The following is a 72,089-nucleotide window of genomic DNA, read 5'->3' as shown; positions in this document are numbered from 1 at the left end:
TAGGTCTGATGCCCTCTGTATGGAAGAGTAATAACAGCCCAGCAGCCCTTGACTGAACAAAACCTTCTATAACAAGCAGTCTATGTCCTTAGACATTACATGTACCCCACTACGAAACACAGCTACTAACCTGTCTGCTAAAACATGACAGTTCGTTCAACTTTAAAGAGTGATGAGGAATGGTCTTCACCCAAGATATCTTCATGATCCGAGCCCTGTAGGTCAGTCTTGAACCTAGCAATCCATGCCAGCACATCCTTGAAACTCATTATTCTTCACCACCCAAGGCATTAAAAACAGACTATATAGGGTAGCTGCTCTGGGTGATGCAGGTTGTTGCAGTTAGCCTTAACTCAATATTCCCTCATAACAGATAAAAAGAGTTTCTCAATTAAAGACCTGTGATCTGTGGTTGTAATGGCATTATGAATGGTTAGGTCCTTCCAGTATTCACATTTGGGTAGATCCCATTTAAAGAAAAGGAAGTAAAGAGGATACCTTAACTGCCTACTTGTTTCCCCAGTTCTTTAAGCCATTCTATCCTTTTGGATTCCAGGACTTGTTCTCCAGTTACTTGCATCCAGTATCCCAGTGGGATGGAACTCTGTAAAGTAATAGCAGAACCACCATATGTCTAGGGAAGGAATAAGTTTATATAAGTCTTTAAGGTGTGGAATTTAGTCTTTGGACAGTTCTGGTCCTTTATATAACTTGGCAGCTTCGTAATCTGCCAACTGGTGGATGTTGGTATGTGTGTACCCAAAATGTCTCCTTTTGAGGAGACTAAAACTGGAAGGTTATTGTGGTTTGATCCAAACAATTATAGCAAAGTAAAGGTTGCAGCATAGTACCACCAACATGGTTCATAGGTTCATAGGGTGGTACCAGGCTATCGGCCATAGGACCTATACAAGCCTAGCCATAAAAGTTCCCTGGATATTTCTTCCCACAATATTTACTTCCCTGGACCCCTGTCTAGCAGGGTGACTGACATGATCCCCAGGGTGAATTTCCTATCTCCCATCCAATCATCAATGTTCCTTTTGAAGAGGGCCAAGGAGGCGCTCTGTTTGACATGTATGGGCAGTCTATTCCAGAGTATGGGGAGTCTCTGGGTCAGGAACCTATCCCTCCAGCATGTTTTGTTCATTGTGATGACAAGGTTTAGATCCCTGGAGCGTGTGGCTCTGAGGGATTGGGATTTCTTTAAATGGAGCATGTCCAACAACTCAGGGTTTGACATGGCCTTGTATGTTAAGCAGAGATTGCCTCTGAGTAGACGATATGCCACAGAGTATAGCTGGAGTTTTTTTAGACGGTCAGCATATGGCATCTGCTTTAGGCCTGTGATTCTTTTAGTGAGGTATTTCTGTGGCCTTTCCAGCTGTTGCAGATGTCTTGTGTGGTACATACCAAATGGGGCATTATACTCTATATTGGGTCTAATGAAGAATGAGTACAATGGGACACTGACCTCCTTTTTTCTGGATGAAGAGCCCTTAGTGATGAGGTGTGCCACATAGAAGGATTTCCTGGCTGTTGTGGTGATGTGGTTATCGAAAGACCACTGTCCACCTGTGTCCCTAAGTCTCTCATCACACTTTCGATGTTTAGTCTACTGCCACCTATGTGGTAATTCATGGGTACATGTTTTTTTCCAAAGGGGATAACTATACTTTTGCTGGCACTAAGCTTGAGCCCATGGCTTTGGCATCAGGCTTCTGTTTCTGTAAGGCTCTTTTGTAGAATATCCACATCATTTGGGGATTTAATAATGGCTCCCAGTTTGCAGTCATCTGCGAACTTTGTTAGCCAGAGTCCCTTAGTGTTGGCCATTACTTCAGTGAAGCAGATGCCAAACAAGAGTGGTCCCGGGACTGAACCCTGAGATACTCCACTTTTCACTTGTCTGGAGCTGGATTTGGAGTTGGCTACTTCTACAGTCTGGATTCTTTCAGTAAGCCAGTTGGCAACCCATCGAGTGATGTAGGGATTTATGCCCAGCTTAGTAAGTTTATCTATGATTCCAGAGTGAGGGATGGTGTTGAAAGCATTAGCGATGTCCAGACAGGCTGTGTGGACTGCCTTACCCTTGTCCACAGCTCTGGAGACTGATTGGAAAAAGTCAATCAGATTGAGGAGAAAAGATTGGCCCTTCACAAACCCAAACTGGGTGGGATTGGTATTTCTAGATTAGTTATTAGGGCATGGACACTAAATGTGGTAAGGTCTGCTTTTATTATCCTATATATAAAACTACTGACCAAGGATATTTTAAGCATCTGTTTGTTAGTTGTTTTCAAAGAAATATGCATAAAACATAAAGTAAAGGAAGTCAAACATTTTCACTATTGTTGTTTTTTGTATATTGTTAAGTTGTTTTCTTCACAGGACAAAGAACTGATACTTAAGACAGCTTGGTCTAAATCTCCCATCAAACTAGAAAGAAAATAATGTTTGGCGATGACTATTCCTCCACAGTGACATCTAAAAGGATTTTTTTTTGCCTTTAATTACAGAACTCAAGGAAAAACAGATAAAGGTGCATTTGCTTTTCCCTGCTAGACTTAAATTATTTTTTTCCAAATGTAACTAGAATATTTGAGGACCTGGACACTGCATTGTCTTTTCTGAAAACAAAAAAATATATAATTGAACAAACAGAAACCATGGGTTGGAATAGCCGTTCCTTGAAATAAATGGCTGAAAAAGAATGGATGAAAAACTAATGAGAAGAAAAAATGAGGGAAAAGTGACTATTTAACCAATCTCAATATTATTATATTTGATAAACAATTTAATATCTATTTCTCCATAAGAAGCATTCTTTATATCTCTCTCAAATCTTTTTTACTTCCAAAAAAGGGAAACCTGGATGCACACTGCATTGAGGAAATTGTGTTTTTATTATTAATTTTATCCACTTGCATATATGTATTCTTATTCCAGTATTTGGTATTAATTTAAGTTCTAATATATTAACATCTAGACTATATACTTTTTTAGATTAACATATTTAAAATCAATAACTATATTGTTATTAATATTTAACGTATATATACTAGTTCTTGGTGCTGGTTCTGCATACAGGGATTCTAGGTTCTTTTGGCCACCTATTCTCCTGACATAACAGTTATAACTGAAACCTGGCTAATGCCACACATCAGGGGCAACGAAATTACCCCATATTATTAGACTAGACAGAATAAACAAAAAAAAGTGGTGGTGTAGTAGTTCTATTTAAAGAAAATCTTAAACTTGAACAAATCCAATGCTCCCTACCAGACCTTTCTAACACCGAGATCCTAACAACACGCCTAGAAATAAACCCAAGCAAAACAATTATCATAGCTTCCTACCGCCCTACTGGAAATGACCTACCCCTCATTCAAAGTCTCCTTTCATGGGTTTCTCTAAATTTCAACCAAGAAACTATCGTTCTTGGTGACCTCGACGTCGACTGGCAAACCTGTACCTCTAGTCTTCTTCTTCTTCTTTCAGCTTTTCCCGGTTAGGGGTCGCCACAGCAGATCATCTGTCCTCTCATGATTGGCAGTGGAGTTTTACGGTGTCGAGTTGCCAGCCCAGCGCCCAACCTTTCACAGGAGGCACACACATGCACACACTCACACCTAGGGCCAATTTAGAGTGTCCAATCCACCTACTGCATGTCTTTGGGATGTGGGAGGAAACCGGAACACCCGGAGGAAACCCACGCAACCACAGGGAGGACATGCAGACTCCACGCAGAAGGCACCCCAGCCGAGAATTGAACTGGAGAACCTCTTGCTGTGAGGCAGCAACGCTAACCGCTGCTCCACCGTGGCCGCCCTAAACCTGTACCTCTAGTAACCTTTCCAATTTCCTCAATGTCTACAACTTCACCCAGATCATAAATTGCCTAACTCACATTGACAAACAGACCAACAGACAGTCTACATTAGACTGGATTCTAACCAACAATTGCAACCTAAGTTACATAGCAGGCTGCCTTCCCGACTCACTCAGCAACCATGTTCCTACCTTTCTTTACAGAAAACGTGTACACACTCAACATAACATCTCCTATAAATACATCCATTGCAAAAAGCATTTCTTCACCTCAATTTTTAACCAGATTCTGCAACAACATGATTGGTCACCCCTAAAATACCTTCTGCTAGACCTAGCTGTGCAGTACTTCAACACTACCTTCCTTAACATACTCAATAATCTTGCCCCAATAAGAAAAGTCCACCCAGAAGCCAAGCCTCTGCCTTGGTTAACCAAAGAAACTAAACTCTTACTCATACAAAGGGACAGAGCCTGGTCAGGCTACCATACCACCAAAAACAGAACAAGCCTAACCATCTAAAAACAATTAAGGAATCAAGCAAAAAAAAAACAAATCAAAGTAGACAAAAAGAAGTACTTTCAATCTGGCCAACAAAAACACCGAAACAACCCTAGTAAATTCTGGGAAAACATAAACTACCTCCTTAGCCCAGGCCACTCACCCATTCCCACCCCAGCAACCACTAACAACACAGATCCAATTGCAACTCAAATCAACTCCCACTTCATAAATTCCGTAACCTCCCTACTAGACTACCAACCCAATATTCCTCTTACTCTCTCTACTTCAGTTAATCCTAACCCCATTCTACTTTGCTTCCATTCAAACAAGCTACATAAGATCTCTCCTAGCTAAACTTAAACCCTGCTGTCTGCCTGCTGACCAGCTCCTTAACAAATTTTTGAAAGTAGCAGCCCCATCTATTGCTTACCCCATATCTGTCTTGGTCAATTGTTCAGTTATTGAACATTATGTCCGAACACTATAGAAAATATCCCACATCATTTCACTCCACAAGAAATGCATCCACAAACAACTCCTTAACCATCTACTCTCAAACAATCTCTTATCCAATTCACAACACGATTTCAGATCCAAACACAGAACTTCCACTGCTCTAATCTCTTTTGCTAACACCATTCATTGGCTCCTAAATGAAGACCAGGCAGTCTCCTCCATCTTTCTGGACATGTCAAAAGCCTTTGACACCATTTCCCATGAACTTCTACTCAATAAACTCTCTGCCTATGGCATCATCCCCCCTCTCTGTCTTGGTTCCTCAGTTATCTTTCCAACCAGCAGCAGACCGTCAAATGGCAAAACATTATCTCCCCTCTACTCCCCATCTCTGTTGGTGTCCCCCAAGGTTCTATACTTGGCCCCCTACTATTCATCTTATTCACAAGCAAACTCACCTCTGCAACCAACCAACCAAGCCACAATTATCCATTATGCTGATGATGCTACCCTTATATGCTCTGCCCCCTCACTCCATGAACTTCAATTATAAATGTAATCATCCTTCCAAAGCATAGAAAAATACCTATCAGAACATCAACTAATTCTCAATCCAAACAAAACCCAATTTGTAATCTTCAAAAACAAAAATCCAAACCTTGTCATGCCCCTCTGTCAATACACTCCTCAAACAGAACAAATATAGAACCCACAACTCTTACTAAACTCCTAGGGGTCACTATTGACAAGAATCTAACTTTTGATAAACATGTCTCTCTGACAATCAAAAAAGTGCACATCAAACTTGACAGCTTATATAGGGCCACTTCATTTCATAACCACAATGCCAATCTTGCCAATGCCCATTCTCACCTGCTTTCCTCCCTCCTCTACAGCTCTCACATTCTCACCAGTCTTCACAAATCTGACCTAAATAATCTAGAATCTTGCTATCACAAAATTGCCAAGTTTGCCTTGAAGATCCCACATAGAACTCATCATTGTAATGTACTCTCTCAACTAAAATGGCTAGAACTCCCAAACTTTCTAGCTCTTAACTAAATTTTGATGGTCCACAAGTTAATTCACCAACGTACAAACTGTCCGTCCCTCCCCAGTCTTGTCCAACCCAATCTTAACCACAGAGCCTTCAGATCCTCCAATAAACTTACATTAAAGGTCATCCAATCCCACAACTATCACGGGGACTGTCTTTATTTCAATAAAGTTACCAAACTTTGGAATACTCTCCCTCCTGCAATTACAAAAAATCCAAACCATCCTAAATTTAAAGTACTACTGCTAAACTACCTAGCTAACAATTGGCGCTACTTCTGTCTTACCCCAGGGTAAATCTTATTCCTCATCCCATCTTTTTCCTACACCATAAAAATATTATATCCTACTACTACTTCTTTCTCCCAGATCTCCTCCTGTCTACTTTTTCCTTCTTTAACTCTCCTTTCTTACAGAATTTGGCACCAGCGTTGTCACTATTGAAAAATACTAGCTTGGTTTTAAAGTAAAACATTTCTAGTCTAATTCTATGCTATTTCTGTTAACACACTATTTGTATATACCAAATTTTCCCATAGCCTGTACTTAATTTGTTGTAACAAAAGGTGTGTATTTGATTTCTTATTATGTTAACTGTAATTACTGCTGTTTATGCATAGAATACTTTGTACTATATTTCAGAGCTTTTCTCCCTGGACCTCCACTGAAAACAGGCTCCTAGCTCAGTCAGACTTTCCCGGTTAACAAATGTAATAAATAAATAAAAAATAAAAAAAAATATTAGAAAATCACAACCTTTAATTATTTATAATTTTAAAACCCAGCTTTGAAGTGGCTTTACTCATTTAAGCAACTCTAATCAGACCATATAAGTATAGTTTAAATGTTAATTGTATGGTAAATTTACAAGGGATCATGTACAGAAGGAGATGTGTCTTGGTACTGTGATCCCAAAACAAATTGGGACTTGGTGGGTTGTGTAGTTTATGTTCAATCCTATTTTGTTCATTCACATGCTGCCTTATGTCTCCTTGGTGTTTGCGGAGATCACAGTATCTATGTTGCCGTATATTATATATTTGATGTCTGGAGCATAGACTGCTTTATTCCTTTCTCTATTTCTGTTTTAGCTTGTAGTGCATGTGACTGTTTGTTTTGAGATGATAGTGGTTGGCTAGCGGAGAAATGTGTGATGGTATTAGGCTTGAGCATTGACTGCTAACTGTTGTAGCTTTCTTGTGGTATTATATTCAGATTACATTGAAACTTCTGCTATGATTACAAATGATTTGACATCACGGTTTGCTTCTTCACTTCCGTGTTCATGAGCAGACAAAACTGTAGATATAAGGATATCCTGGTTCTTAAATCTATTTCTGACTAGCTCCTTTAGAGTTTGTAGCCTTGTACATTTAATGCACTTCCTTTTAACAATATCATATAAATCTTTTGTTTTAGTTGAATGAAATGTTTTGTGTAAAGGTGGAGAGTGGGTGGAGCTTCATAGTGCAGCTCCAATAAGTGTTAATTAACTTCAATATATTTCAAATGGTTAATTCTGTTTTATAGAAATATTACAGAGACTTTATGCATTTATAGTTGCAGTGTACAAAAGCTATTTCAACTAAGAAATAAAATAAAAAAACTAATGTTTGAATAACATTTTTTATTAAAAAAGAATAAGAATAAATGGTTACAAAACAATTGCTTTATGAAACTGAGGTTACATTATAAATAACTACAGGCATTGGTATGCTAAAACATAGTAATGCCTGATATAACTTTCCAAATGCTGCTTGCTGCCGCTATCTGCATTGAACTTTAAGAAATCAAATCAAATTTCTATAAAAAAGTACTAATTACATAATATAATCCATATTGCATACTTATTTTTTAAAGAGGAAGAAGAGAAGGGAAAATAAAGGAAAAAAAAGGTAAATAAGATTTTGTTAACCTATGTCTTAATGTGTTTCTGTCTTGCCTTGGTTTATTGTACAATGCATCTTAAGATATCTCAATGTAATTTTAATTCTGTAATACAGAAATGAAGAAGTCAAGCAATTATGCATGATATTTAAACATTCAGTGGTTATATTTCATATAGTTTTAATGATAATTATCTCTCAAGTTATGCTATACCTTATATGAATAATTTTACTGATATGTGAAGCTAGAGAACTGATGTCATCAGTTGGTCACACCACTGTTCATCTTTTTTTGGACCTTCTTCATTTTTATAATTTAAACGTTTTCATTGATAAGTTGTAGTCATACAGAAAACCTTGTCACTTTCGACTACAGTTTTGGTTATAATACTTGTAATTTCTGTTAAAGTGTCTATAATTTCCTAGTCCTTCTATGACATATATTGTGAGAAGCAAATATATAAGAAATATAAATACTAGCAGTAGCACTATATTTATAAATATATCCATTTGTTCAATTAAATAAATAAAACAAAAATAATTTGTTTTATAACCATATTAAAATCTAATAACTAATTGGTTGAACACTTAGGACTTAAAATGCATCCCTTTTCAAATTTAATTTGGCCTCATTTTCAAAATACTCATTATTGAGCAACAATCATTGATACAAGGAGACTTTTTAGCATTCAATCTTAATTGCCACATGGTTTCTTTAACCTCTAAAAGGTTATTGTGGTCACCCCCCCCGACCCTCACCAATTTTGTCAATAACAAAAAATAAAAACTTTTTAAAATTGTCACATTTGGTACTATGCATATACAAAGCATTTTTTGTTGTTTGTTTGTTTTTTATATACCTCACATGTTCTGCTATTCTGTCTCTCATTCTTCGCTTGGTTTTCCCTATGTAGAATGCCGGGCAACACAAACATGTTACCACATAAACTATCAATCTAGTGTTACAGTTACACCTTCCAGGGCACAGAATGTTTCTGTTAAACCCACTAATCAAAATGTAGGGACCATTATTAATATATTTACAGTATCTACATGTGCCACATTTTTTTCATTTCAGATATGAGGCTCCTCACATTTTTATTTTACTGTCTTTCAAACAGATTCTTCAAATTGTTCCCCCTGCTGTAAGTTATTTGTAGTTTCTTTCCCAATAAGACTTTCAATTATTGTGGAATAGTAAAATTCCAAACCCTCTTGACAATACTCACTACCTGTGGGGTATCAGGGCTGTATTGTATAACAATGGGCCCCCATTTTTTTCATATGTTTTGGAACTCAAAACATTGGGATGCTGTGCTGATGATAGAATAGGGGTAAATGTAATGGATAGTTTCTTAATCACTTCATTTCTAATGTTCAATAACAACTTTATTGGGTAGTCTCTGTCTTTAAACATACACAATAAATCCTCCATTTCTTCAACAAAGCTTTTGTCATTACTGACTAGTCTTGACAGCCTCACCATCTGCCCTTTACCACATTTCTTTTTTGATGGAGAGGGTGACAGCTGTCAAAATGCAGCAAGGAATTAGAATGTTTTTTTTCCCGTGTATGTTAGAACATACAAACCCACATTCTTTGTATAGGAATATATCCAAAAAAGTCAATTTCATTCTGGTGCCATTTATAAGTAAACTTCAGGAAAGGTGTAATGTGGTTCAAAAATTCAACAAACTGTGAGATCTCATCCACTTGTCCCTTCTATAACACCAAAATATAATCCAAAAAAAGCAAAAAAACAACAAAATCTTGGAAGTAAAAGGGGGAGTGAAAACAAATCATTTTTCTCACTCTTCTAATACCAAGTTGACAAAGATGGAGGCACACCTTGCATCCATCACAACCCCGTATACCTGCCAATAATACTCACCATCTAAGTTTAAAAAATTGTTATCCAATACTATTGACATTAAATCCACAATAAAATTTGGTTTAGTAGTTTGTAAAGTATCTAATTCCATAATACTTTCTTCAAAATAAGTCAAGCCAACATCATGTGGTATTATTGAAGAAAGATTCATGACATCAATGGTAATAAAAGTGCAGTTAGTATCATTTTTAAAATTTCTTAAAATGTATAAACAGTGCCAGGAGTCCCATAAAACATAGTCTTTACTCAACAATGCCTGTTTACAAAAATGATCTATGTAAGCTGCTAGTGGTTCTATCTTTCACCCTCTGGCCAATACTATAGGCCTTAAGGGGGGAGCCTCCATGTCCTTATGGATTTTTGGAATACCAAAAATCAATGGTTTAACAGGATGTTCTACTTTTAAATAAACAAACTAATTTTTATCTATTACTCCCTGTGACCATGCATCATAGAGTAGCCAATCTATTTTTGCATAGACTGTATTGATTTCATTAATAGACAATATTACTTAAGTATTATTCAAGATCTCATACATCCTGGAAATGTAATCAGTCTTCGCCATTATTACCAGCCCTCCACCTTAATCAGGTTTCATAATTCTGTAGTCATTGTTTGCTATTTTTTTCAAACAATCTTTCTCTTCTTTTGACAAATTTTTGTCAAAACACATTTTCAATGAGCAAATACCTGATATCCCTTTCACAAGTTTTGCTGAAAGATAGTTGTAAACAAATTGGGGGGGGGTATAAAAGTTCTTTTTCTCCTAATATAATTGGTGTCATTTAATGGATTTGTCTGTTCAGAAAAGTAAAGAGTCAAATTTAGTTGTCTTGTGTACGACTTTAAATTAACCAGGACCCTGGCCACATCTAATTTAAAAGTGGGTGCAAAAGAAAACCCTTTTCTGAATAAACCAAAATGTCCAGGCTGTATAGTCAAGTCACTATAACTGTAAATGTAAAAACCATCATAGTTTAAAATGTCCACTTGTCTGTGTTGTTCATTTAATGTTTGTCCTTGTTCACATTGTTATATTTGTAGTTGTAATTGCACTGTCATCCATTCCCTCCCCCTGCTACTCATTGTCTGTGGGGATCTGTAGTTGTCAGTATAATAGTTCTGCTTTGCCCAATTTTTCAGGTGTTCAGATCTCCTCAGGGGGTGGACTGTCTAAAAAAAGGTTCTTGATTTCCTCTATTGTTAACATAATTAGCATTGTTCACTGTTCTACTATCATCGTCAGTCTCTTCCAAAGCATTCCATCCATTACTCCCCTTCCTGGGTGCCAGATATGCTTTCTTTTCCATGCAATCATTTTTATCCCTTACAATTTTATGCTGCTTTCTCTCAATATTGTTTTTGGTAAATTTTTGTAAGTCATTAAAAAAATTTCTATAACTACCAACATTAATAGAGAATAACAAGTCACTGCAAATACTAACATTTAAGTCATTAATATATTTCTGTAAATGTTGCAACTTATGCTCATTGTCACAGATTATGATTCTCATTAAATCCATCCCTGTTTTGTCAGAAAGCTTGAGTAATTCCATATGCATAGGTGTTCCCTCCTCCATATCAACAGGGAACCTCCATAAACATAGTCCTGTCAGAACCTGTTGCATGGCCAAATATTTATTCAAAAATAAGTTATCCATTTGCAGAGACTTTTATTCCTAAGTGCATACTCCAAAGAGTGTAACTGTTCATTAAAGGAACTGCCCTCCTTAACTTCTCAAGATGGAAGCTTAAACAGAGGGGTGGAAATGACCTTATCTAGGTCTGTTACCAATACTTCATTTGGAACTGCTGCACCTGCATTGTTAGTATCATTATGCTCATTATTCCTGTGGAGTTCTCCAACAGTGGGGTGTGCAGTATCAACAAATCCAACTGGGTAAAGGTTATTGCATCCATGTGTTGGTCGTCTTTTGCATTTGTGCAGTCAGTTCTTGCACTAGTGATGTAAGCTGCATTACCAGCTGCTCCATATTGTATCAAAGTAACCACATATAAACACTAGCTGGGTCACACACTAAAAATTCAAAAAAAAACAAACTGAACACTCAAAACTAAATAAAAATAAAAGTAACCACTGCACAGTGTCTGAACAAAAGCTACTTTGATTTTTTATTTATTATTTTTTCCACTTGTTTAGAATGAATATAAGGCAGGTGTTTAGATTATAGTGTTGGTCTTTTAAGAAAATGGATGGTTAAAATTGATTAAGCGTGTGATTTAACTATGCTATTCATGAAGTGCTGTTGGTCTTATTCATTACTCTGATGAAGCCATGGATGTATTTGGCGAATGCACTTAGTCTTTTTTTTAATTTTGTTTTTCATTATTAAAGTGGTTTCTGTTGCAACCCTGTGCCATGGTTACTTTTATTTTTATTAAACTAATAAACTTCTCTATAAATTCAAAATCCATGTGTGAAATAGCTTCTAGAACAAAAATGATTATTAAAACTAATCATATCAAAGAATCATACTCAGCCGATAAAAAGAAAAATGCCATGATGATAAAAGACATCCTAAGGGAATTTAGAACCCATTTTAGTAAAATTAATCAATTTAATCTGGCAATGGATGCACAGGATGACATTAAAACTTTTATAAGGAAATATATTACAAATAAATTGATAGATGAATAATTGAAACTGAATAGATAGACCTAAAGTGATCTCAGAACTCAAAAATCAAATGAACAAACTAAAACCTTATAAAGCTCCAGGCAATGATGGCATAATATCAGAACTTTATAAACTTGTGCCTACAGATGCTTTAAACATCTTATTTCATGTTTTTCAGTTAGTTAAAAATTTAACGATGGTTCTGCCTTCATGGAAATGTATGCTTATATCTCCAGTCCTGAAAACAGACACAGACCCAATGAATGTTCTTCATATACACAAATTTCATTATTAAATGTTGATTATAAAATATTTATGTCTATACTTGCTAGTAGAATTCAGCAATGTCTTCCATATTTAATTAACAATAATCAAACTATTGTTATAAAAATAGGAATATTTATGATAATATTAAAAAAAATAACTGTAATTGATTACACTAATAACATAAAGGATAATTTAACTTTAATAAACTTAGACATCAACAGTGTTTTTGGTTTTGGAACAATATAATTTCTCAAAGGGTTTTCTGCAACTTTTAAATATCCTTTATGACAATTCCTTAGCCAATTTTCAATCTAAGTCTGGTCTTACATTTAATGAAGACAAAACAAAAATGTTATGTATAAATTCAAATATACATGTTATGGAAGAAAGATTTGGTACTTACGTATTATAGCTACCAGATTGCCAAGCTGCGATAATTTATGTTTTTTTGAAAATATTTATATTAAACTTAAAAGGGGTGTCTGAACTAATAATTATTAGTCTGTCACATTGTGTATGACCCATATTACTGTAAATCAGTAAAAAGTTAATACAACTACTGTGATATCAACTTGTGCTTTCTGAACAATAAGCAATATGAAACTGTAATGTCTGTCATTATTGGCTGAAGGCATTACTGTAATGTGCTCTTCACTTAATTCCAGTGTAATGAGTGGCAGCAATTTAACATTTCAGGATTTTTTTTCCATTAAAACTGACCTCCCCCTCCCCAAAGGGGTAGTAGTTAAAGGTATGACATAGCCCCACACCCCCAATTAGCGATATAAGTATGGCTCACTTGACATCAAATGTTGCCATTCCACTCAACCTGTAAGATAAAGAAATCTGGCAACACCAAAAATAATGTGGAGGGTGTGAAGATCCACAATGGTGAACTCATCATAAATTGGCCTGTATAAATGGTACTTTCTTATTATCGCTATCTCTTTTCAAACAGGAGAAATGGCTGTATGGCTTGGGAAAGTGGGAGAAAAGAGACATTTCTCCTGTTAGAAATCTGGTTGTGATAATACATAAGTACCAAAGATTTATTTTAAATATATTGTAAAAGATACAAAAATAAAACATTTAGGAATAATTTTAACTGGAAGCATTAAAGATATAATAAATATAAATCATAAGAATGTGTCCAGGGAATCCAACAATAAAACAACCAACGATCAAAAAACAGCTCCCCTGAACGAAACACCACGATCCACAATATCCAAATCCTTTATTAAATGAAGTACATGAGCAATAGGTTAAGCGCTTTCATCTACTCAACGTAGATTTCTTCAGAGCAACTAATATACTCAATACTACACTTGAAATACTTTCTAAAAGACCACCAAATACTAATTACCTAACCAATCAAGCATTCACTAAAATTTACAATTACAGAACAACCATCTCATTTTTATCATATAACTGATGAATGATTATATAATTAAATAAAATTCATTAATATAATACTAGAGCAAATCAGAACCTTCATAAATTTCTCTTAAATACAAAATGTGAATATAAATAAATACCTAAAATTCCTACTAATAAATATGATGTATTCCTATCTATTAAGTTGATAAAATATATACATAAAAAAACTAACAACAACATTTAATCCTTTCATATACCATAGTTTAATTTCTTAATAAAGGTTTTGTGGGAATATACTCATTGATGCCTGGTGGACTGGCTGCATTCAGTCTAATCTGCCATTGAATCTCTTTCTCCCCATAGGATAGATTTAATGTCACACCCCCTAGGGTTACTCCTAACCACTTCTAGAATGGCAAATTTAAAAGAGTTACAGCCCTCACTCTCTACCAGGTGCCTATATAATGCATTATTCTTGTCCTTCTCCTTAATGCAGTATGTATGATCATATATTCTATTGCGTAACTGTCTGTCAGTTTTCCCAACATAGAAGCTAGGACAAGACATACATTTTCCCAGATATACTATGTGTTGGGTCTGACAATTTCCTTTTTTAAAAAATATTTTACTTTTGATGTTATTGTCCAAGTGCAGACTGTCAGTCTGTAAAATAAATGAGCATTGATTACATTGTCCACATGGCTTAGTCCCTGTCACACTTTTATTCCCATCATTGTAGTGATTATTAGTTTTAACCTCAATCATTCTCTTTAAATTCATCCCTGTTTTATAGACGAAGGTAGGTTTATCTCCTATTTTGTCACAAATCCCTTCGTCACAAGTTAGTATATTCCAGTTGGTCTCCAGAATATTCCTAATTTCTCCCACATGTTGTGCATACTGTAGTATATAGGCCTTCTGATAATTATCTCCTATTTGTTTTTTGTTAATCTGATTGTGTGGTATAAATTCCCTCCCCAACAAAGGTGGATATTTATTTCCCCATTTGTTAGTCACATATTCTGTGACATCCTTAACCATTGATGGTGGATAGCCCCTTTGACTGAACAATTGACCAATAAATTTCATTTCTTCAATCATGTCATCCTTTCTGGAAGTCATTCTAGCTGCCCTAATAAACTGCTCTTTCAATATACTTTTTTTCTGCATGTGTGGATGATTACTTGAGTATTCCAGATAGGCATTACAGAAAGTGTCTTTCCTGTATATCTTGGACTGGAAAGTAGTTCCATCACTAAAAATGTATGTATCTAAATAATTGATACCTATCTTACTAGTATTATGTGTAAATTGTAAATAGGAAGTAGTTCCATTAATGTATTGTATAAATCGTGTCAAATTCTTCTCCTTTCCTGTCCATAAAATAAATAAATCATCCAAATATCTGACATAACAAGCCATTTGCTCCATCCATGGAGAATGTAGGATGCATTCCTCCTCCCAATCTAAGAGAACCATGTTTGCATAAATGGGGGCACAAGCTGCCCCCATAGCAACCCCAGATATTTGTTTATAGTACTCTCCTTCAAAAAAAATATAGTTGTTATCAAGAACCAGGTTCATAAATTCAGATAGGAGGTCTATCTTATCCCATTCTAGTCCACTATGCTTGTTCAAACTATTAATAAACCTATTCATACCTTCCGTCCTAGGTATACATGAAAATAAATCTTTTATATCAATTGTAACAAAAAGTGAATTCATATTCCATAATTCATGTTTAAACTTCCCAATAAATTCCCAAGAATCTTTGATTAAATGTGATATCTTGGGATACATATGTTTTAACCATTGATCAACTACCTTACCAAAAGGGAAGGTTTTGCTACGACTTCCAGAAATAATAGGTCTAAATGGGGGGTCATGAATGTTTTTGTGTACTTATAGTATCCCCGTAATAGTTGCTAAAGTGGGTTAATCAACCTTTAAAAAGTTGTATAAGTCCTGAGTAATACGTTCATCCAATAGAACTTCTTCCAGATACAAGTCAATCCTTCTATGGGCTATATTAATCTGAATTAGTGAGGAAACCTCATATTGGTCAGATGTATTTAAAATATCAAATATTCTTTGTATATAAGTGTCCATATCAAACAAGACTACACCTCCCCCTTTGTCGGATGTCATGATTCTGATATTGTAAATATCACAAAGTGTAGATAAAATAGCCTCATCAGTAGAACTCCAATTACTTCTATATCTATCTTTCTGTACATGTTTATATAATTCATAAATTTTCTTACTGACTACTTTTTCAAAATTGATGAGAGTATTGAACATGGGGGGGGGTAAAAGTAATTTTCTTCCTCAGACCACTCATATTCACAGTTCCAGGGTTGGACTCCCGAACAAATATACCCAGATTGACCTTCCTCATATATTTTTTAAACTCAACCAGTGTATCCACTATGTCAAGCTTTCTCCTAGGTATATATTTCATACCTTTAGAAAAAGTAGAAAACATTTCAATATCTACTGGATGTTCTGTATAGTTGTAAATTTTGAAATCCCCTACACTATACATGACCCCGTTAGTGACCATGATTCCATTATTGGTCATTGTTTTCTGTACGGCTTCCAATTGTTCCATTCCCTCTGTTCCTGGCATCGAGTTTCACATGGACAATTCCCCCTCCCATAATGTTCCTGCTCTAAAAAATCAGTATCATAAAAGTCCACTCTATGTTGTTCATGATTATCTGCCTCCCCACCCCTAACATTGCTACTATACTCGGTTCTTACATATCCCATTTTGTTCCATTTATACATAGTTTCATTCTGATATTGTTTAGTATCTCTAAAAACTTTTTACATTTTCTATCGAACATCTTTTTACAATCGGTTTCAGCATAGTGGAATTGTTTAACATATAATTTTTCCCACTGTGGATACAACAAGTCACTTGTTATAGACGTATTAAGTTCTTCCACCTCCTTCAATAACAAACTTAACTTGCTGTCATTACAAGATATAATAAATTCCATAAACTGTATGCCAAAACCATCAAACATTTTGTTACATATACGTATATTGGCTTCATTAAGTTCCACACCCATGGGTTGTTTAAAAAAGCGTAACCCCATGGGTATGATAACACAATATATGCATTTTCTGAGATACATATTGTCCATCTGTATGGCTTTAATGTTATTAAGTTTTTTTTCCAAAGTTGTAAACCATGTCCTTTAATGTGGTATTAGTATTATTAACTTGGAAATGTTCCTTATTGTAATTGTCAGTATGGAATTCATAAGGCATTTTTAAAAAATTGTCCAAATTGAAAATATTACAGTTAGACATACCGTTGTCAGTATCCGATAACTGACATCTACCCTGCTGTCTCGTATCTTTTTGTACCACAGTATTCAAGCCAACTGCCATAGAATAAGTCCTAGAGGGTTGTATGCGCTTAGGTTTGGCTCCAGAAAAGAGATAAACGTCCTCCGAAACATCGCCAGACAGTAGACAAATTGAACTGTCCCATCTTTTGGCTGGAGGTAAAGTTCCCATAAGAGGCAGCGTTTATCTGCTTGGGCTTACTCTCAGGAGCTCTCTGTCCATTAGGTATATCTTCAGAGCTTCTACTTCCGGTATCTGAATGCGGTGATGTAATCCCCTCTGGCACAGCGTTATCTGATGCAGTATTACACTTAGCTGTAGGCTGTGTCATTAGTTCCAATAATCGGGTGATTTCCCCTTTCAGAATAACAAATTCTGAGTGTATTTTGTCAACTTCATCCCTTCTTACTGGCGCAAAATTGGGAGAGATATCCCCGATGGAATCCATGGTGAAACAATTAACTCACAAGAATGTGTCCAGGGAATCCAACAATAAAACAACCAACGATCAAAAAACAGCTCCCTTGAATGAAACACCATGATCCACAATATCCAAATCCTTTATTAAATGAAGTACATGAGCAACAGGTTAAGCGCTTTCATCTACTCAACGTAGATTTCTTCAGAACAACTAATATACTCAATACTACACTTTAAATACTTTCTAAAAGACCGCCAAAAACTAATTACCTAACCAATCAAGCATTCACTAAAATTTAAAAACACAGAACAACCATCTCATTTTTATCATATAACCGATGAATGATTATATAATTAAATAAAATTCATTAATATAATACTAGAACAAATCAGAACCTTCATAAATTTCTCTTAAATACAAAATATGAATATAAATAAATACCTAAAATTCCTACTAATAAATATGATGTATTCCTATGTATTAAGTTGATAAAATATATACATAAAAAACTAACAACAACATTTAATCCTTTCATATACCATAGTTTAATTTCTTAATAAAGGTTTGGTGGGAATATACTCATTGATGCCTGGTGGACTGGCTGCATTCAGTCTAATCTGTCATTGAATCTCTTTCTCCCCTAGGATAGATTTAATGTCACACCCCCTAGGGTTACTCCTAACCACTTCTAAAATGACAAATTTAAAAGAGTTACAGCCCTCACTCTCTACCAGGTGCCTATATAATGCATTATTCTTGTCCTGCTTCTTAATGCAGTATGTATGATCATATATTCTATTGCGTAACCGTCTGTCAGTTTTCCCAACATAAAAGCTAGGACAAGACATACATTTTCCGAGATATACTATGTGTTGGGTCTGACAATTTCCTTTTTTAAAAAATATTTTACTTTTGATGTTATTGTCCAAGTGCAGACTGTCAGTCTGTAAAATAAATGAGCATTGATTACAGTGTCCAAATGGCTTAGTCCCTGTCACACTTTTATTCATACTATTATATATATATATATATATATATATATATATATATATATATATATATATATATATATATCATAAACTACTAAATCATACTAATAGCTTGGATAATATAAAAATCTTATTAATAAATGGAATGCCTTCCTATTATCAATAGAAGAGAGACTTTCAATAATAAAAATGAAAATATTACCAAAAATATTATATATAATACAGTCATTAACTCTTCCTCTCCCTAAAAAGAATTTAAAATGATTTAGTTCCTTAATTCTTAGATTTTTTTGGTATTCCAACAAATCTAGATTAGCCCTTAACCATCATTTAAGTAATTAGTCCTTTGAGGAAATGGATTACCTGATTCAGAATTATATTCTTATCTACTATTACTCTTTGGACAAATAATAATTACAATGCAAAATGGAAAGACATACAAGAGAGTATTTGTTTGAAATCTAATCATCAAATATATGCATGCCACAATAAGATAACTAGTAATAATTTTCTTTAGTTATTAAAGAAGAGTATAAAGCTTGGCTGTTCTTAACATTTCCAATAGCATATACACAAAACAACATATGTACATTTAATACAACTACAATGACTACATTTAAAGAGAAAAGTCTAATATTTTGGATTCAATTCCTGGATAAAGAAAAACTACATTCTCTAGATTTTTATCTTAAAAAAAATAATTTAAATAATGAAATGTATTTGGATATTCAAAATTATAAATTCTCAGTAGAGAAGAGAGTAATTCATGCAAGCATCAGCAAAAAGCAGTTCCTAATTCATTGAAAGGCTAACCAGTTTTATTCATCTAAATACTACAGAGAAAGGGCTTATGTCTAAAATTTACAAGATGATTAAAATTAATACAGAATATTACAAAGAAAATTATTGGGATTATTTCAAATCCATAAATAATTATTACACAAGTGAGGATGAAAAGAAAATGATATTATCATTCAATAAACATACCACTTCTTCTTAAAATGGAAATTATTTTCTTGGAAATGTATGCATAAAGTATTCATTACTCTACATAGAATAGCATTAATGTATAAGAAGAATGTGGATGCTGGAGATGTAAGCCGAACATCAAAGCAGATTGGCAGCATATGATCTATTAATATATTGTAATTAAACCATTTTGGAATTATAACTTTTTACAGGCTCTATTCAGTGATAAATTTACTTTAAATAAATCATTAATCTTATTTAATACCCCCTAATTCCTTCATGTGTTAAAAAAATAAATCACTCTCTTCTTTGGAGTGTCTTATCAATCGCAAGGAAAATAATCACTAAGAACTGGAAAAGTGAATCAAGACCATCTCTAAAATAATTTTTTAACATTGCAACCAAAGTTTGTCATCTAGAACTTTTAACAATCAAGGAAAGAACAACTAAAACTAGCACTTCTTATAATTCATGGATGAAACTCAATCAACTGTTAAAGAAACAGTCGTATAATTATAAATGAAAGATTATTTCATAAACAAATTGAATTTCTTGTCCTTTTTGTATAGTAGACACCTTTGTAAATAGTTTTTTATTTATCATTTTTGCACTGTTTGTTTTTCTTATTTAACTATTTGGTTTCTACACATATTATAATGATACATTTTTGTTATTTACTTAAAAAAAAAAGAGAAATAATCTGACAGGCAACTTCCACTGATCATCTTTAGTTATATTAACCTTATATGGGTTCTGATAAAAATCATGAAAAGCTCCATTAATTCACTGACATTTTTGCATAAACAAATTAGTCATGGGTAGTATTATCTTTCCAGTCATAGATCTATTCCTTCTCTATTTAATTAACCAAATCACTAGGTTCCCAGACTTGTTTCCCAAGGCCCATGTTCTTGGAGCCAGCCAGACTCCTCATTTCAAGCTTAAAAGACTCCAACCATGGGATTATAGGGAAACTTACCAGAGGGTTAAACTTAATGAAATTGCAACCCTACTGGTTATATGCCACAGAAGCTTCACCTTAGTTAATATCAACATGCAATTCTCAATAAATATCCCCACTCCTGTGTTGAAAATCAGGTAACACTGCTGTGTGATCAGTCAGCAGGGCAGGCTTTATAGAGGAAGTGATAATAGCCCCAGTCGCTGTGTTAGAAACAAGCCAGAAATCCAGTCTACTGGCAAAAAACTTATGGAGCTAATACAAGTCTATTCTGTCTGTTTAGGTCATTGTAAGCAACAAATATCACTAGCTCTAACTACCCCATTGCCAGTTTCAGAACTCTTGGAATCCTAACACTTCTCTCAGCACAAGAGAGGGTTCTGGTTCTAATGAAGTCTAGGACCATATAAAAAATACAGCTTACACAAGGATTCAAAGATGAACACAGGACTATCTCAACTATGATCATACCACTTTTATGTTTTCTATATTTCATCCATAAAGGCCAACCATCCTTAACTGAGTGGTTCTCAACCATCTAACATCCAAGGGAATCATGCAGTCCTATGAGTAACCCCACTTTTATCTCTTGTTCAAGCTCACCTCATAAAAATCTTTCTTGTTAAAACCTATAAATGTATAAGGGCAACATTACATTAACATAAACAAACATATGTTTAATATTTGTAACTGTAAAAAAAAATGCCACCTAAAGGGGCGATGCAGTCACTTATGTTTTAAGGAAACAAGGTACCGCAACACTTGCTGCGGCACCCCCCCCCAAAAAAAAAAAATAGTAAAACAAGTTTTCAATTGTACAGAAATTACTCAGGGGTCACTCCCACTAATGAGATACCCACAGTAGGAATATTCATAAGGCAGACATGTACTTAAGGCAGTAGCTCTGTGTGTTAGGTTAACAGCATCCAAAATATAACTTGTCACATGGCATCCATAGGATATTAATTAACATTACAGTTACAACTCCAGTAATAAAGTTTTAGTTTTCCTGATTTCCTTTGCATGATTTAATTTTTCCCATGCACAGATTTATTTTATACAAAACATTATATGCCTTTTTTACTCTTCTGTCAGCATCATGCATGTGCCTGAGCCTTTTTCTGGTGCTGTCTCTTGTGTTATAGTCCATAATATCCTCTTCATTACCTTCACTAATGATTTATACTTGTTTGAGAAAGGAAGATCTGACATGAGGAATTTTTAGGTGGGGAGACTTCCTATCCATTCTTAGGCTACTCTGATGGCGAATAGCATTTACTGCTAATATGACAAAAAGCATCCCTAGTCCAGAAACCTACCTGGACCTTATTACTATTTTATATGGACATTTTTCATATCCCAAACTATGCTGAGCTGACTTCAGTTGGCTTGGTAGGTTAGGTGCACTTTTCAGTGAGTAGTTTGCACTGCAGAAATCCAAATGTACCTTCCTGGTCTGTAATGATATATCACTTGTTGGTCCACTTAATCCAAAAGACTGCTGGACAGCTGATGAAAGCAAGAATCTGACTAGCATAACAAAATGCACACACTTCATCAAAGATATTCCATTTTTAGGGTGCAACTGTCTGGCAAAGTTTAACCTTATATCCTTTCAACTTAAAGGATTTATCTTCCTTAACAGTGTGCTAGTAACATCTAGATAGTCTGGCATGGTGGTGTCCCCAGTGGACCAAACAGTTTCAGAGCCTCATGCAGGCATGACAGTCTTTTTCAAAACCAATGTGGTTTGGTTCCAGGGATTAATAAACTCAAATAGGGAGCACCAGCTGAAATAACAAAGTAAGAACAATTAAATACAGCCGACAGACCAAAACAGGTGTTCCAGGGATTTTAACTTCCCAATATCTTTGCTTATGAGTTCCATAATAATGTGTTCCATTAATTCACAAATAAGGGTTGTAAGGATAATTGGTCTGTTTTTGCCAGGATTAGTGGGCGGTTCATTCTTGCAGATGGGTATGACCATAGCTGTTTTTTAAACCTCCCTCATAAAGTCAGTTGAGTTTAAAAGATTTCATAATGCACTTGTGAGGCTGTACTTCATACTGACAAGAAAGCAACCAAGTACATTGCCTGGAACCATATAATTAGTGCTCGTGGCTTTGGCTCATCCCTTTAGGACCTGCTTTGAGCTGCCATGGAGTGGGAGTTTAAATACACTTGCATCTAACGGGAGGATCCGGCGTGTACATGACATTTCAGCTGATTTATTCTATTAGTTTCCTCCATCCTTAGGAACATTTTAGGTAGTATTTTTTTTAAAGTTTAATAAAGTGGTGAGTATTATTACCATGATTTCTAATATTTTTGCGAAAAGCTTAATGGTTGCCCTATACAAAGGTGGTAATTTTCATTTCATAGTTAGGCTTGGAGGATTGGATTTTTTTGCTTAAGTTCTGCAGTTAACCTACAAAGTGCACATCTAGAAAGTGAGATGTGCAGTTTGTTTTTCACAGCAAGGATTTTTATTCCTTTTGTTATATAGTCTGTTTATAAGAAGGTTCCACCATAAGAGTTTATCTCTAAACTTAGCACTGTATTTGTCAGGTAGGAAATTATATATTGCTGCATGCATTAAGGCATTAATAGTATGTGCAAATGCAGTGGTTGTTTGCTACTGAGTCTTCATGGGCAAGAGATTCTTTAATTGCATTAGATCATCAGTTAGTTGTTATAGATCAGGGGTGGGCAATTAACTTTCCCAAGGGGCCAGATAAGAAAGTGGCACTCCTTTGGAGGGCTGGATCAATAGGCTTTTTTTTACTTAAATGTAGCGAGTGTCACTGCTGTTCTTCCAACTATCCACTACATACAACTCAACAGCCATCAGTGGGCTTCTACTTTCAAGTTCTTCATCTGTTATATCATAAGTTGCATTTTTTTGGCCTCTTTTTTCTACCCTAGTGTTTTACTCTTTCAGTACTATGGGAATCAGACTAGTGTATAGGATTAGGCTCCAAAGAAGCAGAATGGTTCTTAATCAGGTTATGGTTGACCAAGTAAGATGCTTTGGTGAGGAGTTGACTATAGCAGCCTGCCCTTAACATTCAGAACATCTGCAACATTCCAGATATCATACCAGTGCCTGACAAAGTCTTATGCATTTTGAGAATGGAGAGGCACCAAACCTGAAGCCTGAAGTTTGTTGTTGCCTTCAGTATAGTGAAATCTTTTTTCAGGGACTGCTTAAAGTACAACTAGACTTTAGAGATGTGGAAAGCCTACCATAGTGGAGCCACATTAAGCATTTTCTTGAAAATGTGTTTAATATGAAAATAATGAAGCAGGGGATTGAAGTATGGAAGAGATCTGTGTGGATCTCCTGGACCACAGGATGGGAAATCAAAGCTCACACATGGTCTAGCACGTCTATCAAATAGACAATTAAATTAAGCCTTTGCCAACACATACCCAGCACAATAATTTGTGGGACACATTTGGGTTGCATGGTTAGGTTTATACAGGTCCTCATGTTATGGTATGAGGATCAATGCTCTAGGCTACAGGTGAATTAATGTGTCAATATATTTCTAAGTTATTCAATGCAAATTAATTAGTTATTAGAACTAAACCATAATCTGTGTAGCTATAAAGGTACTAGAACTTTAAACTATTTCTTTTTCATAAAAACACTGGAGTAACTACAGTTGCTCTTCCATACAGAAATGGAGGAAAAGTTAGGCAAGATATAAAACAAAAACACACTTACAAAACAAGCTGAGAATCATGCCACTTTGAAGTCTTTTTACATCAGACTAGCATTTAAACAGTACGCATCCATGCAAACCTTTAAAATACAAGTCTCTCTGAAGCCAGAGAACCCCCAGCCCCCAAAATCTGCTCTCCTTCAAACATCACAACCCTTCCAACTTCATTAAGAGGGAGTTACAAACACCATAAAAAAGCTTCCTAAACACACATGCATAATTTGCTTAAAAAAAAAAAAACATTTAAAAACTGAAAACACAAAGCAAGCTCACTCACCTCTCATCAACAGACATGTACATTGCAGCACTGAACTGTTCCTTCTGTTGTTCCTGCATAATGAACAATAACAGGCAAGTTGCAAACAGAATCAAATAGTAAAACTGATAGGAAAAGTACTTTGCTTTAAAGAACTCCATTTTACTACAGTTCCTGCATACTGAACATAAACAAAGTACGAAGAATATTTAAACTATCCAAACATATGAAATGTATTACAATACAGCTCCATTTGTAATATTGCATACTCAGTTGACAGCACATCACCTTTAAAAAGCGCACTATTACAGGCAAACTACTAAATGAAAGTAACACTATACAACATCTTACTTTTCCTTTTCACTTGCAGCAGTGAAGTCTGTGTTAGGTTCTGTAGGTTTCATTACCACTGAAAACTCGAAAGCAGAAAATAAAGCAATAGTACAAGTACCTTTTTATAATAATCTTAACCTAATAACCCTAACTCTAATAACACCCTCTGCAACCACTCACTACACCCCCAGGAAAATTGAAGAACTAGACTACACTTGGCACCCTTTATACCAATAAAAAGTAGTCTGAGCATCAGACACTTCCAGTAACCTTAAACCCTAAACTTTTTGTTCCTGGTGGGAGAAATTTTTAAGGCACAATAGGCAATATCATTGTTTTATGGTCTACAACTCTGTGACAAGCAAATGTTTTGTCTGACTTCTCATGGGCCGGTCAGGGACTGTCAAAGGGACGTATGTGGCCCGGGGGCCTACAATGCCCAGCTCTGTTATAGATTTACCTTTAGAAATTTTCTGAAGACTGTTGCATTTACAGGCAAGTTGTGTTAGTCCATCATGGTAAATATTACTGAACAGTGGTCAAATTTGCCCAGTAATGCAGAAACTATTGGTGTAGAGCATAATAAGGCTATCAGTTTGAGAACAGGTCAAGTATTTTGAACCCCTTGTTGAGAGTGGACTATGAGCTACTAGAAAGTTCATATTGATGGAATCTAGGCAATATTGTGCATGTCTGTAATAGCGTATGTTTTCCAATTTATGCATGGGTAGTTTAATTCCTGAAGAATAATAGTGTTTGTTTTGATCAAAGAAACACTTTACTTTGTTTAAATATTCTGTACAGACTGCAGGTGTCATAGAGGGGATCTGTAGTTAGTTAGAATATGGTATGAGATATTATCAGTAGTAATTAGGACATGGTGGATCTCAAGGTCATTGCCCTGCCATTTAAGTCTTCAAGTGATGGGATTTCACACGCATATGGTCACACTGCCACTTCTACTGCAGTTATTCCCGGAGCTCAATACAAACAAGTGGTAGGCATTGATTCTTGGTAGACAAAATGGGTTTTGTCTGCATCATGCTTCAGTGATGATACTGATAGAAGGCTTGCAAGGAGTGCATTTTCTTATTTAAGCTTTTTTACCTTTATGCAGTCATAATTTTAGCTGATTAGGTTCATACATGAAACTGATTGACATTGCCTGTTTTTGCACTGTAAGAGAGACGTGGAGAAAGTTTTGACCGATATATGAAATCCCTGAGGAGAGACATGCAAGCCATCCCAGCAAAAACAGGTAAGGCTGTCAATCTTCTCCTTCCAGGTTGTCACAAACTGGATCCCCATGAAATGACACCATTAACTTTTGAAGTCATTTATATTTTGTTTATATTGTGTCTTCATTTCTGGAGATGCTAGGATGTCGCTCAAGACTAGATTCTTTAAGCTTTTCACACATATTCAGGGAACCCCATCGCACAGTCCAAGGATGCATCTCTCGAATCTTTACCTTGGTAGCTTGGGTGAAGAAACTTGATGGCCCATGTCACCATCCAGATCTTGGAATCTGAGAAATATCACAATATTAGTCTTGCCTTGCACAGCCTAGTAGGTAGTGCTTTTGTGTGTCTTGTTATGGAGTCATCTATGACTAAATCATTACCATGTGTAGTGGTATGCCTAGGTAGACTTAAAAGCCTTGGCAGGCAATGTGAGTGACCTGTTATTTCACTGTTAATGTAAGATGGTAATCTATAAGCAGCTGTTGGGTAAGTATGATGCCAAAAGGGGGTTGTTGTTCCATCCTACAAGTTGGAGACCTTTGTGATTTAGGGAGTGATTTCTTGATTACCTCAGCAGATGAAGTTTCTGGTTGCAGTTATAATTGATTAACATGCTTGTTTTACATGGCTGTTGGTAACAAAAAGCTGGTTAGTGCTGACAATATGCTTTGATCAGAAGGTGTCCTACAGATTTACAAGGATTCATACTTCTCACAGGCAGATTAATTTTCTTGTAGGGGTAATTAGTTGTCAGTAAGCATGGGGCAGTTAATGCACTGCTCATGGTAGTGCTAATAGTATGCCAGAATTTGTATCAGGCTACACATTCTTGAGAGGTCTTTGTTAATTTTATAGGAAGAATGTGAATGTCTCCATGTTTTTTTTTTTTTTGCTTTCCTCAAAAAAATCTAAACTATATTAAAGAGTATCAAACATGCTATGGTCTAGGCTAGGGACATTATACCTCTGTCTTCTATACTGTTTTGACTGATCCTTCCAGTTTTTAACTACATGCAAACATTTAATTCCAAACATAGCAGTGTGATGCATTTCTTGTATGACTGTCTTTAATATCAGAATTCACAAAAGCTTTGCACAATTAGTAGTGATAGTTTTTGCTAAGTAAAACTTAAGAAAAACCAACAGCCATTTTTGTTAATTCCATTTATTAGGGCATTGGGTAAAAGTTGTGATCATTATATCATGCATTCAAACAGAAGGTGAAATATAAGTTATGGATAGCCATGACTTCAGAGATTGCCATCCAGTATAGTCATCAGGGGTACAAGTGACTAATTGATTGAAATAATAAATTAAACGTCCAGAACAGCCAGCTTATAATAATGAGTCATGATATAAAATAAGGACAAAACTCCATCTACTTTGCCGGGTGCTTTCAGTGCCTTTCTGCCTTGTTTCATTTATGATCCGAGAATATGACCTTTGTGAGCCATATTAAAGTATTTATGATGATAGTAAATGTGGTTAAAAGTATATCAGCTTAGCCCAGAACTTCATAATTCACATGGAAGCACGAGCCACACATTAGAATTTTGACTGTTCTAGTTTAATGGACCTTTTAATAATAAATAGCATTTGTTATTGCAAGGGCTGCATACCAGAATTCATGTCAGGATTGCACTATTCAACTGTGAAATTACATGTGTGCATTACTATGGCTTTTAAAAGCAATATTGTTTCAAAGGTCTCAATCACAAAGTACAGTTTTGATCATTTCAGACTTGGAACCTAATTATTCCATCTTTCAAAAGCTCTACTGTTTATATACAGTGTTGATATTGTTAAAAGTAATTAGTAAGGAGAGGTCACATTTCATGTAACATTATGAGTGCGTGGTAGGCAGAACAAATTCAAATAAATCTGGGTCCTTGGGAGGCTATGACATGCTAATTCCTTGGATAACAAAAAAAGTAGACATCTTATGAAACTTACAGATGAATGGTAGCCTTGTTTGAAAGCTCACCCTCTAGCATTGACAAATATAAGACATACAATAGACTGATAAACAAAACCAGGTTAACAACTAACCATGCCAAATCAGAGTATTACAGAACACTTTAAAGCACCAGAAAAATTCTACAAAGCCCTACAAATTTTGCTTGTCCCTGTATCTTTCCTAAAATTCGTTCAAAATTTGACACATCAATCTCTATAATCTCAGAATTAAAAAACACCATCAGCAATCCCATTTGCACAACTAAACTGCTATTTTCCAACTCCTTCCATTTTTCTTCCTTTCTCTTGTATAAGATAAGAAAATATGCCTTTGTCATTCCATTGCCATTACCAGGTACGCCGTTGCAAACATTGACTGGTCATATCTGTCATTTTTATAAACTATTCACCCCAGTAGTTTAGACTAGGAAACTAATAATTTACCCACTCACTCATATTTACTTTTTTTCAATCCCTGCAATCCCCTTACCCTACAGTTTTAAACATGCCTTAGTACTAAGGCTATTTAGTCTAGCACTGTGTATGTAAATACATCTCTTGCTCCCAAAAAAGCAGACTGAATGGCATGCATTACTCAACCTGGAACCCATCCATTGTTGCAGCACCTCACAAAAGATATTTCAATGTATATGGTCATATACCATCTCAATATCCAAAATACTTATCTCAATATCCAAAATACTCATATAGATAGGACTGACAAAAATCCATCACCCACCACAAATATTTGAGCAAGGACAAAGAGTTTTCCACAGCTGTTTTACAACTATGATAGAATCCACACTGCTTCTCCTGAATCTAAAGCTTGATCACTTTTTCTGTTTAAAACTTTCATTTAAAGGTTCACTGCTGTTTTTTTTTCTGTGCTAAACATTTCTGTAGTGTTCTTCTGCCTAAGTAGTGTAGGTTGTAGATGTAGGATTGTCCATATTCAGGCTTGTGTTCTTGGCCTAGTTGTTTGTTTGCAGAGCATGTGTGTCTGAGCACATGTTACACACCATTTTAGTTTAGCAAAAGCCATTTTGCATTTCAGTGAGACTGTAGTGTTTATGGTCATTGGCTGATTGGGGTTATCTGGACTACAGCTTGGAGTAAGCACCTCATTGATTCTTTCGAGCTTATTTTTAAAAGTTATTTCAGATTTCAACTTTTTGTTACTTAAGAAGTTACCTTGTGAGTGTTTCTGCCATTTCACACAGAGATAATCGGGGAGGAAGGGCACTGAGCAAAACTCTAATCTGTGATGTATAACATTAAGTATTTAGCTTTTTTGGTTATTTTTACTAGTTATTGCATATTATAGATATTTATAACACCTTTATTAACTGCTGCATACTTTTTAATGTATTTTATAGCTATAAACTAATCTGCATGGTTATACTAACATTGGCTGCCTCACAGGGCCTGATAAATAAGATTTTTACTGTCACACTGTTTGTAAATCTTTTCTAGCTAGTTTCACTGTGTGTGAGGTATTAACTGGTAATTTTCTCCATTTGTTAAAAATCTGTTTGTGTATGTTCTGATTTCCTGCCAATGAGTGTATCATATAACTGATCTGTTTGCAATTAAATGCATTCCCTAGAGTTTCCTTGCTCCGTTACCTGTTTAAAAACTTTCATTTAAAGGCTCACTGCTGTTTTTTTTTTTTTGCTGTGATAAACATTTCTGTAAAGCTTTCCTGTGTAAGTAGTGTAGGTAGTAGCTGTAGCATTGTCTATAGTCAGAGTTGTGTTCTGGGCCTACTTCTTTGTTTGCAGAGGTTGTGTGGCTGAGCACATGTTCCAGGCCATCTTAGTTTAGCAAAAGCCCTTTTGCATTTCAGTGAGAGTGTAGTGTTTATGGCCATTGGCTGATTGGGTTACTGGGACTACGGTTTGGAATAAGCACCTCATCGGTTCTTTCAAGCTATTTTTTGAAGTTGTTTCAGATTTCTGATACTTAAGAAGTTACTTTGTGAGAGTTTCTGCCATTTCACACAGAGCTAATCAGAGAAGGGCAATGAGCAAAACTCTGATCTGTGATATATAACATTAAGTATCCTGTTATTTGTGTATTTTTACTAGTTATTGCTTATTATGGATATTTATAGTACTTTTATTGTCTGTGGCATACTTTTTGCTGGATTTTATAGCTATAAACTCATCTGCATGGTTCTAATAAAGTTGTCTACCATGCAGGGCCTGATTAATAAGCTTTCTACTGTCACACTGTTTGTAAATCTTTTCTAGCTTGTTTCACTGTGTGAGAGGTATTAGCTGAAAATGTTCTCCATTTGTAAACATATGTTAGTGTTTGTTTGTTTTGATTTCCTGCCAGTGTATCATATAACTGATTTGTTTGCAGTTAAAAACATTCTCTACAGTCTCCATGCACATTTTTCTGTTTAAAACTTTCATTTAAAGGCTCACTGATGTTTCTTTTGCTGTGATAAACATTTCTATAGTGTTTGTTCTGCCTAAGTAGTGTAGGTAGTAGCTGTAGCATTGCCCATATTCAGGCTTGTGTTATGAGCCTAGTTGTTTGTTTGTAGAAGCTGTGTGTCTGAGCACATGTTCCAGGCCATCATAGTGTAGCAAAAGCTATTTTCCATTTCAGTGAGAGTGTAGTGTTTATGGTCATTGGCTGATTGGGCTTACCTGGTCTATGGCTTGGAATAAACACCTCATTGGTTATTTAGAGCGTTTTTTTAAAAGTTGTTTCAGGTTTCAAATTTCTGTTACTTAAGAAGTTACCTTGTGAGTGTTTCTGCCATTTCACACAGTGCAAATCAAAGGAAGAGCACTGACAAAAATTCTGATCTGTGTTATATAACATTAAGAATCCTGTTGTTTGCTTATTTGTATGAGTTATTGCTTATTATTGATATTTATAGTACTGTAATTTAAAGCTATAAAGTAAGCTGCAATAATAAAATTGTCTGCCTCACAGGGCATGATAAATATGTTTTTTACTGTCAAACTGTTTCTAAATCATTTCTAGCTAGTTTCACTTTGTATGAGGTATTAACTGCAAATTGTTTGAATTTGTTAAACATCTGTTTGTGTTTGTTTGTTCCAATTTCCTGCCAAGGTGTGTATCATATAACTGATTTGTTTACAGTTAAAAGCATTCTCAAGACTCTCCTTGTTTCTTTATCTGTTTAAAAGTTTCATTTAAAGGCTCACTGCTTTTTTGTGATAAACATTTCTGTAGTGTTTTTCTGCCTAAGTAATATAGGTGTTAGCTGTAGCATTGTCCATATCCAGGCTTGTGTTGTGGGTCTAGATGTTTGTTTGCATAGGCTGTGTGTCTGGGCACATTTTCTAGGCCATCTTAGTTTAGCAAAAGTTATTTTGCATTTCGGTGAGAGTGTAGTGTTTATTGTCATTGGCTGATTTGAGTTGCCTGGACTATGCCTTGGAGTAAGCACCTCATTGTTTCTTTTGAGTTTTTTTTAAGTTGTTTCAGGTTTCAACTTTTTGTTATGTAAGAAGTTACCTTGTGAGTGTTTCTGCCATTTCACACCAAGCTAATCACAGGAAAGCACTGAGCAAAGCTTTGATCTGTAATATACAACATTAAATATCCAGTTTTTTTACTATTTTTACTAGTTATTGCTTATTATAGATATTTATAGCACTTTTATTGTCTTCTGTATACTTTTTACTGTATTTAATACATATAAACTTATCTGCACAGTTGCAATAAAATTGTGTACTTCAGACGGCCTGATTAAGGTTTTTACTGTCACACTGTTTGTAAATCTTTTCTAGTTAGTTTCACTGTGTGTGAGGTATTAACTAATAATTTTCTCCATGTGTTAAACATCCGTTTTTGCTTGTTTGTTCTGATTTCCTGCCAAGGAGTGTATCATAAAACTGATTTGTTTGCAGTTAAAAGCATTCTCTAGATTATCCTTGCTCCTTTATCTTTATAAAACTTTCCTTTAAAGGCTCACTGCTGTTTTTTTTTTTTTTTTTTTTTTTTTGTGATAAACATTTATGTAGTATTTTCTGCCTAAGTAGTGTAGGTAGTAGTTGTAGCATTGTCCATATTCAGCCTTGTGTTCTGGGCCTAGTTGTTTGTTTGCAGAGGCTGTGTGTCTGAACACACGTTCCAGGCCATCTTGATTTAGCAAAAGCAATTTTGCATTTCGGTGACGGTGAAGAGTTTATGGTCATTGGCTGATTGGAGTTACCTGGACTATCACTTGGAGTCAGCACCATTAGTTTTTTTTAGCTTTTTTTAAAAGCTGTTTCAGGATTCAACTTTCTGTTACTTAAGAAGTTACCTTGGGACTGTTTCTGCCATTTCACATTGAGCTAATCAGATGAAGGCACTGAGCAAAATTCTGATTTGTGATATACAATATTAAGTATCCTGTTTTTGCTTATTTTCACTAGTTATTACTTATTACAGATATTTATAGCACTTTTATTGCCTGCTGCATACCTTTTACTGTATTTTATAACTATTAACAAATATGCACGATTACACTAAAATTGTCTGCCTCACAGGGCCTGATAAATAAGGTTTTTGCTGGTAAAGTGCTTGTAAATCTATTCTAGCTAGTTTCACTGTGTGTGAGGGATTAACTGGAAATTTTCTCCATTTCTTAAATATCTGATTGTGTTTGTTCTGATTTCCTGCCAAGGAGAGCATCATATAACTGATTTGTTTGCAGTTAAATGCATTTCCTAGAATCTACTTGCTCCTTTATCTGTTTAAAACTTTCATTTATAGGCTCACTGCTGTTTTTTTTTTTTTTTTGCTGTGATAAACATTTCTGTAGTGCTTGTTCTGCCTAAGTGGTGTAGGTAGTAGTTGTAGCATTGCCCATATTCAGGCTTGTGTTCTTGTCTAGTTGTTTGTTTGCAGTGGCTATGTGTCTGGGCACATATTCCAGGCCAACTTAATTTAGCAAAAGCCCGTTTGCATTTCAGTGAGAGTGTAGCATTTATGGTCATTGGCTAATTGGGTTACCGGGACTACTGCATGGAGTAAGCACCTCATTGGTTCTTGTGAGCTATTTTTTAAAGTTGTTCGAAATTTCATCTTTCTGTTACTTGACAAGTTACCTTGTGAGAGTTTCTGCCATTTCACACAGAGCTAATTGGAGGAAGGGCACTGACCAAAACTCTGATCTGTGTTATATAACATTAAGTATCCTGTTCTTTGCTTATTTGTATGAGTTATTGCTTATTATAGATATTTATAGCACTTTTATTGACTGATGCATACTTTCTACTATAATTTAAAGCTATAAACTAATCTGCACCATTATACTAAAATTGTCTGCCTCACAGGGCATGATAAATAAGGTTTTTACTGTCACACTGTTTCTAAATCATTTCTAGCTAGTTTCACTGTGTGTGAGGTATTAACTGCAAATGTTCTCAATTTGTTAAACAACTGTTTGTGTTTGTTCCGATTTCCTGCCAAGAAGTGTATCGTATAACTGAATTGTTTGCAGTTAAAAGCATTTTCTCTACACTCCTTGCTTCTTTATCTGTTTAAAACTTTCATTTAAAGGCTCACTGCTGTTTTTTGTTGTGATAAACATTTCTGTAGTGTTTTTCTGCCTCAGTAGTGTAGGAATTAGCTGCAGCATTTTCCATATTCAGGCTTGTGTTCTGGGCCTAGATGTATGTTTGCATATGCTGTGTGTCTGAGCACATTTTCTAGGCTATCTTAATTTACAAAAGCTATTTTGCATTTCAGTGAGAGTGTAGTGTTTATTGTCATTGGCTGATTTGAGTTGCCTGGACTATGGCTTGGAGTAAGCACCTCATTGTTTCTTTTGAGTTTTTTTTTAAGTTGTTTCAGGTTTCAACTTTTTGTTATGTAAGAAGTTACCTTGTGAGAGTTTCTGCCATTTCACACCAAGCTAATCACAGGAAAGCACTGAGCAAAGCTTTGATCTGTAATATACCTGTTTTTTTACTATTTTTACTAGTTATTGCTTATTATAGATATTTATAGCACTTTTATTGTCTTCTGCATACTTTTTACTGTATTTAATACATATAAACTTATCTGCACAGTTGCAATAAAATTGTGTACTTCAGAGGGCCTGATTAAGGTTTTTACTGTCACACTGTTTGTAAATCTTTTCTAGTTAGTTTCACTATGTGTGAGGTATTAACTAATAATTTTCTCCATGTGTTAAACATCTGTTTTTGCTTGTTTGTTCTGATTTCCTGCCAAGGAGTGTATCATAAAACTGATTTGTTTGCGGTTAAAAGCATTCTCTAGATTATCCTTGCTCCTTTATCTTTATAAAACTTTCCTTTAAAGGCTCACTGCTGTTTTTTTTTTTTTTGTGATAAACATTTATGTAGTATTTTCTGCCTAAGTAGTGTAGGTAGTAGTTGTAGCATTGTCCATATTCAGCCTTGTGTTCTGGGCCTAGTTGTTTGTTTGCAGAGGCTGTGTGTCTGAACACACGTTCCAGGCCATCTTGATTTAGCAAAAGCAATTTTGCATTTCGGTGATGGTAAAGTGTTTATGGTCATTGGCTGATTGGAGTTACCTGGACTATCACTTGGAGTCAGCACCATTAGTTTTTTTTAAAAGCTGTTTCAGGATTCAACTTTCTGTTACTTAAGAAGTTACCTTGGGAGTGTTTCTGCCATTTCACATTGAGCTAATCAGATGAAGGCACTGAGCAAAATTCTGATTTGTGATATACAATATTAAGTATCCTGTTTTTGCTTATTTTCACTAGTTATTACTTATTACAGATATTTATAGCACTTTTATTGTCTGCTGCATACCTTTTACTGTATTTTATAACTATTAACAAATATGCACAATTACACTAAAATTGTCTGCCTCACAGGGCCTGATAAATAAGGTTTTTGCTGTCACAGTGCGTGTAAATCTATTCTAGCTAGTTTCACTGTGTGTGAGGTATTAACTGGAAATTTTCTCCATTTCTTAAATATCTGATTGTGTTTGATCTGATTTCCTGCCAAGGAGGGCATCATATAACTGATTTGTTTGCAGTTAAAAACATTTTCTAGAATCTACTTGCTCCTTTATCTGTTTAAAACTTTCATTTATAGGCTCACTGCTGTTTTTTTTTTTTTTTTTTTTTTTTTTTGCTTTGATAAACATTTCTGTAGTGCTTGTTCTGCCTAAGTGGTGTAAGTAGTAGTTGTAGCATTGTCCATATTCAGGCTTGTGTTCTTGGCCTAGTTGTTTGTTTGCAGTGGCTATGTGTCTGGGCACATATTCCAGGCCAGCTTAGTTTAGCAAAAGCCCTTTTGCATTTCAGTGAGAGTGTAGCGTTTATGGTCATTGGCTAATTAGGTTACCGGGACTACTGCTTGGAGTAAGCACCTCATTGTTTCTTGTGAGCTATTTTTTAAAGTTGTTCCAGAATTCAGCTTTCTGTTACTTAGCAAGTTACCTTGTGAGAGTTTCTGCCATTTCACACAGAGCTAATTGGAGAAGGCAATGAGCAAAACTCTGATATGTAATATATAACACTAAGTATCCTTTGTTTTGTGTATTTTTACTAGTTATTGCTTATTGTAGATATTTATAGTACTTTTATTGTCTGCAGCATACTTTTTACTGTATTTTATAGCTATAAACTCATCTGCATGGTTATACTGATTAATAAGTTTTCTACTGTGACACTGTTTGTAAATCTTTTCTAGCTAGTTTCACTGTTTGAGAGGTATTAGCTGAAAATTGTCTTCATTTGTTAAACATCTGTTAGTGTTTGTTCTGATTTCTTGCCAAAGAGTGTATCATATAACTGGGTTGTTTGCAGTTAAAAGCATTCTCTGGAGTCTCCTTGCTCCTTCATCTGTTTAAAACTTTAATTTAAAGGCTCACTGTTGTTTCTTTTGCTGTGATAAATGTTTCTGTAGTGTTTGTTCTGCCTAAGTAGTGTAGGTAGTAGCTGTAGCATTATCCATAACCAGAGTGTTATGGGCTTAGTTGTTTGTTTGCAGAGGCTGTGTGCCTGAGCACATGTTTCAGGCCATCTTAGTATAGCAAAAGCCATTTTGCATTTCAGTGAGAGTGTAGTATTTATGGTCATTGGCTGATTGGGCTTAACATTTCTATGGCTTGAACTAAGCACCTCATTCATTCTTTAGTGCTTTTTTTTTAAGTTTTTTCAGGTTTCCACTTTTTGTTACTTAAGAAGTAATCTTGTGAGTGTTTCTGCCATTTCACACAGTGCAGATTGGAGGAAGGGCACTGACCAAAACTCTGATCTGTGTTATATAACATTAAGTATCCTATTTTTTGCTTATTTGTATGAGTTATTGCTTATTATAGATATTTATAGCACTTTTATTGACTGATGCATACTTTCTACTATAACTGAAAGCTATAAACTAATCTGCACCATTATACTAAAATTGTCTGCCTCACAGGGCATGATAAATAAGGTTTTTACTGTCACACTGTTTCTAAATCATTTCTAGCTAGTTTCACTGTGTGTGAGGTATTAACTGCAAATGTTCTCAATTTGTTAAACAACTGTTTCTGTTTGTTCCGATTTCCTGCCAAGAAGTGTATCATATAACTGAATTGTTTGCAGTTAAAAGCATTTTCTCGACACTCCTTGCTTCTTTATCTGTTTAAAACTTTCATTTAAAGGCTCACTGCTGTTTTTTGTTGTGATAAACATTTCTGTAGTGTTTTTCTGCCTCAGTAGTGTAGGAATTAGCTGCAGCATTTTTCATATTCAGGCTTGTGTTCTGGGCCTAGATGTTTGTTTGCATACGCTGTGTGTCTGAGGACATTTTCCAGGCTATCTTAATTTACAAAAGCTATTTTGTATTTCAGTGAGAGTGTAGTGTTTACTGTCGTTGGCTGATTTGAGATACCTGGACTATGGCTTGGAGTAAGCACCTCATTGGTTCTTTCAAGTTTTTTTTTTAAGTTGTTTCAGGTTTCAATTTTTTGTTTCTTAAGAAGTTACCTTTTGAGTGTTTTTGCCATTTCACAGCATGCTAATCAAAGGAAGGCACTGAGTAAAACTTTGATCTGTGATATATAAAATTAAGTATCCTGTTTTGGACTGTCTTACTAGTTATTGCTTATTATAGATATTTATAGCACTTTTATTGCCTGCTGTATACTTTTTATTGTATTTTATAGCTGTAAACTTAATTGCATGGTTACACTAAAATTGTCTGCTTCACAGGGCTTGATAAATAAGGTTTTTACTGTCACACTGTTTGTAAATCTTTTCTATTTAGTTTCACTGTGAGTGAGTAACTAAAATTTTTCTCCATTTGTTAAATATCTGTTTGTGTTTATTTGTTCTGATTTCCTGCCAAGAAATGCATCATAAAACTGATTTATTTGCAGTTAAAAGCATTCTCTAGATTTTCTTTGCTTTCTTATCTGTTTAAAACTTTCATTTAAATGCTCACTGCTGTTTTTTTGTTGTTGTTATGTAGTATTTCCTGTCTAAGTAGTGTAAGTAGTAGTTGTAGTATTGTCCATATTCAGCATATTTTTTGGGCCTAGTTGTTTGTTTGCAGAGGCTGTGTGTCTGAGCACACGTCCCAGGCCATCTTAGTTTAGCAAAAGCCATTTTGCATTTCAGTGAGAGTGAAGAGTTTATGGTCATTGGTTGATTGGAGTTACCTGGACTTTGGCTTGGAGTAAGCACCATTGGTTATTTTGAGTTTTTTTAAGTTGTTTCAGGTTTCAACTTTCTGCTACTTATAAAGTTACCTTGTGAGTGTTTCTGCCATTTCACAATGAGCTAATCAGAAGAAGGCACTGAGCAAAATTCTGATCTGTGATATATAATATTAAGTATCCTGTTTATACTTATTTTCACTAACTATTGCTTATTATAGATATTTATAGCACTTTAATTGTGTGCTGCATACGTTTTGATGTATTTTATAGCATAAACTAATCTGCACAATTGCACTAAAATTGTCTGCCTCACAGGGCCTGATAAATCAGGTGTTTACTGTCACAGTGCTTGTAAACCTGTTCTAGCTAGTTTTACTGTGTGTGAGTGATTACCTAGAATTTTTTTCCATTTCTTAAATATCTGTTTGTTATTTTGTTCTGATTTCCTGACAAGGAGTGTATCATATAACTGATTTGTTTGCAGTTAAAAGCATTTTCTAGAGTCTTCTTACTCCTTTATCTGTTCAAAACTTTCATTTAAAGGCTCACTGCTGTTTTTTTTTTTTTTTTGCTGTGATAAAAATATCTGTAGTGTTTTTCTGCCTAAGTAGTGTAGGTAGTAGCTGCAGCATTGTCCATATTCAGGCTTGTGTTCTTGGCCTAGTTGTTTGTTTGCAAAGGCTGTGTGTCTGAGCACATGTTCCAGGCCATCTTAGTTTAGCAAAAGCCATTTTGCATTTCAGTGAGAGTGCAGTGTTTAGGGTCATTGTCTAATTGGGGTTACTTTGATTACGGCTTGGATTAAGCACCTATTTGGTTCTTTTGAATTTGTTTTTTTTTTAAGTTGTTAGGTTTCAACTTACTGTTACTTAAGAAGTTACCATGTGAGTGTTTCTCACATTTCTCACAGAGCTAATCGGAAAAAGCGCACTGAGAAAAACTGTGATCTGTGATATATAACATTAAGTATCCAATACTGTAAAACCAAACAACAACCCACAAGATGAATGTCCCGTCACTCGCAAAAATAATGAACAACTTAACCAAATACTCCGAGAGAAGGGACGACCAAGGCAACATAAAACATAAAATAAAAACTAAAAACTGTTAAAAAACAAAATTCAACGGACACCGTGTTTATTAATAGGTAAGCACTTTCACTAAAACTTGCTTCATCAGACCTTCCTCACACGATAAAAACAGAGACCATATATACTGCATTGAAAATTCAAACTCACCAATCAAAACCAAAATAACAATGACATCATGACAAATACATCAGTTAAGGAATACATCAATCAAAAAATGCATCTGAATCAAAACAATATCACCCAGACTTAAAAACACAACTCTATATAGATATATAATGACACTAACTAACTAAAAATATTCTGCATATTAACTAAAAGACTATACTAAGACACATGATAAAAAACATAGTAGATAAACACTAAAAGTCATTTTGGTACCCTCCTTTTCTTAAGTAAGGGCTTAATGGTAACACGTTCATTAAGACCCTTTCCTCTATCAGCTCTAAGGATGATCATCCAGTTTTTCTCCTTATACTCAGTATGGTTGCAAACATCACCTTTTCTTATTGTGGGCATAACAACGTCGATGACCCTAAAACTAAACCTATGCCCCTCCCCATTGTTGGGAACATGCTTCGAGAGGGCATTATGCTCAACACCTTTGCTTATACAATAGACATGTTCCCTGATATGCTCTCTCAGTTATCTATTAGTCTTTCCCACATAAAAAGATATACATAAAGTGCACTCTGCTAAATAGACCATGTTTGTAGTTCTACAATCAGCATTGACCTTAAAAACGTATCTTCTCTTAAGGTCAGGATGATCAAAAAGTCAGAGTTGTTAATAAGCCCACAAAAATTTCACCTACCACATGGTACTGTGACACCAACCTCAACTGAGTTACTGGATCTATCATTCCCATTGCATAATAATCTCTTCAGGTTCTTTGTATTCCTATATCGAAAGGACGGATTATCACCAACTATACTACCAATCTCAGGATCCACCTGTAAAATCGGCCAATTCAATTCAAAAATCTCCCTAAGTGCATGGTGGTCTCTCGTATAAAACAAAGGTACTCTAACCTGTTTACTCAACTTCTTTGGGTCACAAGACCCACCTTCTACCCTTGGACCATAGTATGGTGCTGCTGTACCACCTCTAAGCAAATCTAGATCTGACCAACACTCAAAAATTTCAGTTTGATTATAGCCTCTCTCTAACAACCTACATTCAAGTTGTACCTTCTCCAGTTGAAAACCTTCTTGAGTGGGATTCAACCTTGATGCTCTAATACCTTGACCACGAATGAGATTACAAAACACATAATTGGGGTACATACTGCTCCTACATAATAATGCGTTCCTAAAACAAGTTTTGTGGAACACACCAGTATTAACCATGGATCCCTGTAATTTCTCTATGAACAACTCTAAATATTCAATTCGAGTCTTCAAAAAAGACATTGTGAACTTCAAACAGTCGCAAAGCTCATTCATACTATTGAGGAAGTTCCCCAAACCAGAACTAGTGCCCCTCCATAGGAGAAATAAATCATTGATGAAACGTCGATAAAACAAAACATTAGTATCAAATTCCTTCATCTTAAACAGAACTGAATTCTTCCAATGAGGTAGAAACATATTGGCGTAGCTGATCATGAAAAGTATAAATGTTATTATTTAACACAGTCTCCAAAAAGAGACAAATCAATTCTATGAGTGTTATATCATACCCACTATGTAACTGCAGGTACTCCTGTATGTATCTAATACCTAAATCATTTGGTATCATAGTGAACAAGGACTGTATGTCCATAGTCACAAAGGTTAAATCTCCTATATCATCTAAACTATTAACACACTCATAAAAATCCAGTAAGACCTGTTTAGAATCTTGAAGTACAATTCTGCTCAAACTAATGACAGGTCTAAGGTGTTTCTCTATAAAAATAGATAAACGCTCTGTGCTCCATCCACCGATCAAACCAAACGACAACCCACAAGATGAACGTCCTGACACTCACAAAAATAATGAACAACTTAACCAAATACTCCGAGAGAAGGGATGACAAAGGCAACATAAAACATAAAATAAAAACTGTTAAAAAACAAAATTCAACAAACATAGTGTTTATTAATAGGTAAGTGCTTTTTTGTGAAAGCGCTTATCTATTAATAAACACGGTGTTCGTTGAATTTTGTTTTTTAACAGTTTTTAGTTTTTATTTTATGATTTATGTTGCCTTGGTCGTCCCTTCTCTCTGAGTATTTGGTAAAGTTGTTCATTAAGCAACCAATGTTTTGCTTATTTTTACCAGTTATTGCTTATAGATATTTATAGCACTTTTTTGACTGCTGCTTACTTCTTCCTGTATTTTATAGCTGTAAACTGATCTGCAGGGTTACACTAAAATTGTCTGCTTCACAGGGTATGATAAATCATTTTTTTACTGTCACAGTGCTTATAAATCTTTTCTAGCTAGTTTCACTATGTAGGCGGTATTAACTGGAAATTTGCTCCATTTGATAAACATCTGTGTTTGTAGTTCTGATTTCCTGCCAAGGAGTGTATAATATAAATGAGTTGTTTGCAGTTAAAAGCATTTTCCAAACTCTTCTTGATTCTTTATCTGTCTAAAACTTTTACTTAAAGGCTCATTGCTGTTTTTTTGTTGTGATAAACATTTCTGTAGTGTAGGTATTAGTTGTAAGATCATCCATATTCAGTGTTGTGTTCTGGGTCTAGTTGTTTGTTTGCAGAGGCTGTGCATCTGAGCACACGTTCCAGACCATCTTAGTTTAACAAAAGCCATTTTGCATTTCAGTAAGAGTGTAGTCTTTGTGGTCATTGGCTGATTTGATTTACCTGGACTATGACTTGTAGTAAGCACCTCATTGAGTCTTTCAAGCTTTTTTTTTTTTTAAGTTGTGTCAGGTTTCCACTTTCTCTTACTTTAGAAGTTACCTTGTGAGTGTTTCTGCCACTTCACACCGAACTAATAAGAGGAAGGCACTGAGAAAAACTTTGATCTGTGATATATAATATTAATTATCCTGTTTTTAAAACTATTTTTACTAGTTATTGCTTATTACAGATATTTATAGCAGTTTTATTGACTGCTGCAAACTTTTTACTGTATTTTATAGCTGTAAACTGATATGCATGTTTACACTAAAATTGTCTGCTTCATAGGGACTGATAAATTAGGTTTTTACTGTCACACAGTTTATAAATCTTTTCTAGCTAGTGTCACTGTGTGTGAGGTATCAACTGCAAATTTTCTCCATTTGTTAAATGTCTGTTTGTGTTTGTTTGTTCTGATTTCCTGCCAATCAGTGTATCATATAACTGATTTGTTTGCACTTAAAAGCATTCTCTAGTCTCTCCTTGCTTCTTTATCTGTTTAAAACTTTCATTTAAAGGCTCACTGCTGTTTTTTTTTTTTTTTTTGATGTCATAAAAAGTTTGGTACTGTTTTTCTGCCTAAGTAGTGTAGGTTTTAGCTGTAGCATTGTACATATTCAGGCTTGTATTCTGGGCATAGTTATTTGTTTGCAGAGGCTGTGTGTCTGAACACATTTTCCAGGCCATCTTAGTTTAGCAAAAGCAATTTTGCATTTCAGTGAGAGTGTAGTGTTTAAGGTCATTGGCTGATTTGAGTTACCTGGACTAAGTCTTGGAGTAGGCACCTCATTGGTTATTTCAAGCTTTTTTTTTAAAGTTGCTTCAGTTTTCAACTTTCTGTTACTTAAGAAGTTACCTGGTGAGTTTTTCTGCCATTTCACACTGAGCTAATCAGAAGAAGTCACTGAGCAGAACTTTGATATGTGATATATAACATTGAGTATCCTGTCTTTTGACTATTTTACTAGTTATTTCTTATTACAGATATTTATAGCACTTTTATTGTCTGCTGCTTACTTCTTCTTGTATTTTATAGCTGTAAACTGATCTGCAGGGTTACACTAAAATTGTCTGCTTCACAGGGTATGATAAATCATTTTTTACTGTCACAGTGCTTATAAATCTTTTCTAGCTAGTTTCACTATGTAGGCGGTATTAACTGGAAATTTGCTCCATTTGATAAACATCTGTGTTTGTAGTTCTGATTTCCTGCCAAGGAGTATATAATATAAATGAGTTGTTTGCAGTTAAAAGCATTTTCCAAACTCTTCTTGATTCTTTATCTGTCTAAAACTTTTACTTAAAGGCTCATTGCTGTTTTTTTGTTGTGATAAACATTTCTGTAGTGTAGATATTAGTTGTAAGATCATCTATATTCAGTGTTGTGTTCTGGGTCTAGTTGTTTGTTTGCAGAGGCTGTGCATCTGAGCACATGTTCCAGACCATCTTAGTTTAACAAAAGCCATTTTGCATTTCAGTAAGAGTGTAGTCTTTGTGGTCATTGGCTGATTTGATTTACCTGGACTATGACTTGTAGTAAGCACCTCATTGAGTCTTTCAAGCTTTTTTTTTTTAAGTTGTGTCAGGTTTCCACTTTGTCTTACTTTAGAAGTTACCTTGTGAGTGTTTCTGCCACTTCACACCGAACTAATAAGAGGAAGGCACTGAGAAAAACTTTGATCTGTGATATATAATATTAATTATCCTGTTTTTTAAACTATTTTTACTAGTTATTGCTTATTACAGATATTTATAGCAGTTTTATTGACTGCTGCAAACTTTTTACTGTATTTTATAGCTGTAAACTGATATGCATGTTTACACTAAAATTATCTGCTTCATAGGGACTGATAAATTAGGTTTTTACTGTCACACTGTTTATAAATCTTTTCTAGCTAGTGTCACTGTGTGTGAGGTATCAACTGCAAATTTTCTCCATTTGTTAAATGTCTGTTTGTGTTTGTTTGTTCTGATTTCCTGCCAATCAGTGTATCATATAACTGATTTGTTTGCACTTAAAAGCATTCTCTAGTCTCTCATTGCTTCTTTATCTGTTTAAAACTTTCATTTAAAGGCTCACTGCTGTTTTTTTTTTTTTTTTTTTTGATGTCATAAAAAGTTCGGTACTGTTTTTCTGCCTAAGTAGTGTAGGTTTTAGCTGTAGCATTGTACATATTCAGGCTTGTATTCTGGGCATAGTTATTTGTTTGCAGAGGCTGTGTGTCTGAACACATTTTCCAGGCCATCTTAGTTTAGCAAAAGCAATTTTGCATTTCAGTGAGAGTGTAGTGTTTAAGGTCATTGGCTGATTTGAGTATCCTGAACTACAACTTGGAGTAAGCACCTCATTGGTTGTTTTGATTTTTTAAGTTGTTTCAGTTTGAGCTAATCAGAAGAAGTCACTGAGCAGAACTTTGATATGTGATATATAACATTGAGTATCCTGTCTTTTGACTATTTTACTAGTTATTTCTTATTACAGATATTTATAGCACTTTTATTGTCTGCTGCATACTTTTTACTTTATTTTATAGCTGTAAACTGATCTGCATGGTTACACTAAAATTGTCTGCTTCACAGGGCCTGATAAATACGATTTTTACTGTCACACTGTTTGTAAATCTTTTCTAAAAAGTTTCACTGTGTGTGAGGTATTAACTGAAAATGTTGTCCATTTGTTAAACATCTGTTTGTGTTTGTTCTGATTTCTTGCCAAGGAGTGTATCATAAAATGGAATTGTTTGTGGTTAAAAGCATTCTCTAGATTCTACGTGCTGCTTTATCTGTTTAAAGCTTTCATTTAAAGGCTCTCTGCTGTTTTTTTTTTTTTTTTTGTGTATCATGTAAATGAGTTGTTTGCAGCTAAAAGAATGCTCTACACTCTCCTTGGTTCTTTATCTGTTTAAAACTTTAATTTAAAGGTGCAGAGCTGTTGTTTGTTGTGATAAACATTTCTGTAGTGTTTTTCTGCCTATGTAGTGTAGGTATTAGCTGTAGCATTGTCCATATTCAGGCTTGTGTTCTGGGCCTAGTTTGTTTGCAGAGGCTGTGCATCTGAGCACATGTTCCATACCATCATAGTTTAGCAAAATACATTTTGCATTTCATTGAGACTGTAGTGTTTATGGTCATTACCTGATTTGATTTACCTGGACTACGGCTTGTAGTAAGCACCTCATAGGTTCTTTAGAGTTTTTTATAGTTGTTTCTGGTTTCAACTTTCTGTTACTTAAGAAGTTACCTGGTTATTGTTTCTGCCACTTCACACTGAGCTAATCAGAGGAAGGCACTAAGCAAAACTTTGATCTGTGATATATAACATTCAGTATCTTGTTTTTGACTATTTTTACTAGTTATTGCTTATTATAGATATTTATAGCAGTTTTATTGACTGCTGCAAACTTTGTACTGTATTTTATAGCTGTAAACTGATCTGCTTCACAGGGCCTGATAAATTAGGTTTTACTGTCACAATGTTTGTAAATCTTTTCTAGCTAGTTTCACTGTGTGTGAGGTATCAGCGGCAAATTTTATCCATTTGTTAAATGTTGGTTTTTGTTTGTTCTGATTTTCTGCCAAGGAATGTATCATATAACTGATTTGTTTGTAGTTAAAAGCATTTTCTAGACTCTCCATGATTATTTATCTATTTAAAACTTTCATTTAAAGACTCACTGCTGTTTTTTTTTTTTTTTTGATATGATAAACATTTCTGTACTGTTTTTCTGCCTACGTAGTTTAGGTTTTAGCAGGAGCATTGTCCATATTTAGGCTTGTATTCTGGGCCTATTTGTTTGTTTGCGGAGGCTGTGTGTCTGAGCACATTTTCCAGGCCATCTTAGTTTAGCAAAAGCCATTTTGCATTTCAGTGAGTGTGCAGTGTTTATGGTTTTTAGCTCATTGGGGTTACATGAACTACAACTTGGGGTAAGCACCTCATTTGTTGTTTTGATTTTTTTAAGTTGTTTCAGGTTAGCTAATCAGATGAAGGCACTGAGCAAAATTCTGATCTATGATATATAATATTAAATATCCTGTTTTTGCTTATTTTACCAGTTATTACTTATTGTATATATTTATACCACTTTTATTGTCTGCTGCATACTTTTTACTGTATTTTATGGCAAAAAACTAATCTGCATGGTTACACTAAAATTGTCTGCTTCACAGGGCCTGAAAAATAAGGTTTTTACTGTCACACTATTTATAAATCGTTTCTAGAAAGTTTTACTGTGTGTGAGGTATTAACTGAAACTTTCTCCATTTGTTAAACATCTGTTTGTGTTTGTTTGTTCTGATTTCCTGCCAAGGAGTGTATCATAAAATGGATTTGTTTGAAGTTAAAGGCATAGTATAGATTCTACTTGCTTCTTTATCTATTTAAAGCTTTCATTTAAAGGCTCACTGCTTTTTTCTGTTGTGATAAACATTTATGTAGTATTTTTCTGCCTAAGTAGTGTAGGTAGCATTGTCCATATTCAGCCTTGTGTTTTGGGCCTAGTTGTTTGTTTGCAGAATCTATGTGTCTGAGCACATGTTCCAGGCCATCTTAGTTTAGCAAAAACCATTTTGCATTTCAGTGAGATGAAAGTGTTTATGGTCATTGGCTGATTGGAGTTACCTGGACTACGGCTTGGCATAAGCACCTCACTGGTCCTTTTGCACTTTTTTTTAAAGTTGTTTCAGGTTTAATCTTTCTGTTACTTAAAAAGTTACCTTGTGAGTTTTTTGCCATTTCACTCGGAGGTAATCAGATGAAGGCACTGAGCAAAATTCTGATCTGTGATATATAATTTTAAGTATCATGTTTTTTATTATTTTTTACTAATGACTGCTTATTATAGATATTTATAGCACTTTTATTGTCTGCTGCATACTTCTTACTGTATTTTATAGCTATAAACTAATCTGTATGGTTACACTAAAATTATCTTTCTCACAGCGCTTGATAAATAAGGTTATTACTGTCACACAGCTTGTAAATCTTTTCTAGCTAGTTTCACTGCGTTTGAGGGATTAACTGGAAATTTTTTCCATTTGTCAAATATCTGTTTGTGTTTGTTCTGATTTTCTGCCAAGGAGTGTATCATATAACTGATTTCTTTGCAGATAAAAGCAATCTCTAGAGACTCTTTCCAACTTTATCTGTTTAAAACTTTCATTTAAATGCTCACTGCTGTTTTTTTTTTTTTTTTTTTTTTTTTTGCAGTGATAAATATTTCTGTAGTGATTTTTCCCCTAGTAGCTGTAGCATTGTCCATATTCAGGCTTGTGTTCTAGGCCTAGTTGTTTGTTTGCAGCGGCTGTATTTCTGAGTACATGTTCCAGTCCATCTTAGTTTAGCAAAAGCCATTTTGCATTTTAGTGAGAATGTAGTGTTTGTGGTCATTGGCTGTTTGGGGTTACCTGGTCTATGGCTTGGAGTAAGCACCTCATTGGTTCTTTCAAGCTTTTTTTCAAAGTTGTTTCAGGTTTCAACTTTCTGTTACTTAAGAAGTTACCTTGTGAGTAATTCTGCCATTTCAAACAGAGCTACTTGGCCGTAGGGCACTGAGCAAAACTCTGATATGTGATATATAACATTAAGTATCCTGTTTTTTGCTTATTTTTTCTAGTTATTGCTTATTATAGATATTTACAGCACTTTTATTGTCTGCTGCATACATTTTAATGCATTTTATAGCTATAAACTAATCTGCATGGTTATCCTAAAATTGTCTGCCACACCGGACTTGATAAATAAGGTTTTTACTGTCACACTGCATCTAAATATTTCCTAGCTAGTTTCACTATTTGTGAGGTATTTACTGGAAATTTTCTCCACTTGTTAAACATCTGTTTTTGTTTGTTGTTCTGATTTCCTGCCAAGGAATGTATCATATAAATGAATTGTTTGCAGATAAAAGCATTCTCTACTCTCCTTTGTTTTTTTATCTGTTTAAAACTTTCATTTAAAGGCTCAGTGCTGTTTTTTTTTTTTTTTTTTGTAATAAACATTTCTGTAGTGTTTTTCTGCCTAAGTAGTGTAGGTAGTAGCTGTAGCATTGTTCACATTCAGGCTTGCATTCTGGGCCTAGTTGTTTGTTTGCAGAGGCTGTGCTTCTGAGCACATGTTCCAGACCATCTTAGTTTAGAAACATCCATTTTGCATTTCAGTGAGAGTGTAGTGTTTATGGTCATTGGCTGAATTGATTTACCTGGACTACGGCTTGTAGTAAGCACCTCATTTGTTCTTTTGAGCTTTTTTTAAAGTTGTTTCTGGTTTCACCTTTCTGTTGCTTAAGAAGGTACCTTGTAAGTGTTTCTGCCATTTCACACTGAGCTAATCAGAGGAAGGCACTGAGAAAAACTTTGATATGTGATATATAACATTGTTTATTGTTTTTTTAATATTTTATTAGTTATTGCTTATTATATATATTTATAGCACTTTTATTGTCTGCTGCATACTTTTATACCTGTAAACTGATCTGCACAGTTACCCTAAAATTGTCTCCTTCACAGGGCCTGATAAATAAGGTTTTTGCTGTCAAACTGTTTGAAAATCTTTTCTAGCTAGTTTCACTGTGTGTGAGGTATTAAATGAAAATTTTCTCCATTTGTTAAACATCTGTTTATGTTTGTTTCTTCTGATATCCTTGCAAGGAGTGTATCATAAAATGGATTTGTTTGCAGTTAAATGCATTCTCTAGATTCTCCTTGCTTCTTTATCTGTTTAACACTATCATTTAAAGGCTTGCTGCTGTTTTTTTGTTGTTGTGATAAACATTTATATAGTATTTTTCTGACTAAGTAGTGTAGGTAGTAGCTGTAGCATAGTCCATATTCAGCATTGTGTTCTGGCCCTAGTTGTTTGTTTGCAAAGGCTTTGTATCTGAGCACACATTCCAGGCCATCTTAGTTTAGCAAAAGCCATTTTGAATTTCAGTGAAATCAAAGTGTTTATGGTCATTCACTGAAGTTACCTTGACTATGGCTTGGAATGAGCACCTCATTGGTTCTTTTGAGCTTTTTTTTAAGTTGTTTTAGGTTTCAACTTTCTGTTACTTAAGAGGTTACCATGTGAGTGTTTCTACCATTTTACATAGAGATAATCGGAGGAAGGGCACTTAGCAAAACTCTGATCTGTGATATATAACATTAAGTATCCCGTTTTTGCTTATTTTTACTAGTTATTGCTTATTATTGATATTTATAACACTTTTATTGACCGCTGCATACTTTTTACTGTATTTTATAGCTATAAAGTTATCTGCACGTTTATACTAAAATTGTCTGCATCACAGGGCCTGATAAATAAGTTTTTTACTGTCACACTGTTTGTAAATATATTCTAGCTAGTTTCACTGTGTGTGCTTTTAACTGGAAATTTTCTCCATTTGTTAAACATCTGTTTGTGTTAGTTTGTTCTGATTTCCTGCCAATTACTGTATCATATAACCAATTTAGTTTCCCACCCTCCTTCCCTATTGGTATCCTGTTATTATACCTGCTGGCTTTGCCATTGCCCACTCCTAATGTAGTTTTGATCTGGGACACTCCTCCCAGTCTAGTGTCTTTAGCTCATTTTACCTAATACAGAGGGAACATTTGAGAAGGCAAATCCACTTATTTTCTTAACCTTGAATTATCTTCTGCTCTTCCTTTCTCCCTTTCTACTTTAGTAAAACAAAATCTTTGCTAGAATCTCCCTGTGTTTTTACTAGAGTGTGCTTCTCAGCTGATAAGTATATTTTTGGCACTTTTTAACTGTTCAGAGTTAAATAAAACAATAATTGAATTCAGTTCAGAATACATTTTTAACTGTATTTGCTTTAATACTGCTACAGACTCAAGTGTGCTAGCTTGCACTGCACTTGAATTCTTTTTAGTGCTGTTTTAGCTGCTTTTTTGTATAAAAAAATTCTAATTTCTGAGCTTGCATCCTGTCTTTCCTGTAACTAGTCTAGTACAGATAAAGATTTGCTGTATCCAGGACTGTTTGTAAGCTTCTGAGCCCCCTAAGCCTTTTTGTGTTGAGGGAAGACTTCTAGCTTATCAGTGGGAGTGGTATGCAGTAGGTAGCATATCTACCATAAGAGGTGTTTCTGGCCCAGAAATTGTAGTTTATTGACCATTTGGGCAGTTTTTCCTTTTCTTTCTAACTTTCTGGTTTAAAAGCCTGCATTTGCACTTGTTTCTCACTTTTCCTGTAACTAGTCTAGTCCAGACACAGATTTGCTGTATCCAGGAGTGTTTGTAAGCTTCTGAGTGGTGCCAAAGTCTGCTCTTCATTTTTTTTCCTTAGATATACTAGTTCTCTCCTCTCCTGCACTTTTACTAGCTTATTAGTATAGCACTTTATCAGACTTCTTGTAGCAGGTATTGTAGCACACAAGAGTGCTACCAGCACTAAACTTTCTACAAGGAAACAGCTTCAGAACTTAATAATGCCCATCACTCCGGGCATGTCTAAAGGTCAATTCCCTGTGCTTTCTCCTATTAACCTGATAAACTTGGGCATCCTGAGGTAATGTAGCAACTGACTCATGTATACTGACAACCCTCTCCTCTTACCTCTCAACACTCAGACTTGTGAGAGATGCACTTATATATATCCGAATTGGAGGCCACGCACTCTCCAGCCAAGACCGGAATAGCTGGTCAAGAGGAGAAGGTCAACACTTGCCCCTCACCACATGGAAAACATAGACCTCCAGAACACACACCAGCACTGCCTTCACATAAAAACACAAACCACACACCCACCTTTGCAGAGGCTGTCAATAAAAATCTGCCCAAACAGCAGAGACCTCCAAGGCAGAGACACACTCGACCACCACAACACAACACTAATCATGAGACACGGGATGACATGATTGACAGACCTCGATGCTTTGCCAGAGGTGGTCTGCATCTGTCACCCCTGGGCTTCCAGATTGATCAAGGCTCTTGCCAACCCTATAGTGCCTTTTTTAGGCAGTGATCCAAAGACCAAATTACCACAGTAACAGCTACAAACAAATGCAATCTTATCGTCATGCTGCTCAACACTAGAAGTCTAAATCTCAAAATGCACTCACTGAAAGCACTCCTTAAATTGGAGAACATCGACATTTGTGCCATAACAGAGACCTGGTTCAAGGAAGCAGAAAGCACCCCTGCACTACCAGGCTATAACTCATTCCACACCTTTCGGCCCCAGAATCTGGTTCGAAGCTACAAAGGTGGCGGTGTTTCCATATTCATAAAGGATGCGCACACCTCCAGACTGGTAGACAACATAATGCATCTGAGATACTTCAGCTGCAGCTACCATTGCATAAGCCAGCAATTCAGGTTTTAGCCTGCTATAGATCCCCAACCATGTCCCAAGACTCACACTCCACATTCCTAAGCAACTTGGAGCATATTAGGGTCCAGCCTAACACTCTCATACTGGGCGACTTCAACTACCCCTCCATTAACTGGGAAAACTACTCATGTACCCCTTAATACAGAAGAGGTAATAAGAGATCTGGGGACCCAGGTAGATAGTAATCTCTCCTTTAACAATCATATTGCCAAAGTAGTTAGGAAATCCTTCTGTGTGGCCCATCTAATTACTAAAGGGTTTGCATCTAGAAATAAAGAGGTTATAGTGCCCCTCTACTCAACACTCATTAGACCCATCATAGAGTACAATGCTCCATTTGGGATGTACCTCACAAGACACTTCCAACAGCTGGAAAGACCACAAAAGTACCTTACCAAGAGGATTACTGGCCTCAAACATAAGTCCTATGCAGCCCAACTGAAAAAAATCTGGCTGTACTCAGTGGCATATCACTTGCTCAGAGGTGATCTCTGCCTGACTTACAAAGTCATGTCCATCTCAGAATTGATGGACATGGTCCACCTAAAGAAATCCAAGTCACTGAGAGCCACGTGCTCTAGTGAGATAAACCTCACCACAACCAATAAATAGAACATGCTGGAGGGATAGATTCCTGTCACAGAGACTCCCCATGCTTTGGAACAAAATTCCAAATTACATCAGACAGAGCCCCTCACTAACACTCTTCAAGAGAAACCTTGACAAGTGGATGGGTAACAGAAAATACACCCCTGGGATCACTTCATTGGCTCTGCTTGACAGAGGATCAGTTTATTAATCAATGGGGTGGCGAAAGCCGACACACTCTGGCTATGCTTATAAATGCCCTCGGGCAGATAGCCTAGTACCTACCTATGAACCTATGAACCTAGGTACCAATACACCTGCCCAGCGTTTCCTGGAATTCATTAATTCCAATACCTTGGAGCAGCTCGTTCTTACCCCCACTAGAGGTAGCAACATCCCTGACCTGGTCATTACTAACATGGGTGATTGTTACTCTACACCAACAGCCAACTCCTCCATGGTTAAATCTGACTGCAAACTAATCACCTTGGAAATCCACCCCCCCCCCCAAAGGTAACCACCATGAAAAACTTCTCCAAAGCTAAATTTGGGATCCTAAAAACAGAGGTGGCTAACTTCACGGGACCCATGCAAATGGAGATCAGTTGCATGACCACCAAATCATACACCACTCATACAACACTCTACTAACATGTACACAAATGCATGGATCTCGCTATACCCAATAGAACCAAGATGCTCTTCTCCAAAAAAAAGGAAGCCAATCTGGTGGTCCCTGCCATAAACAAACTCTATAACAGAAGGCGGAAACTGATGCAGAATAAGGTGAAGTCCCAAGACTGGAAAAACTCCCTTGTCAGCCTCAACAAAAAGTTGAGATCCCTCACCAAATCCTCTAAAGCTAGCTATGAAAACAGAATTGCAGCAGATAGTAAAGACAACCACAAGGCCTTCTATAGTTATGTAAAGAATCTCCACGGCAATACCTAGATTTGCTCTGAGCTACTGCACAATGGTACTTTCTGTACCGAGCCAACAGATATTGCCAATATAATGGATGGCAGATTCAGTGCCAACATTATTTACCCCCCCCCAAGGGACCAGTCACAATACCAGTAGATTGCCTAGCACCCAGTATTACTGCTGCACATGTTAAAACAGCACTGTCCAAGGCCAAGAATACAGATTCTATGGAACCTGACAATATCCCTGGCTGTGTTCTACATGAACTACAGAGTGAACTGGCAACTCACCTGTGTGCTCTGTTCAATCACAGCCTCACCTCAGGCTTTGTCCCTACTGAATTGCACACTGCTACAATTATCCTTCTCCACAAAGGAGGAGTGACTACAGACCCTGGGAACTATCGCCCCATTAACCTGATGAGTCTGAAATGCAAAGCTATGGAATGCATCATCATGGACCTAATAAACAAGGATATAGGGAATAACCAAACTCTGGATCCCAGACAGTTTGGTTTTGTGAAGGGTAGATTATGCCTGCTCAACTTGGTCAACTTCTTTGACTCAGTCACCAGAGCTGTGGATGAAGGCAAGGTGGTTCATACAGCCAACCTTGATCTGGCCAAGGCCTTTGATACTATTCCACACTGAGGAATCACAGAAAAACTCACTAAGCTAGGCATCAATCCCTATATCACTAGTTGGGTTGTAAACTGGCTCACAGGTAGAATCCACAGTGTGAAAGTAGCTGATTCCAAGTCAGACTGACGACCAGTAATGAGTGGAGTCCCACAGGGTTCAGTCCTGGTTCCTCTTCTGTTTTGTATCTACTTCTCTGAAGTCCACGCCAACACAAAGGGACTCTGGCTGACAAAATTCACAGATGATTGCAAGTTGTGAGCTATTATTAACTCCCCGGGCAATGTTGACATCCTACAGAAAGACTTCACTGAGACTAACGACTGGCATCAGAACCATGGCCTTAAGGTCAATGCCAAAAAAAGGTGTCACCATCCCCTTTGAGAAGAACCTGGTTCCCATGAATTACCACATCGATGGTAGTCCACTGAACACAGAAGGCGTTATAAGAGATCTGGGAACACAGGTTGATAGCAACCTCTCTTTTGACCACCATATTGCCACTGTGGTCAGAAAGTCCTTCTATGTGGCACATCTCATTACTAAGGGTTTTGCATCCAGGAAGAAAGAGGTCATTGTCTCCATCTACTCTTCCCTAATTAGGCTAATCATTGAGTACAATGTCCCATTTGGCATGTACTTCAATAAACACCTGCAACAACCGGATAGGCCTCAAAAGCGCCTCACGAAGAGGATCCTATGTCTTAAACATTTGTCCTGTATGGACAGACGAAACAAAACTCTGACTAGTCTCTGTTTCATATCGCCTACTTAGAGGTGATCTCTGCTTGACTTACAAAGCCATGTCTGACCCAGCTCTGTTAGAAATGCTACAGCTAAAGAAATCCCAATCCCTCCGCACCACACACTCCAGAGACTTCAACCTCATTATCTCAATCAACAGAACTTGCTGGAGGGATAGGTTCATAACCCAGAGACTGCCCATCCTATGGAACAGACTTCCCATACATGTCAAGCAGAGCACCTCACTGGCCCTCTTCAAGAGAAATCTTGATGAGTGGATGGAAAATAGAAAATTCACCCTAGGGATCACTCCAGTGGCTTTACTCAACAGAGGCACTGGGAACTAAGGTCCGGTGGCATGATGCCAGGGTAATCCTATGGGTTAGGCTTGTAAAGGCTTCAGGGACATTAGCCTAGTACATACTAATGAACCTATAACTATCAGGTGGTGCCTCCTTTTTGGTATCCTGTCATAGGCATTCCTCGGGAGCTTGATAAAGATGAATGGTGCATACCCTTCTGTTCCTCTTTCTGAAAGGACATGCTTCCAATCTAGTTTGTTTTATTTTATTTTGTACATTTTTAATTGGGCAAGTGCACTGGACTCAAGTGTCCCTTTCCACGTAAAAAACAGCAACAGTGCCTGGTCATGTGACTTCCTCAAAGCCACACAGTAGAGTAGCCAAATGGTCATTGAGTGAATCTAGCCCTGCATACTTAACTAAAGGAAGCAGCTTTTTGCCAGCATGGATATGTAATCCATTGTGCTAACTGCCAGAAAATGAATTTGCCTTTTATAACTACCTGTTTTTATTAGAAAATACTGCTTAAGGGAAACAAAAAATACAAGGTGATTGCTTTTACATTGTGATTTGTTTATTTTGGTAATTATATGCTGTCTTTTTAAAGCTGATATCTGCAAGTTATATGTTTGAAAGTGTTTGCTTTTATGGTTTAAAGGAAGTATTGCTTATTTCAACAAAACATACTCATCTCTGTACAAAAAAAGCTGCTGTAATGAGACTGTTTATTCCTTTCAAGACAAGGAAGATGCTTTTTGTTAAAATATTCATTCACTGTTGAATTGTTGGAATCCTTACAGACAAAAAAAGAGCAAAGAGAAAAATGCCGAGTAATAGATGATGCACTGAATAATAATGCAATGTTTTGTCTAGTATGATACCATCATAAGAAAAGCAGTCGCTTGTTGCATACCCAGAAGAATCAAAGATGGTGACTGAATGAGTAAGAAGTGCAAAAGGATTATTGGTCCATATTAATTCTTCCATCGATGAGGCAGAAAAACAGAGCAGAAATGAATTCTTCCTTAGTCAGTACATGTTTCATGAACGCCTTGTACTAAATTTGGGTATCAGAAGTCAAAATATGTAATACAATATTATTACAGGAGATTTTGTGTCATATGTACTACTGATGGCTACGAAATGTACCTAAACAAACATTCTTTGCATGCATTCTGTCAAGCATGAATTGTACTCTTTACAAAGCAATGGCATGTAAAAGTGGAATGACTAAGTTATATACAGGCACAGCATGTGCATCATCTGCTTTTTTATGCAATTCATCTGCTTTTTTTATTTAACAAGCCATCTATTGTAGTTGTGTACCACATGATTAATATTACATCCAAAATATCTGGTTGTTTGTCAGAGATATGGCAAAGGTAATATGTGATGTGTGCACAGTATTAATTCTTTTGTGTAAGATGAAGTCAAGCTTCTCATTTGTAGACCACATCTGGGCTGGGCTGTGTGCCCCCAGAACTAGTTCATAGAATTTTGGCTACAGAATGAACTACAGCCATGCCCCAGAATGTGTAAACATGGCAAGATGTCTCAGTCAAGCATAGTTATCCTATACATATATAACAGAGAGCATTACCTCACAGCTATTCAAGTACCCTTAGTAATTAAATACTTCTACCATAAAGCCTAAAGTAAACAAAACATTTCCATTGTATGATACATTCAAACAATGTTGCTTTTGTTGTTGTTCTCAGTGGTTTCTTTAATATCGCATATAACTTTCCTTTCACTATTCTCTGCTTATGGAAAAAAGTGGGTTACGTTTTTGAAAGGCCATGTTCATATACTAGACAAAATGTTAAACTGCAAGCTATGGATTATATTTGATAGTAATATGAGAAACACAACTACAGGGTGGCACAGTCGCGGCGTTGTCACCTTGCAGCAAGAGGTTCTCTGGTTTGATTCTTGGCTGGAGTGCCTTCTGTGTAGAGTCTGCATGTTCCCCAGGGTTCATGTGGGTTTCCTCCCATATTACAAAGACATGCACATCTGGAGTGTTTCTTCCTGGGCCTCTGTCAAAAATTGGTTTAGTTCCAAGTCAGACTTTCAGGGTAAGCAAATGTTAAATAAAAAAAAAAAAAACAAATGGAAATTATATTTTATGGAACATAATTTGAAACTGAGTGTTAATAGGTATTCACTGATTATCAAGTATTCAGCATTTAAACAAATATTCTCCTCTATGTTTTCTCATAAATAACAGAAATAAAAGTTGCAGTGCAATCATTTGAAGTTATTTTCAACTTGCCTTACATCCAGCTTGCAGAACAGTACTGATTATGCCTGATAATCAAAGATTTCATCAGTGTGATTATTCGTTTTTGAAATATTACAGCAAAATGCACTCACGTCTGGACTAAAATATATGTCCACAAGGGAGGACACCAGTGAAGGATAACAGAATTAAAATAAAATGTGTTGAAGTGCTGAAATTAAATCACGTTAATTTAATTTAAAGGCATATGCAATGCAAAAGGAAAGATTCATTGTTTATTATATACAGACCATCTATAATAAAATGCTAAGCCTCACTTGCAGATGCAGCTAAGCCATCATTCTTATTTTCATTTGCATATTATGGTGCTCTGTTTCTATTAACTAAGATAATGCTTCTCAACTTGAAGGATAAGTACTCTGTAACTATTGGAATGCTGTTGCTTTGGCATAGAAATATATTACATAAAATCTGTTCAGATTTACATGAATTTGCATATTGAAGCCTTTATCAGAACACAGCTGTTCATTCAATGTCAGTCCTCTGGACTCCTTGGCAACCACTGTGCAGCATTTAAACAACAATGAATATTTATTGTTACTGTATTTAAAATAAGCATTTGTCAAATCTGCTTACTCCATTAGATTCCCTTTTGGATTAAGTCTTACTATAAATACTGAGTGGTCTTCAATATTTTGCATAAGGTATAAAGTACGGCAACATTTAATGGCTTTCAAAACATAATCTTCTAATGTAATTCATTTAAGTGTTTTATAACAACTATCTTAAATATATATATATATATATATATATATATATATATATATATATATATATATATATATATATATATATATATATATATATATGTGTGTGTGTGTGTGTGTGTGTGCGCACGTGTGTGTGTGTGTGTGTGTGTGTGTGTGTATGTAGACATATGTAACTTCAAGTGTAATACTCCTTAATTTATGCAAAGTGTATAAATGAAACTGCATAGAAGCTGCCTGTAGTCTTAGCATTTTATGCTGCTTTACAGGTGCTTAATAATCTTCACTATAAGAAAACCCTGCTTCATTTATGATTTATAATATTGTAAATATGATTCCCTTGTTACAGCACAACATCTTTGTATGGCTTTTTATCCTTAGCAGTATCATGGTGTTAGTGCATGCCTCAATTGTACTGGTTTAATCACTGTGCCTCCTCATATTTGAGTTTTTTCCCTTCTATTTCTTTGGACACAAAAATATGCCATCAATTTTAGAAATTTTAATTCAACAATGATCTGTAAAATTTAACAGTGAATGAGCCACAGCTAAGCACTGGTAATATAGATCTTAATAAGCTAGTTAATATAGGTAGACGTGTCCACTGTATGCAGGATTTTGGTACTGCATGGTTTTAGCTTTAGTTTTCTGTTGTCAGGTAATCAGCTGCTGACTAAATGCAGAAAGTGCCCACTGAATAAAGGCTGTCCCTGTTTCTGTCTCACCCAGTACACATTGTATTTTGTCACATTCTCTCAACAATACTATGGGGCACTTTCTGAAGGCTTTACTTTGTATGTTAGTTATCCAGTGTAATTCTGTATTACATATACACATTGCATTAGAGTAAGTTAGTAACACAAAGTAAATGTGTAAGCTTTGGAATACTAAAATATAGTATTACTGCAGATTTTGTTGAACTAAGGTCAAGTAAATCTTGATTTGACAAGCCAAAGTGCAGACACTATTGACAATGTATCTATTTATTTGTTATTTATTTACACATTTGTTAATTTGGAAAGCACGTACCTCTCAACCTCTTAGCACAAGAAATCTTAGCAAAGACAAAACTAATATGAGGACAAAGGTCCAAAATTAGGGACAGATTTTTATTTATTGCTCTTAAAAATTTTTAAAGTTGCTAGAATAACAGGTTTTTCATTAATGTGTATTTTCTGAAGGACATGAAGTCTGAAACTCAAATGTCTGCCATTATTAAGGTTTGCAGTCCTCGTTAGTTACCAGAAGACCACAAATGTGATGAGAAACAGACCAAAAGTATGAGGCAAAAATCTAGACAGTTACGCGATACATGTAAGTAGTCAGGTCTGAAGACAGTTTTCAGGCATGAGCCAGGGCCTTTGGGAACACCTAACCATACAATGTAAAAAGACACTTCATGCAATGCAAACAGGGCAACTGTGGAAAAAATAGGGTAAGGTCTGTATTTAAAGATATCTGGACTGGTGGATTTTTTGTCAGTAGTCTGTGTCCTTAATATTCTTTTTCAGTGTGCCTCAGAAGATTGCATCTAAACATTTTGCAGTTATGCTCACTTCAAACATCTGTTGACATAATCTTCTATAGTCTGCCATCCTATGAGAGCTAACCTACCATAAGAATTTCCTCCTTGCAAGGACATTTCCTCATATGAAGAAAGAAACTCCTCTCGCTGTAAATCCAACATGTTCCGTTCACAAATTCCTGCGAGGTGCTCCTGTGAGCCACTACAAGAATCAGAAGTTTCAGTGCATTTCATTCCTTATTTCTAGTCATTTTTTCAGCTTTCAGAAGAGGATATCCCATGATGGTGTTTATTGCCCTCACCAATTCATGTTCCTTTTATTACCTGAGAGGCTTCCCCATTAATTACAATATCATTTCTTTTTCATCTTCCTATCTTTTTCTGCATTCTAACACTTGTTCTCCTACCCCTTTCTTTCAGTTGTTTCCTTTACTTATCTCTTCCTTTCTGAAAAATAATCATTCATCTAACATCTGCAGAAGCAAATGAAAGAGAATGGCAGTGAACTGTCTGTGGTAGTGTTTATTTCTATGGATGTCCACAAATTCAGAGTTTGCGGCCTTTTGACACCCATTGCAGTAAGGGATTGGATGAATATGATTTGTTTACTATTTTAATGATGGACACGTAACACGTTCTCACTTTGAATTTAATTATGAAAGTTTTAAAAGGACATTTGGTCATTTTATTTGTACAGCCGTTTTATATATGATTTAAATCCTGCCACTTGTTTTAGTTTCATGTGCAGTGTAGTAGTTTAGTTTATATTGGACCTAGTGCTAGCCTACTGTTGAAATTATCTACTTTTACATAGATATATTTTCATGTGATAGACTTTTGTGCCTTTGTCATGCAACCTCAGTTCTATATGACTCTTGTTATGGTCTGTAGGAGTATTAGGGAAGTATTCCCTAATCAATGTCACAATCCTGGAAATTGTTCCACAATTCAAGGCTTAGTTTCTCCATATTAGAGTTAGCAACTTTACAGATAGCTGTTTCACTTATTCTTTCATTGTTTTTTTTTTGTCTGATGAAGTTTTACACATTGTGAAACAAAAGCGTTAGCCAGTTTTTATTGTTTTATGTATTAAAGTGGTTCTTGCACCTTTTGAGTACTTGTATACAGTCTACAGTCGTTCTTCAAGCTGTTTCTACATTCGTTGACTGCCTTTGTGATTTTTTATTTAGTTTTGTGAGTTTTTGGCTTGTTTGCATTCTTTTATTCTTATCGTTTAGATTGTTTTCATCAGTAGTTTGTTCTTTTATAGGTGATAATATGTGTTTCTCTAACGTTAGTACTTCTCTTCGTGACATATGCAATCCATTTACAGTAGTATATAATAGTCTCCAATCTACTGCACAGTTTGAATGAAATTAATATTTTTAATTTCAATGGAATAAAAGGCCCAAGTTAAAGGGCAAGTTTTTTTACTTGCCTGAAGAGAACGTCCCCTGCTGTGCCTCCAGGAAGCTCACTTCATCTTCAAGGATCTTTCTAAACAATAATCCTTTGTATATTTTATATATGTTTATATATTGTAGGCTGAATACAGTTTTATGAATTTAATTCATAATAACGCAAAATAGATGTGGTCTTTATATTGTATTTATATTGTAAGATATGTTGTATTAGGAAAGATCTATTCTTTTCTTAATAGTTTTCTATATATACAAATTGAGCTATGAATGTTATAATGACTCCATTAGTTTTGCAAAAAAACGCTGCTATATGACATACTATTGGTAGCCATTTCTCTTTTAAAAGTGAATTAACTTAATTGTTTAATTGACATGTTGATTAAATAATTGGGAATGCTTTCTGTATTTAAGGGCTGAATTTTAATGTATAATTATAACCTGAGGAAGCGCGCCATGGTGGTGCGTGAAAGCGCTTGTTTTTGTTAAAAATAAATTATCACATATTTCCAATGTGGTGGTTCCTTGCAGTTTTTCGATATCTTTCTAAACAAGCTAAATATGACTTTTCAGTATTAACAGCTACATCTCACTCTTCAGTGAAATCCACCAAGTCAACAATTTTATGTAAAGAAGCATCTATGTTCTTGTAAGCAACAAAGTTGCATTAAAATAATACTGAGCCTGTTAGTACTAGTAAAGTCAACTGAGGTATCAGGATAGTTACTTTCTTCAAGGTACCTCTGCCCTAGTATGGGGATTGTGGAGGTGCAGAAATTAATCATTCTGGATTTTGCAGAAGGTCACATAATTTCATTTGGCAGTTTAAACATGATGCCTAGTCCTATAAGCATTAGTTATGAAACAAAGTCTCAGTGTGTGGTATTGCCGAAGTACATCACATTTGTTATGCAAGATAAATATTCAGTAGATGTTGATAACTATCCTAATACTGGACCTTTGAGCTCACATGCTTTTTTCCTTCAGAAATGATGCACAAAGGGTACAGTTAACAGACTTCTTAGTGGAAAAGAATTATAGGAAATACTAAACAGCTTCAAAATATTTGTCAGATATTTGCCAGTTATCCCCAGAGTTATCCCAGGGAAGGCAAAAGACATACCACTTTGTAGATCCTACATGACAGCGTTGTCAGACTGGACATCTAGGTGTATCTGAATGCATTATCTAAGTTTGCCAAAATATGAGCTGCTTCTGAGATGAGTATGAAATTTAAATGTGTACTTGGAGAGCTACGTTCATTCTCATACTCTGACATGACCACTACTAGAAAGACAGATACTTAGATGCATTAAACACTACTCCATTTGACCTACTGCTCATACACAGATAAGTGGTGCAAATCTACTGCTCCTAAAGGCGTCTTTGGGTATGGTAGGTCATTCATGTCATTCATCCAGAGGTTTAAGTCAGGCTTAGCTTGGAAATACAGAATAATACGTGGGTGATTCTTGGTAATGAATATCTTGCACTTTTTACCAACTTCATCAAGACTTTTCTCTTGGCTTTCCTGAAAGAGATGGATATAGACTGATAATACAGTGCATGCTACTCAAGATATTTTTAACTTAACAGCCTTATTTATGGAAACTTTGCTTCAATGATAGTGATATACTGAAGACTGAAGCAGACTTTTTAATGTTGTATAATTATATGTTGAAGTGAACTCTGTTATCAGTTTCTTACTTACAGATCTATGAAGAGACAATGAAGCTGCTATCATCGACTCCAACAATACTGAAATGCGCACATTAAAACATAGTATAAAGATAGAAAGGGCCACTTCCATGAAAATGGAAGAAAAAAATTGTGATTGGAACAAACATCACTGTGCAAGTGATCATAGAGTTTATAACATACCCAGTCAATATATACCTTTAAGTAGATATACTTACAAGTTCTTTCCACCTTTCCACTCCCAAATTAAACATGGCTATATATATGATATCCCTGCTATAAATTTGTGTATAACTATCCAGTCATCGAGTCTAACCTTCAAGATAGTCAAAGTAGTACTTTGTTTGACTTGCAGTGGTAACTTATTCCACAGGTTAGAAATACATTGAGTTAGGAATCTATCCATCCAGTGAGTTTTGTTTATATGCTGGTGTAGATTTATGTTTATGAAGTATTTGTGGAGCTACTGCATTTGTAAAAAATAGTACATGAATAGTATTGGATCTTTTATGGCCCAAGAAGGGAGACACAGGTCATCAGAGAGAAGCCTGTAGGCTACTGTGTATAGTCATATTGTCAGGATATTGGAAGGATTTAAGACCTTTTTTATTTTCTTAGTTAGAAATCTTTGGGGCCTTTCCAATTGTACAATCTGGTTGTAGTTCTACATACCAGAGGAGACATTGTATTCAGGGATGGGTCTGATAAGGAAGGAGTGCTAAAGTAGGATGACTTCTTTGAATCTTTTTTTTTTTGTCTTCTCTGTACACCATTCTACAGGCATGGCTCCCCACTGACCCTCATTTATACCATGTCTACCGGTTAATCTCTAACTCTCTTCCAGACTTACTCCAGTATTGCTGGGAATGGTTGTGGATCCTAAGGGTGTCCTGGGGGCTTGACCAACTTTGCATCTCTTGGAAGAATTTTTTTTTTAAGCCCTACACACTTCCTCCCTTCATGGTGATGTGGTCATATTCAAGGGGTGGGTATGCAATAGGGGCATTGTTGCATCCAGCCCCACCTCCCCAGCAGCTCTGCCAGGTCCATCTCTACCTCCTGTTTGCATCACACTTCCTCCAAGTGATGTCCCTAGTCTGCACCAGGAAGACTCCCATGATTTCACCCTCCTCCGGGGATAGGCATGCCCAGCCGTGTCTGCTGTTCTGTCAGTCACCAGAGCCAGTAAACTACCATGGGTCACCTGGGTTGTAGTCAGGGCTTTATCCCTCTATGATACTGGTGCACCTCTGACTTCTTTGAGTCTTGAAGATATTGTCTTGGAAATTAACTGGGTAAGATAGAATGACTTCCTGCCCATGAGAAAAAGTTCCTCACACAAGTCTCTTTGACAGTTATCACAGTATCTGTCTGAAAAAAAAAAGAGTACTTTTTATAAATTATGAACTGGGATCAGATTTTTGTCTTTAATATTACTAAACTGTTTTTTTTTTTTAATTTAGATTGAGACTGTTTTTTGTACACCAGATATGTGCATATTCCAGCCTTGCTAGAGCTATTTACTATTAATAGAGGTATAGATAATAGTTCCCAGCTGACAGTCATCAGCACAATTGGTCAGGCACACTTCTGAGATTTTTGTTTGGATGTCTGTAAAACAAATGCCAAAAAAAGGGAGGGCCCAGAAATGATTCCTGTCAAAGGCCACAACTTACAATTTTAAATTCAGAAAGGGTACCCGCCTCTTCTTTAACCTGGGATCTGTTATATAGCTAGAAATTCAGTGGACAACATAGGAGTTTACATTAAATTTGTGATCACTTTTCACAGCCTTGTGACAATTTCAAAGAAGCTCAGTAGGTTCAGGAAACAGGATCTACCTTTGATAAAATCAAACAGATTGAGGTCTAAATCATTTAGGTTGCCTATGTCTGAATAAATGAGTTTCAGTATGGTATGTTCTGTTGCTTTGCAAATAATGCTGATGAGGTTGATAGACCTATAATTATTTTAGTCTGAATAAAGGTCAGACAGGAATAGGGGAATCATATCGGCTGTTCTCCGGAAATCAGGTACACACTTTTTGGATAGGTTGAGGTTTAGCAGCTCTGCTAGTACATACAAGGTATGTTAAGGCAATTTGCCAATGAGAATGCAGCCTGGTATGTCACTTGGTCTAATGGAAGTATCAATTTTTGCCTCTGACAGGAATTCTAATACTTGTTCTGGTGTGATGTAAGGGGAATTTATGAACCTATTTTATTTTTTTATTTAACATTTGTTGACCGGGAAATTCTGACTAGGTTCCACAGATCCTGTTTTCAGTGGAGACCCTGTGAGAAGCATGTCTTTAGAATGTGGGAGGAAACCGGAGTACACGGAGGAAACCCACGTGAACGCAGGGAGAACATGCAAACTCCACACAGAAAGCACCCCAGCCGAGAATCGAACCGAAGAACCTCTTGCTGTGAGGTGACATCATTAACCTCTGCACCACTGCACTGCCCTATGAATTTAACTTTTCAGATATACTGTGGGCAGGAATGTGAATAGTTGAGTTAAGGTTAGCACTAAATCTGTCTGCAAATATTCTTAGAATTGTAATGTATGATATTATTGTGAATGAGCTCAGTGTATTGCTGGAGATCATTCTTTAACTTCATGACATAACTGAAGAAAGAGTTGTTCTTTCCTTTGATATCTGTGCTGATTTAAACCTTTTATTCCAGTTTGCATTTTCTAGTAGTGCTGTTAAGTTCCTTGCTGGCATGTTTCAGTGTGGTCAAGAGACAGAGAATGGGGATTTCATAAAACTTAATTATTTTATTTCTTTTATTATATATATGATTAATGGAGAAGTTAGAAAAAGGTCTTTTTCTGAATTTAGTACTAAATTTAGGAAGGACAGATGCTGGCTTTTGTAGGAAACTGTTAGGTACTAGTAAAACACCTGCAATTACCTTCACAGATGGGTCCAAATGAGATGAATTTTTGGGAAGTTTGTGCATGTCTCCTACATGAATTTATTTATTTATTTATTTATTTAACATGTGTTTACTGGGAAAGTCCGACTGGGACAAAGCGCATTTTCAATGTAGGCCTGGGGAGAAAGAAATGTTCCATATGCATGTATTTGGAATGTGGGAGGAAACTGGAAAACTTTGAGGAAACCCACATGAATGCAGGGAGGACATGCAGACTGTGCACAGAAGGCACCACAGCCAAGAATCGAACCAGAGAATCTTTCTGTGAGGCGACAATGCTAACTGCTGCACTACTGTGTTGCCCCCCAGAAAAAAGTAAGGTTGCCCTGGAGAAATCCCTAAAAGTGGTCTCATTTAGATTGTAGGGTATTACCTCTAGGCCTGGTAAAGATGACTGATTTGTGGTCAGATTTAGCTCTAGGATAAAAAGATGTGGGGTGGCATATGAGTGGATCCAAGGATTGTAAGGGCCAGGTTAAAGATATTATGGCCTTCTGTGGATGTTTTACAGACTGCTCCAGTTAACTGGTTTTAAGGTCTAGAAAGCATTCAGCATATCCACTTTTAGAGGTGCAAGTCTGCCAATTAATGCTTGTGAAATGGAAGGACCCTAGCAAAGATGGTATTTGGTTTGATGTTTGACCCCTACATGATGTTAAGGTAATTTCAATTATCTTTTTTAGAAACTGTAATTAGGTGGATTTCTTAATAGTGATTTGGATATCTAGGCACTCATTTGTTGTAAAGTGATGGTGATTCTGACAAATACAGATACTCTGCTGCAGATACTCACAGGCCTGAAAGCATGGTAAATATTAAACTCTGGTATTGAAGATCTGCTGCTGTTGCACTGAAACTATGCATCAGTAGCTACACAATTATCAACATGTTTGAGCTGCAGGAGGTCCTCAAGTTCAGATGTCTTTCTGTTTAGTCTTTTAGCACTGAGTAGTGTCACAACGATCTCCAAATCTGCGTGTACGTTTGCTATGTTGTAATGTGAAGTAGGGCGACTTTGTCTAAAATGGGCACTATGGAAGCAGCAAAGGCTTTAGCCAGCATGCAGTAGCCTGGTTTAGAGGACCTTAAGGTTCTTCTAAATTATGAATTCTGGCACTGGACAACCAGCTCAAAGTTACCCTGTTCTTGTTCAGGTGAGTGTGGAATCTGTATGCTTACCTACAGAATCACCTATGACTAAAACATTTCCCTGTGTAGAAGCAGATTTAGTGAACCTTATGGATTTAGGCCTGCTTTCTTGTTGGCCCTTGGGTGAGCTAAGTGGATTTGCACTTTATATAACTGGAAAAAGATTATATGTGACCTTATGTGCTAGAGGCTGGGATCTTTTAGGGCATGTTCTAAGAGGCTTTGGAATATTTTTCATTACAGCTCAGCATACATTATTATCCCATTTTCATGCTGGGTCTGTTTATGATGTAAATAATTATATGTCTTGCAGTCTAATATCAGTTAATAAAAAGTGCTACGAATTCAAAGCACATTTGTAGAACGCCTAATGTGTTTAAACTGCCAGAGATGAGGTGAGAGCAGGCTGTTGAAACATATAAGCAGATAGTGATGGGCTGGTCATAGGACTCAGAGATTGGAAAGACACTACTGTAGTACATGATGAAGATTTAATGATGTCATCCTTAAGGTAATAGAAGTTGGGTTAGATGGAGGTGAATCTAGTAGTACTTAGTGAAAAGACGGAATTAGGTCTCTATTGTTGGTATCAGTATGCTTGTCATAGTAGATGACCTTGACAACATGTACATCACCTTGGAAAAACAGAGAACTAAGATGTACAATGGTCCAAAATTAAAACTGAAGACTTTTCCACCAAAATGGTAAACAGACTAGTCAGGGAAGTCCCATACACAATGCAGAATCAGACAGTGTCAGTAATCAATGTCTCAGTCCCCCTTCTTTCACCATAACGCAGTATCATTAACCCCAAACATGCTGCTTTGAAACACTTGTCATGCTTTCCAGTAAGTGGTAATTTTTAACACAGCTAGAAAATATTGTCCCTCTGCTCCTGCTGTCACGAGGAGGAAAGCAGAAGCACTAATCCCAAATGGAGCCTCGAAGAGCACTTCATAAGCTCAGCAGTGATCAGTAATCTTGTACCAGATTTTGCAAATTTTAAAAAGTGATATCGAAAAGGAGGGTAAATATTATATGTATTGGAGTTTGCGAAAAGTGGTGAGGAAGATTTGAAAGAGAGGTTAACTTAAGCATTAATGGTATAAAGGGAGGTCTTCATACTTTGATATTCTAGTGCTCACTAGTAGGAGCAGACAAGATGACTCTGGGAAGAGTTTTTAAAAATCAAATTTACAGTAGGAGTGACAACTCAAGAAACACTTTGTTTAAAAACGTGGTTGTGACAAGATGGGTGAGAAAAATCCAAAATAATCACACAACAGCAGCAGTTTCAGAGCAGTGGAAGCTCCAATTGGTTAAACTTTTTTTTTTGTTTTGCTTACTTTCAATGCAAATTTCTATTTATGAGCTCCTCCCACAAGTCAGCTAGATTTAATCCATTTGCAGTCACACAATAGAAAGCAAATCATTGCTAACTGTCCTAAACCAAGACAATCTGAGGAAAAATAATGTTGACGTAAAACAAAACTGTAAAATAAAACTGTCTCCAATAAAATAAGAGTAGAAGACAACAAACAGTATGCAAGCCCAAAATGTAGAATTTCAAACCAACCATACAAAAACAACACCCTTGAAGTACTGGCAGCTCAGGGTTCAGCTGCTTGTGGTTTATTTGCTCACAGCTGAAAGTACATCTGTGTATCCAAGTACAAGAAACTCAGATACCTGTGATGTCTTTAGGCATATTGTCTTTGAGCTACCACAGAGGCAGTATATTTAGAATTCATGGGTGTGGAAGCAGAATCCCCACCTAAAGGGTGTGTAGGGAGCTTACCCCTGCTAAAAACAAATTTCTAATCTATCACTCATCCTGCATGTAGCTGCGTTCAAATGATAGTCAGGGAGTGAATGAAACTAATGGTTTGTGTTCCAGTTAATAGCAAGCTCTCCCATGTTAGGGTCTTATCTTCATAATCCCCTTACTTAAATATATCTATCACAGAGCTGCAGAGAGAGGTCAAACACCATACTTCCCAAGACTTGTTCATTCTTCATCTCTGCAGGACTGGGCAGTATAACTGAAATGTACCCAGTGTTTAGAAATGACAACACAAATGTAAAATCCTTGCTTCTTCATTCCCGCTACCCTCAAAAACAAGCTGACGTCACATGTTGAACAGCAAACCTGCTATTCTCTGTGGTTGGTCCACTGATAAGCTATTTAATGAAAAAGACCACAGAGAAACTAAACCTTCTCCTTTCTTTCCCATTTCATTTTTGAGTTTTGTTCTCTGTTCAGGTAATATATGGGTTCATATTACGTTATTGAAACTTTAAAAGTTCAAACGCTATATAGTCGAACCCATATGTTCGAACTTTTAAAAATTTGAAAATGACAGAAAAAATAAAAAAACAGAAAAAAAAAATACCTAACAGTTCTAAGCAGGGGGAGAAGCCCCCCCCTGCACCACCCGCACCCCCGCTCTTTAAATATACCAACTCCGAGACCGCACTACAGTCCAGTAAAGGGAAATCTTCCCTTTCCACACTGAACGGAGATCTCTGTTAATGTGATATGGGTTTGACCATATAGCTTTCAAACTTTTAAAAGTTCGACAACATAATAGGGAGCTGTAATATATAATGTTAATGGTGACAAAGTGTACCCATCTGTATTAAACTTAATGTCAACCAATGACAGAAATTATATGATGCACAAGACCATTGGCTTCTTCACATGTATGACTGCCACAGCTGATTTCATAGTTCTTTGCTAAAAATACTTAACCTTGCATGAATTTAACTCATTCCGTCATTCCATCTCATTATACAACAGCTGATATTTCAAGACCTGAATGTTAAATAAACACTTGCACTGAACGTCACATACATACTTATGTAATGTTTATAAAAGTCATTGGCCATGGACAACATTTGTATTTCTTATTGTTGGGCATATTCTTAGATACATAATTATATAAACATCTCTCTTTTTCCAAGGTAGAAATTGTTACAGACGCTAAAGGTAACTAAATAAATCAAAAATACTGATTTGCAAACAGCATGCATATCATTAATGTCTGGCTGGATAAATCTGTGCGTAACATGTACATGTTTTACTCACAGCACTTCTGAGTAGATTTTGTTTTCAGACTTAACCCAGTGTTTAATACTTTCTACCAATATTTATCACTTTTCTGTACACAAGTTTTGCAATCTTCTTCTACTCTGTTTTATACCTGAGCATTTTGTCTTTACTTTTTATAACACATTCAGTTTTCTCTTTGATCACATTATTATTGGAAATGATGCAAAGATTTTTCACTATTTCAGCCTCATTTTACACTGTTGAATGATTACTTGTTTCAGACCTAGAAAAAAAAAAAGTAAAATTGTCTGTGACTTTTTAACCTTATCCACAAGTGCTCTATTCTAACATCTGTCAAAAAAAATCTTCTAATTACTGAAGGATGCTTCTACATAATTGTGATGGCATGGGATGTGTTTCTGGCATCAAATAAGAACTTGCCTTTAGGGATGATGTTTAAAGTGTCAGGGGGTGGGTGTCATCATGCCTCATTAGACTACTGGCCATAATGGGTTTCTAGTGTCATTTTAGTAATTGATCCATCTTAAATATGAAGACATTCAAAAAGGTATCATGGCCAAGGATGCTTCAATATCAGTCTCCCAAGCTGTACAGAACTCTTTCAGTAAACTGTTAAGTAAAGTGCTGCTCAGCTGGTTGCCAATCAAACCATGTAGGGAAACTATACTATTTATATGAAGAGTTGTCAGTTGTTCACCCATTAAAAAAATGCTAGAAAATTTTGTGCACTATGTGCTGACCTTCACCAGGGAACCACCACAGAAACTATGACATTTGTGGTTATTTTATACTCAGGACCCCACCCAGTTCAGGTTTGTAAAAGGCAGATCATGTCTCCTAAACCTGATAGACTTCTTTGAAGCAGTCACCAAAGCCATAGACAAGGGTAAGGTGGTTCACACAGCCTATCTAGATCTTGCCAAGGCTTTCAACACCATCCCCCACTCTGGAATTATAGATAAACTCACTAAACTAGGTATAAATCCCTATGTCACAAGATGGGTTGCCAACTGGCTCACTGACAGAACCCACACTGTGAAAGTAGCAGACTCCAAATCAGACTTCAGACCAGTGACAAGTGGAGTATCACAGGGTTCAGTCCTGAGTCTGTTCCTGTTTGGTATCTACTTCTCTGAAGTACAGGCTAACACAGAAGGTCTTTGGCTAACGAAGTTCACAGATGACTGCAAACTAGGAGCCATAACTGAAACTCCTAACGATTTGGACATCCTACAAAAGGGCCTCACTGAGACAGATGTCTGGTGTCAAAGCCATGGCCTCAAGCTCAATGCCAAAAAGTGCATTGTCATCCCCTTTTGTAAAAACTCTGTACCCATGAATTACAAAATAGGCAGTAGTATACTTAACACCGAAAGTGTGATAAGAGACCTGGGGACACAGGTGGACAGTAGTCTCTCCTTTGATAATCACATCGCCATAGTAGTCAGGAAATCCTTCTACATGGCACACCTCATCACAAAAGGTTTCTCATCCAGAAAAAAAGAGGTCATTGTTCCCCTCTACTCATCACTTATTAGACCCATTATAGAATACAACGCCCCTTTTTGTATATACCTCACAAGACATCTACAACAACTGGAAAGGCCACAGAAATACCTCACAAAGAGGATTACCGGCCTCAAGCAGATGCCCTATGCAGACCGTCTCAAAAAACTCCAGCTTTACTCCATTGCATATCGCCTACTCAGAGGTGATCTTTGCCTAACATACAAAGCTATGTCAAACCCAGAGCTGTTGGACATGCTCCACTTAAAGAAATCCCAATCCCTCTGAGCTACACGCTCTAGGGACCTAAACCTTGTCACTACAATAAACAGAACATGCCGGAGGGATAGATTCCTGTCACAGAGACTTCTCATACTCTGGAATAAACTACCCATCTATATCAAACTAAGCTCCTCATTAGCACTCTTCAAGAAAAATCTTGATGATTGGATGGGAAATACAAAATTCACCCCGGGGATCACCTCTGTGGCTCTGCTTGACAGTGGCACAGGAAAATAATTTTCTTGGGTGGCAAAAGCCAGGGTACCTTTTTGGCTGGGCTTGTATAGGCCCCAGGGCCAATAGCCTAGTACCTACCTATGAACCTATGATGTCTCAACAGCTTTTTAGCCAGAAAGCCAAGAAGGTCACTGGGAAAGGTTGAATATTACTTGCAAACATCCTCTGGGAAAACCACTACAGAGACCCTCGTATGAGATTTCTTTTGGTTGGCATCAGCCATTACTTATTAATATCTGCAAAGCTGCTCAGGCTCAGGAGAAAGTCAATAGCCCTTCTGCATCACAGGACACTGCCTCAATGCCACCAGCTTGTCCCTCACCAAACAGCACATACAGTACTGGAAAACCTGTAAATGCATAGACATGCAGTCTAGGCGCTGCTTGTGATATACTAACATTTGGTTGTAACATCTGTGACTTAAAATGAATTGAATTAGTCAAGTGCCAATTTTGTGTGAAAGCACTCCGGTACATGAGATGTTATATTTAAACTACTTCTGAAGTTTCAACAAACAACAAATGAAGAACAGCAAAAGGCTGTCATGAACATAATTCACCAGGATTATAACATTCTTGTAAATAGAGCTCTGGCTACAAGTCCTGACCATATGCTTGTGCTTCCTTATTGGTTCAAGCTTGTTTCCTAAATGTGTGAAGTAGAGACATTATAGTGTATTTCTCTGTTCCTATTGTGCCAAATTTTGGAAGTTTATTGAAATGACTATCGTAAAACATACTTCAGGGTACCTTCCACAGGTGGACAGTCACTGGTAAAGTGCAGTGCCTGGCCCTGCTTTGAAAACTGCTTCTCTGCATAAGTATTACTGTAATGTGATGTTTCCAGCATGTGATTTTCATGTAGAGGTTTATGTTATAATCAATGTTAAATGTTGGTTTAGACTAAAACAGTTGTAACTCGTTTGAGACATGGTAATGTCTTTGTCTCAGCTCACCTTATTTGCAGATGCTCTGGAATTTTTTGTGTAACAAAATGGGCATGGATAAACAGCATGCAGTAAAATA

Source organism: Protopterus annectens, chromosome 8.part1 (genome assembly GCF_019279795.1).
Source record: "Protopterus annectens isolate FY-2018-M chromosome 8.part1, PAN1.0, whole genome shotgun sequence".
In the NCBI taxonomy this organism is placed as follows: domain Eukaryota; kingdom Metazoa; phylum Chordata; order Ceratodontiformes; family Protopteridae; genus Protopterus; species Protopterus annectens.
This window is presented reverse-complemented; position numbering follows the sequence as displayed.